Genomic DNA, 70,886 nt, shown 5'->3' on the forward strand with positions numbered 1-70,886 from the left:
AGCGACCCAGGATCTGTAAGATAATGGAGTCAAGCCTCTGTTTGTAGCTTCTTTATCCCCAGGGGTACTTTGTTGATACCAGAGGGATTCACAGACAGGCTGACTCAGCTTTGCTTCCACACCCTTATGGGTTTGGGACAACAGGAATGCATCCCAGTGAATCCCTCTGGCTTCAGTTGGGATACCAAAGGGCTGAATGAGGAGTGACAGTGAAGTGGAAGTAGGCAGACTTTCCGGCGAAATGTATGTTCTGTGTTATCACCTCAGGGCCCAGAAGTGAACTGAAGCGATCCCAGATCTCTTGTGCTGAAAAGCACCGACAGTAATGTAAAATTGTCCCTGAAAAAGATAACATCCAAGCCTCACCTGATTTCTTCAAACGTTAAAAACACATCTGACACACAAGAACCAGTGTGCACAGGAGTCAAGACAACATGAACAGAAATAAAGGAAATAACAGAAAATAGACATAATGACAGGTGCCCTGACACTGGCATGATCAGACATATACTTCTAAGTAACTGGGTTCATCAGGATCAAGGAGACAAAAGACAGAACTGAAAACTTCAGTATGGAAGTAGAAATGCCCTTTTTAAAACATGGAAATTCTAAAACTGAAAAGTCCAACTGTGAAAAGGAAATTGAGTGGGTGGGTTTATGAGAAAATTAGATACAGCTGAAGAGAGGTTTAGTAAAGTAGAAGAAAGATGTCAAAATAAAAAGCCCAGAAAAAACAATAGAAGTACAAAATCATGGGAAATAGAGAACAGGCACAAAATAGAAAGAACCCAAGGGAAAGGTTCACATGCACAGAGCCAGAGTCCCAAAAGAAGGTAAGAGATTTAACTAGTCAAAAGAAAATTTGAAAAGATACTGGCTCAGGATTTTCCAAAGTTGAAGAAAGACATCAAGCCACAGAAGCAAGAAGCCTTACAAATTCCAAATGAGGAAAAAAATAAAACAACATCACCATCAGAACATATCATAGCAAAATTGTTGACAACCATAAACAAAGGGTTTTTTTTTTAATGAGAGGAAAAAACGTTTTCTTCCAAAGGCACCTATTAAAATGACTATCAACTTTTCAACAAAAAAACAGTGAAAACTAAGATATAATGAATAGTAGCTTTAAAGTGTCAAAAAGAAAATAAAGGTCAACCAAGAATACTACATTCAGTGAAAATTCTCTTCAGAAATTAAAGTTAAATATTTAAGTGCACAGCCCACTATTGCGACTAAGGACCTGAGCTATGCAGGGGGACCTCCAGAACGAATTCATCCCTCACAGCTAAAACCTCGCACCCAACTGAGCAATGCCTCCCCATGTCCCTGCTCCCACCAGCCTCTGCTCCTGGGAACCTGACTAGTTTAGGGACAGCATGTAAACAGGATCATGTAGTATTTGTCCTTCTGGATCTCCCTTATTTCATTTTGTCTAATGTCCTTAAGGTTCATCCATGTCACAGTGAAAAATGCAATTGCACTAAACTGTCCATTTAAAGATAAAGATGGCAAGCTGGTTAAAAAAATTAAAAAGACCCACCCCATACCTGTATAGTGTTGCAAGAGACAGATCTATAGCATATTTACTTATTCAAGGATGGAGATACATATATTTTTTTTCTCTAAATCTTACCAAAGCTGTGAAACTGTATTACTATTAAAGTAGTAATACACTTTTTTAAGTGAAAAAACTTTAAAGATAAAGAGGAACATTTCATAATAAAATTGTCAGTGTACCAAGAAGTTTAAAAAGAAAATTCTGCATTTATGTGCAACCAGGGGTGGGACTTTGAGAAACAGCAGCAGACAGATCTACAAGGACAAACCGACAGAGTCACATCCACATGGGATGTTTTAATACATGTCTCAGTAGCCAAGAGAAGGAGCAGGAAACATCAGCAAAGACAGAGAAAATGTGAACAAACCCATAACCAAATTGAAGCGGGAAGCTTGCAGAATGTTGTGCCCAGCAAAAGGCAGAGGGAGCCATTTTCCAGCACGCCTATCGAGCAGGTACAAGCAGGGAGGGCCGCTGAAGCCTCAGCCTCGTCTCCACAAGCCTCCAGGAGGAGAGGCATCTGGTCTATTTCACCGTGGCAGCTCCTCGAGGGACACGGGCTTCCCGACCTCTGGCAGAGCAGGGGCCGGGGGAGGAGAGGCAACCTCGCAGGGGTGCAGGCAGAGGTCAGCACAAGGCTGCTATGTGGGGAGCCAGGGTAACAGCTTCAACACAAAGTGCTCTGGGGCAGCAGAGGGGGTCTGCGCTCACTTGTGAGCTCAGCTCCACGGAGCACACAGAAGGGGGGCAAAGAGAATGTCCCGCGGGAAAGGAGCTCCCCGGGGGATCGGCAGCCCCACGGAACGAGCTCAGAGCGTGAGGTAGCCGCCTCCTTCCCACCATCAAGGACAAGAGGCGTGCCCGCTGCCCCAGAAGGGGGCACAGACCAGGTGCCGCTGGAGGAGAGGCAAGCACCCCCGGACGGGACACCCTGCATCGGCACAAAGCCCAGTCTCCATCCCCCAAGGAAGGAGTCTGTCCTTCCGAAGATGCGTCCAGATGCCCAGCAGAGCTCGGCTGCCGTGTTGGGAGCGGGGGAGCGAGACGCTGGGGTGGCCCTCATTCGGGCCAGCTGGGACCACCCAGGCAGACGGCCATAGGGAGAGATGCCCACTGGACCCTCTGGGTCTTGGTTCAGAGTGCTTTCTCCTCTGCGGTCCCTTTGAAACAGCCGTCAGTCCTCCTCCCCAGACCACTAGCACCCCTGCATGTCCTGACATGATGCCGGCCATTCACCTGTTGCCCCCAGACTGGCTGTGGCCTCTAGGGAGCGTCAAATGCACAGGGCAGTAAGCGACAGCCAGCACCCGGGACAAACTCGGAGCTCGCCTGCTGGATGAAAGAACTTGGACGCACCCCTACTAATAATAACACAAGGACTGTTTTATGAAGTGCCTGCTGTGTGGGTGCATCGGGCACGGCCTGTGACCCTCATGACGGCCATGGAGAGAGAGATCCTTACCTGACTCGACAAACAAAGAGTGGCCTCTTGGTGCAGAGCTGAGACCAGTCCTCAGACCTTCTCGCTCGGGAGACCTCGCCGTCACTGCCTCCAGCAAGGAACTGGGGCATGATCATCCCCTGGGGCTTCTCGGACTTTCACGGGAACGTGACCCATGCCCTGGGCAGGGGAGGCGGCCCCGGCAGCTGTGGAGGAGGCCCTGCCCCACCAGGCCCCAGGCCTCCCCATCCCCGGTCCCAGCTTCCCTGGCCTCAGCCACACCAAGGGGCCAGCGGACCCTCGAAGCCCACGTCTGGGACAGCCCGGTGGCCGGCCTCGGTGACCGGAGCATGACCCCCCGCGGCTCGCCCCTTCCATTAGTGCTCACAAACAACCTGCTCACTGTGGCGTCTCGGGCACAATTAGCGGCCCCGCATTTACAACCCAAATAAACTCCTCTTTAATGAGAACACTTTTCCTTCCATTATTTTATGGGCAACTGGCTAGAGACACTTTGTAAAAACCTTTTTAAATAGCAATAAGGCCACAGTAACTGGTCGGGGACACAGAGGGGACACAGACGTGCGAACCCAGGCGAACCCAGTGGAAAATCAGGGCCTCGAGGGGCAGCGTCTGAGGAACTCACACCAGCCCCCCGCACCCACCCTGGCCACCAGCAGCCCTCGTGGCCCACAGCTGCCCTTTGAGAGTCAAGGTGCAAAGACCTCTGTCACACAGAGGGGGATGTAAGACCTGACCCAAGAGAAGCACGAAGATGAAGCTTTAATCCTCCCCAAAGGCATGTTCAAGGGTAAAGACGATCATGAACCTCTAAGTCCTGAGAACCAAGACACCGGTGAGCCCTGCTTCATAAAAATCACAGACACACCACATCCAAACAGGAGAGGAAGGGAAAAAACACAAAAACCTAGGAACGGAGAAGCCAGAGCAGGTGAGCAAACGAGGCAGGCACACATCCCCGCACACGTACGTGCACGCGTGAAACCACTGGCACACATCCCTGCACACGTACGTGCACACGTGAAACCACCGGCACACATCCCCGCACACGTACGTGCACGCGTGAAACCACCGGCACACATCCCCGCACACGTACGTGCATGCGTGAAACCACCGGACTCTGAAGCCACGTTAATAAGAAACTAAGGCTTTTGGAGGAGTCTTGGTTTCTGACGAGTGTCCGCGCCACTGGCCCCCCAGGTGCACGCGGACCAGCAGCCGAGCTCGGCGGTGAGCAGAGCGTGCACGGAAGCCGCGCTCCGCATCTCCCTCACGCAAAGTTCGTCCTCACAGCCTCAAACTGAAAAATGGGTGCGTGTATTTTAAAAAACAAGGACTGCGTGCTTCCAAAGGTCTGTCATCCGTAGCCTCATTCCTAGGTCATTTAGGAACGAATCTCCCTTGCACTTAAAAATAATGTAGTGAAAACTCTTTCCCTTTTACGTCCGTTTCTTCTTCTTCTGTTCGGGGTTAGATTTCTTAGTTCGGGGTTGTCAATCCCGTTCTTACAAAGGCGTTTCCATCTGGGAATCTGTGGGTTCTGCATCGGCCAGGGACGCCGCTGGCCATCCCTCACTCACGCGTGTACCAGCCTGAAGGGTTGTCCGGAAAGACGGTTGCTTGGGGCACAGCGCACCTTTGATGACCACAAGGACGTCCCCATCCCAAATGCCCTTCAGCGCTGTGACCTGGCTCTTCCCCAGCAAGAGGCAGGATCTGATTCTCCTCGCCTTGAACTGAGGCCGGCACCCGTGACGGGCGTGTAATGGACATGATGCCAGGTGACCAGCCTCTGTGACATTCTGTTGGACCGTTTGCTCTCCAGACCCTCCCCTTGGGGTGCTCCCTCCCCGAACTCAGCGGCCATGCTTACAGAGCCTCCGCCACGTGGAAGGTGCTCAGCTAGAAGTCTCTGCAGAGTCCTTGCCGCCCAGATGCCACACAGCCGGACGACGTCACCCACGTAGGTTCCAGCACCCAGACCGTCAAGCCAACCGCTGTCCCCGCTGTCCCCTGGGTCTTCCCAACCGAGGCCCCAGGCTTCATGGAGTGGAGACACATACCCCCTGCCCCGCTCCACCCCCCTGACCCCCAGAACCCAGAAGCACAACCTGATGGTGGTTGACTTACGCCGCTGTGTGTGGGGAGGTCGCCAACAGTGTGATGATTTCTGGGTGGTAGGATTTTAGGTCATTTGTAGCTTGTTTCTTCATGCGTGACTTGAATTTTTTTTTAATGCACAGCTATCAATCTTACAAAAACAACGACATCATTGCTTATTGAAAATGCCCTTTCTGCTACATTCTGCCATCCATGAGACCGCAGATTCTGCCCGAAAGTGCATCTCTGCAAATCTGGGTTTCCGTAGCCCGAGTTTATTTAAAACCACGTTCAGCAGCCTGAGACTGCCGTCTCTCTGGGGGACGTCTGTGTGGGGCTGAGGAGAGTAACCCGGGGACTCAGACCCCTCGTAGATTCTGCTGCCTCTGCTGAGGACAGATCACCCGCTTTGGCAATGCGCGTGACCCGATTCTCCAGATAATTGTTTGTGTTCCAAACCACTTTGTACTGTGCTCACTTGCACAAATGCTTCATGCCTCTGCCAGTCCGGGTGAAGGGCTTAATTCCCTGAAAAATCAGCTTGGCGTGCTCGTGTACGTCGGTGCCCTTCCAAGGGAAAACGATCCTGGCTTCTGTTACTCGAGAATGGCTCTGTCGCTCAGCTCTGGAATATCACCCTAATTAAAAAGCTCTCTGCTCCAAATAGCTCCCTCTACTTAGGGCTGTTTCTTTCCCTAATCACAGAAAAGCTGTTAGAAAGTCACTTTTTTACATAAGACCCATATGTCTGCACTCTAGCCTGTTAATGGGATGAACCCAAAAACAAAGCAGAGAGAAAACATAAATAGCAAAGATCCGCAGAAAAACACCATCCGAGTGTGTTTACGAATACGTTTGCTAATGGGCTAGCGGCACAACAATCATCAGGAAATCTGACAAATGAATTCAAAATAAAGAACCACATGGAAAAGGATTCGCTTCATGTCTCAAGGCTCTTGTCTGGAGGCTGGGAAAGCTCTCGGGAACAGAGAGCACGAAGGTTGAAACCTGGGGAAGCAGATGGCCGGCGAGCCTGGGCCGGGGCGTCCGACCTGCCGAGCTCCTCCAGCCTGCGTCTCGCCCTCCCCCCGCCACACGACCTCAGGCAGGTCCCACGGCCGTCCGCGCCCAGGAGCTGAAGCCTCAGAGCGATGGGCGATGGCGTGAGACGGTGCCGGTAAAGCAGCGGGCACAGAGCCTGGCTCCTGAGAAGCACGCGGTGACGAGGGGCGCGTGTCCTGGGATCCGAGATCCGATGACACAATCAGCCAGCCGTGAGCCCGGGCCCCTCCACGGGAGACACCCCTCCAGCGCCGGGCTGGGCCTCTCCTCCCTCCGCCGCGGCCCGTGGCGTCATGGGGGTGGCTGGACGTGAGCCACGGGGGGAGTGTTCACACCACGGAAGTTGGCAAACCCCATAGATCAAATCTTTCCTTCTTTTTGTTTTGCTTTTTCTTAATAGAGTGGCTCGTAAAACACTGATCAGACACCTCTGGACCCCCCAGAAGCGAGGTGAGCGGGAAAGATTTAGAGAACGCGCAAGAACTGGCAGGTGGGCATTTTGCGGTTCAGACCCCATGACCTTCAAAAGTCATTCACTCTTTCTTCAGACATGGCGGGTGCCGCATAGTGGAGGGGACAGGGCTGCGGGCTGTGGGGTCTCCTGTGCTAGAGACTGGAGAATGGAGGCTCCCGTTGGTCTGGGACCTGCCCGGGATGAGGCCATCACTACCAGCAGGGCAAGGACTGGAGCTCCGCCCTCCAACGTCCACGTCAGCCTCTTGTCGGCTAGGCCTGGACCCAGCATTCAACCCAGAGTCCCCAACAATGTCTGCACGGTGACCCGGCGGGTGGTGTGCCTGGGGCACAGAACGACTCAGCTGAGAGTCTGGCCTTGAGAGCTGTGATTTTGCACAAGACCTACAAGAACCAAACCAAGTAAATAAACCCTTGAAACCCCACACGAACCCACATTTCTAAACCCTACTGGAAAACAGTTAAAAAGGGGGAAGGGGTGGGGGGAAGGTCTCCACTGATTTCCCCGTTCATCGGCACAAGCTACAGAACTTGATGCTGTTTTTACTGGGGAACTGGCTGAAACAGCCCTCCAAATTAAGGAAATAACTTTACAAAGTTTTATGTTTTCCTATTTTAGAAATATTCATTGCCTCTATATGTCTCTTGTATGGGCTTATATAAAAGCATTTTTCTCCCATTTGCCAATTTTTAATGATTTTTCTCTCCTTCTACTTACAACAAAGCAATCATTTCAAATTAATTAAGTTTTCATTAAAATGTATTATTGTAATGTCCCAGGTACTGAAGAGTGATTTTGTTCCGGGAGAACAAGCCTGAAGGAAAACACCATAAATTTTGCAAGGGGACAGTTCCAACCCCATTCTCTCCTCCAGCTTCTAGAACAGGAAGTTTGCACACAGTAGGTTCCAAATAAATGGTTGCCAGAACAATGAACAGCAACAATAATTATTAGGGTCATTAATAACGAGAGGACATTTATGGAAGATTTCCAAAAGTGCCCGCTATCTCGCCCAGCTTTCACTCCATCCCAGGCAGACTCTGATGTGGACCTGAGTATACTCCTTTTTTATTGTGTAATGAGAAAACCAAGACCCCAGAATGTGAAGTTGTTCCAAAAAAAAACAAAGCCACAAAGAACGAGGCAGAGCTGCCTCCGGAACCTGGTCTTTCCGACTTGGAGCACACTGGAGGGTGAGGCGCAGAAGGGAGGTGGGATTGTGGCACCAGGAGAAGCTGTGGTGTGTCCTTGAGCAAGATGTCCCCACGCCCCATCCCAGGCCACGTCAGTCCTCAGGGCAGTACACGGGTCTTTTCAAGACCAACGAGCTGGATTCAAAATCAGAGTCATTGTAATACTTCAAGAATTTGGAGGAGCTTAGAAAATGTGAACCCTGGAGGCAAAAAAAAAAAAAAATCCAGGTTATTTTAAAAAGAGAAAATTGACCTTGAATGTTGAGGGCCATTAAACCTTGTGCGATTTGCTCCTTTTTCGTAACGCCGCTTTGCCGAGCTGAAGGGAGGCCAGGCACCGCGAGGAAGCGGGGGCTGAGCAGAACCTCCCCGGGTCTCCCCGACGCTTGGTGCCGGGGCAGGAAAAGGGAAACACTGACCCTGCTGATTGCAGGAATCCCAGCGCTCCTGGCTCGGCTTCCTGCAGAATTGGTCTCGAATTACTCAGGGTGAGAAGTCGGAGTCCTGGGACCACTGACACGGCAAGCGACCCAGCAGCTCCGTCGGCCGGACGGACAGAGGAAACCAGCCGGGGCTCTTTAGTAAGAACATTAAATAACTGCACATTTGTTTGTTGTTTAATTTGATGACCTTCGTTTCCCACCTCGTTCTCTCTTCTCTGGGCAGAAAGGGCAGTCGCATTCCCCTACCCCATCTCTTTCCCTGTACTGACCTTCTCTGCTAAAAGCTGTCTTGTGGACTCTCATGGTCCCTCCAGTGGAACACGGGCCCATCCCTACCTAACTGACCCGGAGGTAAAGCCCTGCAGAGAGACACCTTAGAGATGTCAGCCTGGCCACTGTGCCAGCCACCTGCCCCGGCCCTTTGCACATGCCATGTCCTCCCGTTAGAACCTAGAGCAGCCTGGTGGGAGTTGGAGAGCCGTGGCAGACAGTTCCTGGTCCTTGGAACCAGGAACTGTGGGTTCAAATCCTGCTGGGGCATTGCTTGTCTCACCTTGGGAATGGCAATTAGTTCTCCAGCCCTCACTGCTAACACCTTGAAAACATGTGTCAGCTCACAAGGACCCCCTCGGATGACAGCTGGCCACAGCAGTGGGACACAGGCGGTCATTCTGTAAATGTAACATTGTCCTGCGTGAATGGGGGTGGACTCCTGAGCCATTCCCGGGAATATGGGATTGAGCTGAAGAATAATTCATGTCTTCCACTGGGGACTTGTGCCGTCAGGATCGGGAGCCACGGGAGGCCACAGGAGACGGATGCACAACTCTAGACGGGAGGGCGAAACGCTTTGCATAAGAAGATCAGGGAGAAAACGGCACGAGACTCGAGACTTTTACTCGGATCCGAGCCGGCCAGGTCCCAAGGCTCTGTCCGCATTCCAGCCCCGGGTCACAGGAGAGGCTCAAAGTTCCCATCCCCGGCGCCTGCTTTCTGGTTCCACCAACACGAATTTCTGACAGCCACAGGCGAAGGAAGGGTTTGCATCAACGCCATAAAAGAGGCAGCCTTGGAGGAGCCCATTCTTCCTCCCGCACTGCTGGAGGCCCCTGTCCTCCACGCCTGGGCCTCCACAGACACCCACCTCCTCGCCCCATCGCCCGATAGAATCAGACCCACTCAGCAAGTGAGCTCCCAGCCCACCGGGGACTCCGGAACCCACGGGGTGCCCTGCTGAGCTTTTGGAGGAACTGGGTTCTTATTAGAGCAGGTTCCTCTCTCCTTGAAACCCGTGCAGACTCCACCGGGAGAACCCACGGCCTGCGCAGGACTGAGCAGGGAGAAGCCAGAGAGGAGTCCAGGCATCAGGCAGGAGGCTCTGGGGGCTTCTGAGCCGTCCTGAGCCACAGGTCACCTAGAGGAGCTCCCTCCTCCCTCACCTGCCGTCTCCCAGGGTGAGGCACCGCCCACAGCACCAGCCTGCGTCCTCTGTGCCCTTGATGCACTCTGTGCTCAGGCTCAGGCCGGGGCTCGTCCACTGCTCCTAGAGCAGCCAGGCCAAGATGACCGCGGGCCGAGAGCCAAGCCCAGGGAGGACGGCGCGGGTGTCAAGACGCTGAGTATCCCTTGAAGCAACGGCTCCTCGGCCCGGATGAAACCCGAAGAATTTATGCTCCTCCGTCCTGGACGACATTATTTAAATGGCCTCTGATTTATCATGAACTCGATATGCATTGTCATTTTTAAGTAATTACAGAAAATATTGTGATCTAAGTGTTATTACATCAGGAGCACAACTCCAGATAAATACTGCTTCTGCCTTCAGTCAGCTCGGTAATGGGGATCAATGCCTACTGATTTTTTGAATGTGAACGTGCGAGAGGTCCTCACAGCCCCATTACTCTGGCTGGGGCATCAGTCTTCCTTCACTGGCGTGTGAGGACTTGGCAGTGGCCCGTTCTTCCTCCCATGCTTCCGTAGGCACCTGTCCTCTTACAGATCCTGTGGGTCTTTCTTTGGACCAATGCCCCTTGGGGTCAGCAGGGGTGCAGTGTCCCTCAGGATGGGTCCAGCCACAGCCTGTGCCCAAGACGCCCAAAGTCAGCTTTCTCTTAGGTCTCTCCATCAGACATGCCACTTAGGTAAATACATCACATGCCAAGTGGGTGCATCTGTCCAACGAGGGACATCAGGAAAGAAGAGGTGACCCGTGTCCAGGCAACATTCTAAGTCCCATCTGAAGAGCCTGATGCAGGGGTTTGAATCATGAGAGAGTTGAGGCATGGTCTGCTTCGCTTCCTACTGGCTGGTGGCCCTGGGACACCATGACCTTGCAGTCTCAGGTTATCCTCCATAAAACAGACCAATGATATCTGCCACATCTGCTTCACATAGTGGCCGGTTGGGGTGGTACCCGAGGGGATTCATAAGAAAGCATTTTTAGGTTGTGAAATGCTGTCCAAGAATGGGGCAGAGTTGTTGGGGAAGGACAGCAACTTACAGAAAATATGGTGCTCCATCAAAGGCCAGAGGAGCAAGAAGCGTTCTCCATAGGAACATACACTACTCCGCTCATGTTCTTGTAAGTAAGGACAGAACCCATGCAACTGTTTAACTTAAACAACAGATAACAAGATATGATCCATTTCCTTAAAACACATTATTAAAATTATTAAAAACAGATTGCTCAAAATTATTTATTGCATAAATAAATGATAAAAACAAGCCACAGACAGGGGAGACTCTGTGTGCCCAATGGGGACCCACAGCTGGGGAATGGGAGGAAGCTGAGAAAGGTGCCCCGTGGGGGGGCAGAGATCCACAGGGGACCCAGCATGACATGGGCAACCTTGGGCATCACTGAGGACAACTCTCAGCTGCCCTAAAGGGAGAGAAAACGCAGAAGAAGAAAAACAGGGTGGAGAAGAGAAGCCAAAACCTTCGCCCATAGCACAGGGATGTTCTAATACTCAGAAGATAGAAAACAAAACCAATAACCAACAACTGGTTCTGGCTGAGATTCATTGTGTGGGACAATTTGTCTAAGACTGAAATCACTATGTTCAGGATGTTTAAAGAAACCACAGAAGTGAATAAGGGATAATGAACTTCTTTTGAAGATTTTATGTATTTATTTATTTATTTGAGAGAGAGAGAGAGTGAGAGGGAGAGAGAGAGAGAACAAACGGGGGGAGGAGCAGAGGGAGAGGGAGAAGCAGACTCCCCACATGGGGCTCAATCCTGGAACTCTGGGATCATGACCCGAGCCAAAGGCAGATACTGAACTGACTGAGCCACCCATGTGCTCCAAGAATGTACATGTAAAAGCACAAGAAACTATAGAAAAAGAAACCATATAAGCAATAATTATACATGTTTGGGTTTTTTTTTAATTAGAAAGTAGGATAATTTTTTCTAAAGTTCTTGAAATAAAATATGTGTTAAAAGGAACACACTTGAAGCAGAGCAGAGTTAAAGGGAGAATTAGTGAATTGGAGAGCATCCTGAGGAACTCAGCTGGAGCACAAGCCAGAAAAAGACTTCATGGAGACGCACGGACGTGGCTGCTGGTGCACACACGGTGTTCTATAGATGTACCCTTTCACACATAAACATGCCTGAAATCACAATACGTGTCATAGCCAGAGGCCACTTCCTACCTCACTCTGTCTAGACTGGGGATACTTCCCAGATAGAACTTGACTTGTCTCCACCAGTCTCCTGAAATATTACCAATGTACGGGGCGCCTGGGTGGCTCAGTGAGTTAAAGCCTCTGCCTTCGGCTCAGGTCGTGATCCCAGTGTCCTGGGATGGAGCCCCACATCGGGCTCCCTGCTCGGCAGGGACCCTGCTTCCCCCCACTCTCTCTGCCTGCCTCTCTGCCTACTTGTGATCTCTGTCTGTGAAATAAATACATAAAATCTTTAAAAAAGAAAATACTACTGATGTACGATCCCCTGGAGTTAAGATTTGTGGTAAAGACTTGGATTCAACCTTAGACCCAAGTGTGTGTGGACTTGGGGTTTAAAACCTCAGGGGAATGTTTTCTACCCAATGGGTTCATTTGTCTTACAGCCCTTTGGGGTCCCAGGTATAGGTGGGGGTCCCCAATCAGATCTTCTCACATGTCTTCTGCCCATGACAAAGAACGGGTCTTCCTTCCATCGGCAGCATCTTGGGTCGGTGGAGGTGTTTACATGCACACCTACGCACACTCACACACAGACAGGTGATGTCTTATCTACCTAATAACCATCTCAGAAGAAGAAAAGAGATATGCTTTCTGAAAAAAGAGTAGTTTAATTTTTCCAGATTTGGAGAAAAACAGGAGTCCTCCATTCAAAATTACAGTGTAAATACAAAGCAGGATAAACCAAGAGAAGTCCACATGAGGACACCCCGCGGTGAGACTGCAGCATGGTGGAAAGAGTCTTCAATGCCAGCCGTGACCCAGGACGGGTGCCAACCAGGATCACAAGGTAGACCAACAGTAGGTTCACCAACCACAACAGAGGCCAGAAGAAAATGGACGAGTGTCTTCAAAAGGCAAAAATGATAGCCAACCTATGCCTTGGACCAAGAGAAAACATTATTGAGGGAAACACGGAAATAAAACTTGCAAGGACTAAAAGGATGGACCACCAAAGACTCCCAGGACCAGACCCTCGAGAGAGCCCTGCAAGGGCCCCGAGACGGCGCTCACAGCACAGCAGCGGGAAAGCAAGCTTTCGGCGTTAATGATGCACAGATAACTCCACCTAAATTTTGACTAGTGACACAGACGCAGCAGGTTTGGGGGTTTAAAGGCAAAATGACACCGCAGGGAACAGTTCAGAAGGGGTGACAACAGAGTGTCCCACGGGCAGGGGGGGTGTGCAGAGGTCCACGTGAGCCCACGCTGCCCACCCCGCAGCCAGCCTTCCCCACAATGCTTTCCCGGGAACACACCACTGGGGCTTAAGACACTAAATTCATGGAATTTAGAGAGGCCTCGGGGCAATATTTTCAGCTATTATTGATATGAAAAATTTATATTTAGGTCCATGAAGCTCAAGTCAACATTTTAAACACAACCGCCTGCAGGAGGTTTCCAGTTATGATCCAGACACAAACGGCAGAAGAGTAGGAAGGTTTTGAAAGTGCCCCAAGCACCAAGGGCAGGGGGATGATCCACGCGGGATGCGGCTGCCCAAGAAAGGCTTCACTCCCGGAGAGCCGTGCTGAAGGATATTAATATTAACTTCAAGTTTCACTGCAGTGTGATGCGAAACTCCAAAAGGAGGGGGAAAGCAGCCTGAAGTCCCCTGAAGCCTCATATAAACAAATTTATGAAAGTCAACATCAACGGCAGGAGCAAGATGGTATTTTGCAATCGCTTCATCCGACAGCGCTAACCAGCTCCTCTGAAGGTTTGTCAAGCTCCCTGCGCGGGGGGGTTTCTGAGCAGCCCTCGGGGTGACAGTCCTCACGGGTGTCCCGAGTCGGACCGCCCGCCCTGGAGGGGCCTCCTCCCCCAGCCCCTCCGCCCGCCCCTTCCACATCCAGCTTCCAGGAACGGCCCCCGCACGCCTTAGTCTCAGCTGACTTGGAGCTTCAGAGAATCTGCCTTGACTTTTATTAAAAACTGGAGTCTGCATTTTTCCAACAAGCGTATTTATTTCTGTGTGCTATTTGCCATGCTCTGTGGCAAACATAGTGTTTGCCGAACAGCATATAAACTAGACACTCCACAGCCTGATGCCGCAGTGGGGAAGGAATGTCTGAGCATTTCCCGCCCCAGGATGCGGCGTTCTCCATTTTACGTGGACACTTCTCTGGGTTTTAGATACACCGTAGGAAACTGGTTGAGAATTCGGGGTCGGTGTGTAGGCCTGATAAGTCTTTCCCTCTCAAAGGACTAATGAGAACTGATCTCCAGCTCAGCAGAGTTGCATAGAACCGGGTTTGGGGAGTTCGTGGTGGACCAACGGGAAGAGAGACCCTGGACTCAGGATGTGCATTTTGCTGGAAAAATGTAAACTTAAGTATTTATGTTTAAAATTGCACAGAAAAATCACTAATGTCATGCAATTGCTATGTACAACCTCCAAACCAACGAAGAAAAAAAGAAGAAGAAATTTAGGAAGTACTATTCATCAATAGAAAGCCAAAAATGATGGAGTCATCGGACGTAAGTCTAAACATGTAAGTGATCAAATAAACGTGGAAGGAGTAAAATTATGGAGTAAAAGTCCCAAAATCCTACATTTTTAAATGCAGCTAATTCCTGATTACAGGAAATGTACCTCAAAGCAAGTCACACAGAGCAGGTGAAAATCAAGGAATGGGAAAATATTTACAAATGAAATACTGACGAGGACGGAGGTAGCAGGACAGAGGGTGAACGATTTAAGGCAGAGAGCTTTGGTAGGAATTAAAAAGGAACATCACATAGAGAAAAAGAAGAAACCAAGAACAGTGAATACCATGAACTTACAGAATTTTCCAAATCCACAATTATCATGAATTTTTTTAATTTATAGGAAATTAATGTATCAAACAAATAGAAGCTAAAAAGAACTTGAAGTTCATTTGAAGGGCATAGGAACTAGAACAACCAAATCAACGGGGGTGGAGGGAGCTCGGGGAGTCTCGCTGATTCTAAGGTTCCCTTCGATACCGAAGCAATGGCGGGAGCACAGCGCCGGCAAGAGAACACACGGCCGCAGATCGGTAGGACAGAATGGAGCCCAGGAGCGTACCGCATCAATATGGCGGCTTGGCCTTCAGCAGGGGTGCGCTGGCGACTCCATGGACAAAGGCTAACCTTTCCAACTATTGTACATGCCTCCCCCAGGGGACACCGACAGGCCACAGGAGAGACCGGCCAGAGACGAGACAGACAGACATGCCAAAGGGGAGACAGACAGACAGACAGTCCAGAGAGGAAACAGGCCAGAGGGGATACAGACAGACAGATCAGAGGAGAGACAGACTGAGGGACAGGCCAGAGGGGAGACAGACAGACATGCCAGAAAAGAGATGGACAGACAGCCCAGAGGGAGACAGAGAGCCCAGAGGGGAGACAGACATGCCAAAGGGGAGACAGACAGACAGACAGCCCAGAGAAGAAACAGGTCAGAGTGAATACAGACAGACAGATCAGCGGAGAGACAGACAGAGGGACAGGCCAGAGGGGAGACAGACAGACAGATGGAGAGAGGAAATGCTGCACTTCACTTTGCACCTTTTGCAAAATTTAACTAAAAATGGATGATGGAGTTAAATGTCAAACACGAACCGTGAAACTTTCCGAGGAAAGCAAAGGAGAAAATCTTTGCGACCTTGGGCCGGGCAAAGAATTTTTAGATCCAACCCTGAAAGCATGATCCATAACAGAGAAAATACACAAATCAGACTTTACCAAGATGAAAACCTTGTGCTCTGGGCAAGACACGGTTAGAGAAAGAAAAGGCAAGCCACGGCCTCGGGGCAAACATCTGCAAACCCCAGGTCCCACCAAAGACTTGCATCTGCCGTGTGTGAGGAAGAGTCAGGAAAGCTCGGCGGTGAGAGACCCACCCCCAGTGAGCCCCAAAAAACCCGAGATGACGTTTCACCAAGAAGACAGCTGCGTGGCCACGAGCACAGGGGAGGCACTCGGCATCACTGTCCTCAGGGACGCCAACGAGAGCCACACACACTAGAACCTCGAACGCTCACAGAGCAGCACGACCACAGTCCCCGTGGCCGCTGGGACGCACAGCCAGCAACTCGAGTTCTCCCTCATCACTGGCGGGAATGCCAAGGGGCGGTTTGGGAATGCCAAGGGGTGAAACCGCTACGGAAAAGAGGTGGTTTCTTATACAAAGTTACTTTCTTAGGAAGTTCAGTTCAATACAGTTACCAAAGGACTCAGCCCTCTCCTTCCTTAATGAGAAATTACAACACGTACTCACCCAGAAATCTGGATGGAACTCTCTGTCCCCAGAACGGAGATAGCCCAACGTCCTTCCACAGGTGAGCGGATTAAGACACAGACAAGGCGGCTTCTCGAACTCTCGCCGACTCTCGGAAACCTACGGTAAATTTGGGGAGCTGCTTCCCTGAGAGTCAGTGACCATCCACACAATGGAATATGACTCAGAAATAAAAATATGGAGTTCCCGATTGGCAGCAACAGACGGGTGACTCTCAGATGCACTCTGTTCCGTAAGCATACATCAGCCCCTTCTAGGGCATTCTCGGGAAGCAGACATCTGGGGGCACAGAGCAGCCAGCTGTGGTCAGGGCATGCAGGGACCGAGAGGGCTGTTCCCAACAGAGCAGCGCAAAGGAGCCTGGGGATGTCACAAGTCTTCTACATCTTCACGGCAAAGTCGAAACGACTGTGCCTTTGTCAGAACTCACCCTTACGTGCAGTAGGAGGTTCATTATATCCTGGGTAACTTTCTGTATTTGAAAGAGAGAAAGAAATACATCCAACTCAGACACCCAAGCTTGGACAAGATAGTACAAAAGGAGAAAATTATAAAGCATTCTGACACAAAAATGTGGACAGAAACACTCACAAAAACGTGCCAACATTTCCTATGTCGTGCTGTATCATAAACACATCATTACGGCATTGGGTTCTTCACGGGAATTCTAAAACATTTCGACAGAAGGAGACTCATTACCGTGGTGCGCAAAAGTAACAGAATGAGAAACAATGCATGTAATCGCCTCAGTAAATACAACAATGGCATTTGATAAAACTCAGTACCGACGCAGGACGGAAGTGCTCAGCCAAGAATGGAAGGTTGCAACCTCTTCACGGTAATCCAGACTTGCAGGACCTGAGAGCCGACCTCAGAAGCCGTTTCCTTACAGTCGGCGGCCAGACGCGGATGTGGCCGGGCTCTCGCCCTGCTTCCTTCGGATCTTGTTCTAGACGTCTGAGAAAGCAAGAAAAACAAAAACAAGCCGAAAAATAAAAATAAAAACATGGAAAGCTGCAATGTAAACATTAGATCGGGAGGGAAGGGACAAAAATCCTCATAATTTGGAAACCATATGATTTCTTTTTTATCAAACGTCTCTGCGGAGATCTAAGCACGCGGCACACACTCACTTGGCCAAGCAAACAACTCCATGACTGCGGCATATTTTTGCGGTTGGACAAGCGTCACCACGGTCACTTTGAGGATATTTTCCGTCACGACGAAAAGAAAGCCAGTACCCGCTGGCAGTCACCCCAACCCATCCCCCACCCCACCCCTGTCCCCGGCAAACATGCACCGACCTGCTGTGTCCCTCAACACAGCCTGTTCCGGACGCCTCGCCGAGTCCGAATCCTGTCCCACGGGCTTTCTGTGCCTGGCGTCTTCCACTCCTCGTCACGCCGAAGCGCGTGCCAGTACTTGACTCCTTTTTTTCTTTTTTAATTGAAGACTCCTCGACACACAAGGCTTCATTTGTTTCAGGTGTACAACACAGCGAGTCAATATTTACATACGTTGTGAACAGTCGGCACAATTAGTGTGCTTCTACCATCTGTCACCACGAACGCTGCTACCGCATGGCTCCCCGCTGAATTCCCCGTGTCGTGTATCACACGCCAGGTCCGCACTTGTTTTATAACTGGAAGGCGGCAGCTCTCGGTCCCCTTCCCCTGCTCTGCCCACCCCCACCCCTCCCTCTGGCAACCTTTGTTCTCTGTGTCTATGAGTCTGTTTCGGTTTTCTTTGTTCACCTTGTTTTGTTTTTTAGACTCTACGTGTAAGTGAAGTCATATGTTGTTTGTCTTTCTCTGACTGGCTTACTCACTCGGCATAATGCCCTCGAGCTCCCACGTATGTCCTAGTGAATGACAAGACGTCGCTGTTTTTTATGGCTGAGTAATATTCCGCTGGGGATGTGTACCACATCTTCTCTATCCGTTCACGTATTGATGGACGTTTAGGTGCGTCCGTGTCCTGGTGATAGTCAATAATGCTGCAAGGACTATATAGAGGTGACTTGTCTTTTTGAATTAGTGTTTTCATTTTCTGCAGATAAATACTGAGAAGCAAAATTCCGCTTGATTTGCATTTCCCTGATGATGAGTGATATGGAGCATCTTTTCATGTGCCTCTTGGCCATCTGGATGTCTTCTTTGGGGAAAAAAAAACCACGCAAGCAAAAAGAGAGCAGGGCGAAGTATTTAAAGCGTAGAAAGAAAAAACATTAGCCTAGAATCCTGTGCGGGGAGATTGCCCTTCAGCCATGAGGGAGAATAAAGACTTCCGGACAAAGAGACAATCGAGAGAACTTGCTGGAAGTAGAACGACCTTGCATGAAACACTGGGGAAGAAGTTCTTTGCAGAGGAGGAAAGTGATTCAGACCATATGCCTAGATTGAAATCACGAAAGAGAGCTTTGGAGAAGGAACAAATGAAGGTAAAATAACATTTTTTTTTTACTTTCCTTAATCCTACCTGATTTAAAAAATAACTATTTGTTCAAAGAAAGGATAGCTCCAATGCGCTGTGCCATCACTCCGTCTGGGTGTTGAGGCGACAATGATTTGGTGAGGAATGGGAGGGGAGAGGCGGGAATATTCCATTAGAAGTTACCTGAACTGACCGTGAAGTGCTTTAGTGTTACTGAGAATAGACCGGGACTCCTCGTAAATGTCTATTGCAAACTTGAGGGCAACCACTCAAAGCTTAAAAAAGCAGCGTAACTACCACACCGAGAAAGGAGAGGAAAGAGAATCATATAAAATGCTTGATTGAAAGTGTAGAGAGCGGGGGGAGGGGAGGGCAGCAAGCAACAGTGTCAAGTGCAGCTGACGAAAGCAGTTACCAGCATGGTAGACACTGACCCAGCCACGTCACGAATCACGTCAGCTGAAATGGTGCATATACACCAGTGAAAAGAGAGACTTTCAGAATCAAAAAGACCCCATCAACCATCGGCTTGTCTGTAAGAAACTGACTCTAAATATAAAGACACAGGTTTATATTTTTAAATATAAAAACGACAAGTAAACGATGGAAAAAGATCTCGCATGCATACACTACTCAGAATAAACCTGAAGAATCCATTAATTTAAAAACAAAGCAGGCTTCCGAACAAGGAGAATATCAGGGATTCAAAAGGGGCGTTACCTAATGATGAAGGATCGGCCCCAAAAGACATAACCATGTGTGCATCTAACCACAAAGTTTCAAACTATGTGAAGCAAAAACTGATGGAGTTGATACAAGAAACACACACTTCCACTGTTACATTGGGAGACGTCAACAGCCCTCCGCCAAGGAACGGACAGATCTGTCAGTCAGACCCTCGGTAGGGTAGGTAAGGATAGGGTTGAACGGAGCAGTTCGGTCCACCAAGTGGTCTCACCGACATTTACAGGACAGGTCACCCGACAACAACAGAAAACACGTTCTGTTAAATCTCACACAAAGCATTCACCAAGCTCGAGTCCCACACTGGGCCATGAAACACACTCTAAGAAATTTAAAAGAATGAAATCATATAAAATATGCTCACAGACCATCATGGAATCAAATTAGAAGCCAATAACAGAAAGGAAGCTGAAAAAGACCTCAAAATATTTGGAGGTTAAATAACGTTTTTTGGAACACTTGAGTTATCTTCTTCATTGAAGAAGTCTCCAGAGAAACTTTAAAATATCTTGAACTAAATGAAAATAACAACTTATCAAACTGTGTGGGATATAATGAAAGCAGTGCATAGAAGGGAATGTATAGCATTGACTGCATGCATTAAAAAAGAAAAAATCTAAAATCAATAAGCTTCCACCAAAAGAAGCTGAAGAGTGGAGAACAATATAGACCTAAAGCTGGGAAAAGAAAATAAGTAATAATATTTGGAGCAGATATTGATGACATTGTAAATTGAAAATCAATAGAAAAAGTCAATGAAATTTTTAAAAAACTGCTTCTTTGAAAAGATCATTAAAACTCATAAAATATTAGGCTAAAAAGGTGAAAAAGAGAAGACACAACTTACTAATACCAATAATGAAAGATGAGACATCCCTCCTGATTCCACAGACATAAAAGGACAGTAAAGACATATGATGAATAACTCTACGCCCACAAATTTGATAACATGGAAGAAATGGACCAGTTCCTTAAAAGAAAACAGCCACCAAAACTCACACAAGGGAAAACACACAATCCGAGTCTAAATCTAGGAAAGAAGTTGAGTCAATAATTTAAAACATTCCCAAAAAAAAGCACCGGGCCCACAGGGTTTCACTGGTGAATCCAACCAAACATATTACCAAGAAATAATACCATTCGTCTCCAACTTCCTCCAGGAAATAGAAGCAGAAGGACTATTTCCTATCTCATTCTACGCAACTACCTTTGCATAAATGCTAAAACCAGATAAAGGCATCACAAGAGAGGAAAACCACAGACCAATAATCATCATGAAGAAAGATGCAAAAATCCTCACCAAGATATTAGTAAATTGTATCCAATAAGGTATAAAAAGAAATCTAGGCTTCCATGAGGCGCCTGGGTGGCTCAGTGGGTTAAGCATCTGCCTTCGGCTCAGGTCATGATCCCGGGTCCTGGAATGGAGTCCCGCATCGGGCTCTCTGCTCAGCGGGAAGCCTGCTTCCCCCCACCCACCCCCCGCCTTCCTCTCTGCCCACTTGTGATCTCTCTCTGTGTCGAATAAATAAATGAAATCTTTTAAAAATAAAAGGAATATATGCTTCCATCAAGTAGGACTGTTTCCAGCTATACGGTGAGTTAATGGACGCCTTCACATCAGTGGGTTAGAGAGGAAAGATCACACGGACATACCATAGACACAGAAAATGCTTTTGACAAAATTCATATTCCAAAATACCATGGATGCGGACAAACCTCTCAGCAGACTAAGAATCGGAGGGAATTTTCTCAACTTGATAAAGAACATCTATAAAACACTTATATCTGGTACCATACTTAATGTTGAAAAACTAGATGTTCAACCCCTAAGGTCAGGAACTAGACAAATATGTTCCCTCGCAGCACTCCTATTAACATTGTACTAGAAGTAGTAACTAATGCAGTAAGACAAGAAAGAAACCCATCGGAGAAGGCCACATGCTGCATCATTCCGACTATAGGATATTCTGTAAACGGCAAAACTACATAGACAGTTCAAAAAAAATCAGTGGTTGCCAGGAGCTGGGAATAGGGGAAGCATGGGATTTTTAGGGCCGGGGAAGGCATCCATAGTAGTCTGTACCAGCAGACATGCAACGCCATACATTGGTCCAAACCCATGGAATGTACAATATAGAGCGAGCCTTTGCACAAACCGTGGGCTTTGGCTGCCGTGCAGTGTTGATAATAGTTCACCAGTTGTGACAATCTAGCACCCTAATGCTGGATGATGAACCAGGAACTCTCTGTGCTATTGGCTCCATTTTTCTGTAAGGCTAAAGCTGTTCTAAAAACTAAAGTCTAATGATTTTTTTAAAAGAGAAACATGTAGGACACGTAAGACAATGCAGTTATTTTGGGAGTGCACTGTGCAAGGGAAGGACTGACATCAAGATGGCCCCGTTGCTACAAAGTCAATGCACACTTTGATCACAATTCCAATCAAACCTCAACGGCATGGTTTGTGGAAGCTGAGATGCTCACCCTGGAATTCATCTGGACAAGCAAAGGCTCAGAACTCACTAAGGAAACACGGGAGTACAAAACAGAGGACAGGAGGTGTCCCACCAAAGGGCAGAGCACTTAAAGGGGGCGGATATCAGCACAGGGACAGAAAAATGAGGCTGTGAAACAGGACCGCGGAAACATTCCCACGTACCAGGGGAAAGCTGATTTTAACAGAGTGACATTAAAATCCGCAGGCAGAGGCCCATCTCCTACCCTCCCGGGGACGAGTGCCCCACTCGGAACCTCAGTCTCCGAGAGCAGAGCGAGAGGACCTGTCTCCGAATGTCCTGCTTCTAGCCCGAGACTCGGAAAATGTCCAGAGGAAGACAGCGACACCCGAGGCTTGAAACTATTTCTGTCCTTTTCCATATACAACGCCCAAAAACCATCCCGTCAATATCGGCCAAGCACACAGCAAGGCAAAGCACAAATCGGTAGGGAACAAATGAATTATTCTGTAAATGTCGCTGGAGGGAGTGTTCATGTACAGAAAATAAAATTTGAACCCTGATGGAGCCTGCAGAGTTCGAGGTTGGGGGCTTGGCTAAGACATCTTACAGCCCTAGTTCGCTGTTTCTGTAAGTTCAGATCACACGTTCTCAGCTGATCCAGCTGGCAGCTACAGCTGGAACGTGTGTGCTCGGCGTGAGTCTCGGGACGCCTGGCCATGGGCTGCGGACCCACTGGGCCAGCGGTGACGGTGGCTCTGCAGTGTTCCAAACTGAGAGCTGCCGTGGCATCAACGTCCCCGTAAAGGCCACAAGATCTCCAGCCACGGTGCATGGAAACTGCGGCACATGTACTTGACGTGTGGGAGACAGTCTACTCTAAGAGGCCACATTCCAGAATCTCGTGTCCTCCTCTGGGTAGGGTTGGCTTGTATCAGCAGCCCTCCAGGCTGCGTTCTGCAGAGACCGTGGAGTACAGACCAGAAATCCACGGCCTGCTGTCTCCACCCCGTGAGGCTCTGGCACGGGCAGTAAGCGGTCGATGGCACTAAGGGAAGGGCCCCGCCTCCCCCCACCTCACCCGACACGCACAAACGCACCTCGGTCAGACACCCAGCCTCCTTCTCTGTGGCAGAAAGAAAGCTCCAAAGCTTCTAAAAGAAAATAGGGGAGCTTATAAGATTTCTTTTTTTTTTTTTATGAGATTTCTTGACACTCACGCGTATGTATGTGCACGTTCTCTCTCTCTCTCTCTCTCTCACACACACACACACACACACACACACACACACACACACTAACCCACAAACTAGAAAGGAAGAGAATTGTGCTCATCAGAAAAACAGCACAAAGGTAAGCCACAGCGCAGACGGGAGGCAATTTCAGCTCACATAACGGAGCAGGTACCAGGATTTGGACTACATGAGGATACACACAGGCACGGCACAGAACAGAAAACATGAATTCGAGGACCCCGGGGAAATGGAACCAAGGGGAGGTACAAATAGCATTTGTCTTAAGGAATCAGCTCACACAGTGACGGCAGGTCTGAAGCCCACGGGGTACATCTGGCATCCAGCAGGCTGGGAACCGAGGCCGGGGTTGACGGCCTTTCTTCTCTGGGAAACCTCAGCGTTTCTTCGCATGTCCTTCACTGATTGGTTGTGGCTCACCCAAGCTGTCCAGGGTAATCGCCTTTACTTAAAGTCTGCTGATTGTAGGTGTCAACCGCGTGTACCAAGTACCACCGCAGCAACCACCGCCAGGCAGGGGAGCTAACTAAGTAAGCACCTGGTTACCATGGCCTAGCCGGTCGACACACGAACACCAGCCATCACAGCCCTCAAATGTGTTAGGATGCCCACAGCGGCTGACTATCAGGGAAGGGCACGTCATACCCCGCACCACACCCCATCAGCGTGGCCCTCTAGCCACGTCACGTGCTGTTGAGGGTGTGCAGGGGTCAGACCCGGCGTTCACCACAGCTGCACAGAAGTGGGGCCTCGGGCAGCTCCCGAGTGACCAGACGCTGTGGTTTATCCCTTCGGCCCTCGAGCAGGATGGCTATGTTGGCATCTGGCCACTGGCATCTCTCGGCTACATGAGCTCAGGGGAGACATGTAGCCTCCGTGGGCCCCGACCGCCCCATCTGAACCACGGGGACAATACAGCCCCATATTGGCATCCTAGGTTGCCGTGGAGACGGACAAGCCGGTGTGTGGAGTACGTGTAAAGGGACCCTGGCACCCGGGAGTGAGGGCGCGGGACAGGTCGGCAGACGGGCGCACACCTCACAACGCAGCCGCTTTGTTTCTAGATGCTTCCACCCCTGCACTCGGCCCGCAAACTCACAGCAAAGAGGTCAGCGCTGCCAGGGCAACGGCGTGGACAACAGCCCAGAACCCAGCAGAGCAGGACCGGAGGAAGAAGGCCCGGTCCGTGCTACGGCCCGAAGGTCAGTGGGCTCCCCGGTAGATTCTGAAAAAAATCATAGAATATGGAGATTCCATTCCCGTGGAATTTGAAGCACACAATTTGATACGATTTATGTACAAATACGTGCATAGTAAAAGAACGAATGGGCTGCCTGGGAACTCGGCGGGGGCCGCTTGGGGCGGGGGGGGCCGCTGGCTTCCTGAGGGAACGACTAAGGGGCTTCCCATGTAACTGTGATTTTCTCTTCCAAAAACAAAGTACCTGAAGCCAATATTGAAAAATGTTAACTGCTGAATACAGAGGCATTGAGTGAATTTCTCCCTACTTCTCTGGGGTAGGGGTTGGCCAGCCTTTCCTATAAATGCCTAAGCTCATGGCTGTGGCTGTGTTCTCATAAAATAAATAAATAAAAATAAAATTCTTTATTTACAAAATCACCAACCAGCCAGATCTGCAGACCCCTAGTGCAGATGATTCAAATTTTGCAAGGTTCTGCTTTGTTTTTTTAACTCCCTTCAGCCTGTTCTTTGCTCCGTGGCAAACTGCAATGACAAAGGGGCCTGGGAGAAGGAGGCCGCCGCCCAGCCCTGGACACCAGGCAGAGGGACACGCAGCAGAGAGCAGCCACCGACCCACCCCCTCGCCCTCCCGAGCCATTCTCCCCACCAGGGGCCAGACCCACCGCCTCCAGGACTCTCCACGTGCCCTTGGGCGCTCTCTGCCTTGACCTGCAATGTTTCCACATTCTTCGCTTGGAGCCTGATAGAGCTTTCCTTTTTTTCCCTACAAAGTCCTCAAAGCAGAAGCTGCAAATTCGAGCTCCAGATCTTGGAAACAGAGGACCACGTGTATCTGGGCGGTCCGGGGGCCCCTGTTTCATCCCCAGGCTGCAGACCCAGCACTGTGTTGCTCCTCACCGGAGGGACTCCCCGTGGTGCTACTCACCTCCAGACCCTGCTCAGCCAACATTTGGAAGGTCCCAAGTGGTCCCCAAGAGCCCCCCAGCAAAGCCATCGGCTCCCGGAGAACAGAAGTGGGGTCTGGCTGCGGCACGCACCCCTCCCGTTCCCACGGCAGGAGACGGTGATCATTTGCCGCAGGGATGGGTCAGCTGCGCTCCTGGAAGCCCACGCGTCACGGGCCTAGAACCCCATCGGCTCCCGGGAAACTCTCCCAGAGCAAACACGAGCCTGCGGCCGGAGAACGAGAGACCCGGAGAAGGAAGAAGGTGCAAAGAGTTGCGTGCGACCCCTGTGTCCTCAATCCCAGACCGTGAGCTGCAGCCCTGACCACCTGTTCCTTCCACGTGACCCCCCGTGCGGCTGGCCACCGAGGGCTGGGAACCCTAAGAGACAGGAAGGCGGGAGCAGAGCCTTTCCCAGAGGACGGGGAAGCAAACTTCGGTTTGGCTCCAGGTCAGGCGGGCAGTGGGCTCAGAACCGCTCCCGCCACGTCCTATTCAGAGCAGCCTCACTGCTGAGTTGGAAGGGCAGGAGGGAATGCGGTCCTTCCCGAGGCAGGAGCGGACAGGCGGGGCGGGGGACATCGGCGGCTCCTAGGCCTGAGGATTCCTGTCGGGTCGGAGCTGAGATGGGGAAGGAGGCAGCGTGTCGATGACAGAGACACCCAAACGCAGTGACAAGCAGTGCAGGGTGAGGCCTCAGAGCACAGAGAATCTTAACCCAGGGAAGGCCGTGGGCCCGTCACGCAACAGACGTACGGACAGTGAAACCCGACATCACGCGTCTCTGGAACAAATATTTACTTGTTTGGGCTCTGGCTTTGGGTCCAGTCCATCGCTAAGTGATGCCACATGAGTGGACCAACAGCAGCCCAGAGGCTGGCGCGTGGGGAGCAGGAGGGCCCGTCCCCTCGGGTCCAGGGTCTTGAGCACCTCTGACCCAGCCCTGGCTCGTGGGGCGGCCGCACCTCCAATGCGCAGAAGGACGCGGACAGGTAAGGAACGTCCCCGAGCTTTGGGGCTCCCTGCGGACTGGCAGGGACCCTCCCTGCATGCGTGGAGGGGTGTCAGAGGGTCCCAAGGAGAAAGTGAGTGTGTGCCAAGAGGCTTCCAACCAGGCCGGACACGGTGCACGGTGCAGGAAACCCCCAGGCCAACCCGTGCTCGTGTCTGCCCTGACGACGGGCAGGACCCGGCGGAGACTCACCCTCACCGTTCATGGGAAGGAGATGGAGAGGCGGCGGCAGGAAGGGCCCTTCTGAGCACTGCAGCGTCTGAGGGGCCCTGAAGCTTGGGGCTTCAACACATCACTCCTTGTAGTCCTGGCCACGGCTCTCAGAGCTGTACACAGCATTCCCTGGACGACAGGATCACGATGACCCAGAGTCCCCCGGGCCTATTGGGAGCACAGCCTAGTTATTTCCAGTAGGAAATTGGCCCAGGTCAAACATGACTGAATGTTTTGTTTTTTCAAAGTAAAAACAAACAAAAATACCAAGTTTGGAGGAATCTTCTCGGGGTTTAGAAATTGGTTTGAGAGTCTGTTAAAATACTTATCAAGGACTGTTTGCAGGTGGAGAACAGCCCACGCAGCCCACGCAGCCCCCACTGTGAGCAAGGCAGGCGGCCAGCAGCGTGAAGAGCGGCGTGTAGAATGGAGCGGCGGCCATTCCTGAGCAAGCCGCACCTGCAGCTGTATGGCTCCCAAGGAGGCTTCACCATGGACAGGCACTCCAGAGAGCCAGGCAGTGTCCTCACAGGCTCCCAGCGTGGGCTCTCAAGGGTAGGGGTGGCTTCGGATCCACTGGCTTCTCCACTATGAGCACGTGAGCCTCATGCGACAGACAGCCAACAGGGGGACATGCACACCTGCCCTTTTCTTCCCCTGGCTATTTTCTAACAAGTCTTTTCCCAGACCTCCTGCCTCCTTTCCAGCATCACATTCAACGTGAAGGACAAAGCTCTTGTCTGGAGAAGACCACGTGAGGAGCTCTCCTGGCGTGGACAGGGAGAGAATGGCTCCTCGAGATAAAGCTGTTAATTACCGCAGTGCTTCTGGGCGTCCACCGGGCTGGCCGCGGAGCTTGGAGGAGCCCCTCAGCTCCGCAGGCTTGGCAGGAGGCCCCGGGCACCAGCAGAGACAGGCAGCTTCTCAAATGGAATCATTCGTCGGCATTCCCCGGACAGCGGGAACAGACCCCAGGCCCATCCTCCGAGCCCCAGGATCAGCAGTCCAGGGTGGCCCCAGAGTCTGCATTTCTAGCAAGTTCCTGGGTGCTATTTGGAAGCATGGTCTGGAAAAGGGGAAGACACCTGCGCAGTGGAGCTCCTGGTCACTGTGGGCCTTACAGGCAGGGGTGGGCAGGTCCCTGCGTGATGGTGGACTGTCCACATGCCCCTGGGCGGGTTGCCGCCCAAGCCCCTTCTCCTCAACAGCCCAAGGATCACATCCGCGCCTACCCTGCAAAACCATGAGGACGGAATCAGGAAAACAGGGTTTCTGGGGTCAGTTCTGTGTGGATCAGCGGTCACCTGATGCCCCAGTCCCACTCACCACCCCACAGCTCCCACTGACCCTCCCAGATGCCCCCTGGAAGCTTCTCTCCAGACTGTCTCCCAAAAAGCCAGGCACCTCACCTGCACTCACGTTCCCCAACGACAGGCTCCCCTGTCGGGGCTCAGCTTTTAGTGTCCAGGCTGCATACCTGCGCCCAGGAGCCCCTGGTACCCTTTTACTCAGCGGAGTGCAGACTCCAGTGTGCTGTCCTTGCTGCCCAGCAACTGGAGGTCATGGGAGGTATGGAAACCAGCAAAGGGGACCGGCCTGCTGGAGGAGACTCTGCAGGAGCAGAAGGAAATGTGCCTGATGCACCTGGGAACAGGCAGCGGGACCTGATGACGGGGAAGGGAGCGGACACATGCGCCTCGTACTTGTGTGTGTACCTGCCGTGTGTCTGTGTGTCTGTGTGTCAGTGTGTCTGTGTGCCTGTGTGCTCTCGCCGTGTGTCTGTCAGTGTGTGCACCTGCCGTGTGTCTCTGTGTGTCTGCGTGTGCACCTGCCGTGTGTCTGTGTGTGCACGTGCAGCTGCCCATCCATGCATCAGGTGCGCCCAGTGTGTACTTGTGTCCACCTACAGCGCCAGTGTGTGTGCACTGACCTTGTGCCACCGCGCACACCCGCTGCACACTGGTGGCTGGCCACTTTGGAGCTTGGATCTCATCGAACCCTCACAAGCCGCAGGCGTAGGCAACATTTCCACCCATTTGTAGGCAAGCTCGTGGAGGCTCGGGAGACGAAATGGGTGCAGAGTGGGCACAGAGAAGTTGGGGCCAGACCACAAGACCAAGTGTGTGTGCCACCCGAGCACTGCCCCCCTCCTGTGCCCTGTCCTGCAGATGTGATTCTCTGAAATCCTTGGTCCACATCCCCACCCTTGCTCCCAGACAAAGCCTCACCCCAGAATCCTGACTCCCTGCTCCTAGGTCCGAGGACTCAGAGGGGACCTGGCCCCTCCTCTGAGAGCCGTGAGTCTCAGTGTCCAGAGCCCCAAGAGCACCCTCCGCCTCACCAAACACCTACTTCCCTGAGACCCCATCTGGAATGGGTTGAACGTGGCCCCTAAAAAGATGTCCACACCCTCATTCCCAGAACCTGTGAATATGACTTTATTTGGGAAACGGGAATTTGCAAATGGACTAAGTCCGAGACCGTCCAGGTGGGGCCCTGAATCCAACGGCAAGTGTTCTCATAAGAAACAGAAAAGAAGACGCAGACTCGGGAGAGGCACGTGACCACAGAGGCAGAGCCTGGGGCCCCCGGCAGCCGGCAGAGGCAGGGACGTTCCCGCCCAGGACCTCAGAGGGAGCGCGGCCCTGCTGATACCAGGACTTCCGACTTCAGGCCCCCGAAGCTGGGAGGGAATCGGGGTCTGTCATTTTCAACACCTTCCATCTGTGGCAGCCACAGGACACGAACACACCTTCCGGCCGTGACAACTCCCCTTGCAGTCCACGACTCAGCCTGGGCCCCCCTGGGAAAACGCAGGCCCTTCACCAGCTCAACAGGTAACTTGTAAAGCAGCAGCCCAGGGGCTGCAGGGGCCCAGGGAAGGGTCATCTTGGTCTGCTAGGGTGGAAGGGATGGGCGGCGGGTCTTTAGAGACAGGGTGACGTGCGTCAGGCTGCCCAGCGGGGACCCACTGGTGCTCCGCGGGGAATCTCCCAGCACAGGCTGTTCCGGCCAATCCCCCAGACTCGGCGGGGCTCAGACAGCCCAGCCCAGGACAGTGCTCTCTGGCTCTGGAGGCCTCTTGAGGGTCTCACGTCGCTGTGCTACCCCCTCCTCAGGGCCTCTGTGAAGAATGAGACACAGATGGTCCCGGGCGCTCGGAACATTCCGCCCCGCGACAACAGAAGTGCGGCCGTGCCGCTGTGCGACCAGACCGGTTTAGCGCCTGGCGACGGGCGCCTCCTGCCGTCCAAGTACGCCACCGGCCCACCCAGTGCCCGCGTCCCTCTGTCCCCCGCCCCCCTCCACCGGATCTGCTCGTCTCCCCCGGGGCCGCACCCGCACACGGCCGCTGCTGAGTCAGGGGACGGGCAGACGGATGGTCCCTCCACCGCAAGGGCTCCGGAGGACATACTTAAATGAAACAAATCCTTCTATCCGAAGTAAAACCTCAGAAACATTTTTAATAAATGGGCATTAACGTCTCTCCTGGCAATGGAAATCGTGAATCTCTTAGCAAAGTTTCAGCAATAATTCAAGCACATTTTCCTACCTCGTGTGGCAACGCTCCTTGGTGGATTCCCCTGGAATAATCGGCCCATTCCAGTTGTTAGGACGTGGTCTTTAAACCTGAGTTATTCCTGAACATCTTGGAAAATAGGGGTTCTTCATCTCAGCAATTATGAAATACTGCAGACCTTGTTTGCTGCCGGGGAGAAAGATTTATCGTCAGAGATAATGGCAAGACTGCGGCCCGTGCTCCCCGAGACCCTTCTCTCGAGTTTTTCATCATTTCGTAAGTAACATTTGGGGAGGATTTTAACTACTGAGTGGCGGGGGAGAGCACACTGCCCAGCGCCCCTGTCAGGAAAGGGAGTGATTGAGGGGGCACGGCCGGGCTCCGCGGGAGGAGAGAGCACGGGATTTATGGTCCAAGTGGGGCCTGGGGCTCCCCCCGGGTCGCGCACTCATTCTCACCTCTGTGCCGGGGTCCACTGCAGGGGCTGCAGACGGGAGACAGGAGGACCTCCCCGGGCGTCCAGCCAGGAGGCCACCGCCCCCCCGGGGAGATAGGGTGCTCGGTGGGCGTGGCTGGAGGGCACAGGGCTGGGGGCCGGGAGCTCAGTGAACAGCCTGTGGTTGTGCCGACGGGGTGATGGGCCCTAGGCGTGCACAGACCAGGGTCAGCGGGAACATACCCTTTGTTCACACCCGGGGACTGGCCAGGGCTGCAGAGCTCTGAGGTAGGAGGGTCACGTGGTGGGCTGAATACTGTGCCCAAAGTTCCTGTCTACCCAGAAGCTCAGGATGTGATTTTATTGGGGAACAGGGTTTCTCTGATGTTAATTCAGGTAAGGATCTCAGGATGAGAACACCCTGGATGAAGATGGGCCCAAATTCCAGTGGCTGGTGTCCTTGTAAAAGTCAGAGGAGGGACACACACCAAGGGAGAAGCCGGGTGAAGACGGGGGCAGAGAGCAGAGGGATGTGGCCACGAGCCCGGGGCCGGCCGGGAGCTGGAAGCGGCAGGAAGGACACCCTCGCCTCCACCCGGAGCCTCAGATGAGCACGGCCCTGCCCACACCTTGACTTAGACCTCTGGCTCCAGACTGGGACAGGGCAGATTCTGCTATTTTAAGCCCTCTGGTTTGTGGCGCTCTGTTAGGGCCACGACAGAAAACTAACACTCCCACCTCCCAGCGGGCAGCCCTCGGTGGGGAGGGTGTCTCGGCCGTTCCGGGGTCCGGTATCGCACAGATGCCCGGGGTGGGAGCCACCCCTGGGCGTCTCCCGGGGCTCCGGCTCAGCCCCGACACCCACCTGCTGCACGTCCCCATCGCTGCCCTGCAGCCCCTGACATGACCCAGGGGTCCCCCATCAGCTCTGAGCTCCCCAGGCCCCTGCTGGCACGGGTGGCCAAGGTCCTGACCCCCACATTCACTCGGGGCTCAGTGCCCAGTACAAATACTTTTGGGAAGCTCTGATGTTGGGCTGGGGGCAGGCGAGCATCTTTTCTTCCCTCCAGCAAAGCCCCTCCGAGTCTCCACGTGGGCCCCAGAGGCTGGGGGGACCACCAGCCCGTGCCACACCAGCATCCACCGGCAAGCTGGGACAGTGGGAGCCGCAGGGAGCCGCAGGGAGCCGGGTGCCGGAAACGGGCTGTTCACACCTGCTCTGCCACATCTCCCTGGAGGGCACCGGGCACACCCCTTTCCTCCTTGTGACTCTGTCTCCCGCGTGAGCTGGTGATCACAGATAGTCTGGCCTCCTACCGTCTTCAGTGAGAAGTGAGTCTCTAGCTATCCGTCGATTCCATGAATCTCCCACCGAAGGAGCACTCAGGCTCCTAGGGCAGGCGGTGGTGGGCAGGTATTTCACGTTCACAACGTCACTGTGCCCCGTGTGGACACTCCACTGTCAGGCACCTCGCTATATGACATGCAGCCCTGGAGGCCAGTCCCGCCCCTGCAGAGAGCCCCTGGGGCCTGGCCTGCCTCCCCTCCTCCCCTCCCGAGCAGCCCCCACGGGACCTTCACGGAGCCCCTCCGGGCAGTTCTCCTGCAGCAAACCCCTTCCCCGGGCCTGCCTCCGAGACTCATCCGAAGCCACGGGGGCTCTTGGGGTCAACACAGAAACGTGTCCCTGGCAGCACAGACATCCGGGCGAATACACAAGGGGGGGGGACTTGTGGCCCAGGGGAGGTGTCCTACCGACGAGGACCCCAGGCCCCGAGGAGGCGAGGAGGGGTGCTTCGCCTCTAATCGTAATAAACGAGCCTGAGAGCTCTGCGGTGAGGGAGAAAGGGCGACCTCTCCCAGCAGGAGCGCGGCCGCCGTGGTCCTGAGCCCCCCGTGCTGTAACAGCGGTTCTGGGTGACGTCTCTCAAATGTCTCCTGCGCCCCGCTCTGGGGTGGGCTCTGGATGAGGGTCGGCACAGAGACACAGAGACACATGTCCTTCACCCCCGTCCCGGCTTGCTGCAAGCCTGCGGCCCGCTCGAGACCCGGCCGGAGAAGCTTCAGGCGTTCCCGCCGACGGCGGCTCCAGGCGCCCCGGGCCCGGCCGGGTGATGTGAGCGGGCTTCCTCCGTGCACCCCCTGGTCACGGCTCGCCTGAGAGCCTCCGGAGGATGCCGAGTGCCCCACGCTCCCTCCTTGTCTCGCCGCCCGAAGCCGGACGTGGGAGGAAAGGGAAGGACAGTGCTGCCCATCCCCCTCCCGCGGCCGACGCCCGCCTCCCTGCCCTCCGCCTCCCTCCGCGCCACCCGAAACAGCTGTCCCTCATGCACCCCTGCCGCCCACCCGTTCTCCAGCGGGCCTGCGCTACCCCGTGCGAGCCTCCGGCTGAAACACGCAGAGCCCTGGCAAGACCACACGTGACCAGTGTGTGTCGCGGAGCCAGGAGACCCGTCCGTCTGCGGGATGTCGGTCTCCCCCAGGAGGGACCCCCAGCAGACGGGGCTGTGCCGCTCGGCCCTGCCTCCCAGCATCTGACATGACCACCTCCCAGAGTCCGCTCCAGGCACAGGAGGGCTCCCGAGTCCCGAACCAACCTACAAAACAATGTCTACACCCCGCTCTGGGGCTTCTAAGGAAGGGGGTTCCAAGCCTCCTGCGAGGCCCCCACGTGCTCCAAACAGGTGCCCACAAGAACAGGCCGCCTTGCAGACATCCACGGGGCAGGCAGGGGAAAGGTGTGAGCCCTTGGCACTGGGTTGGTAAAGCGTGGGAGGCGGCTGAAGAGTCTGGGTCCAGGTGTGAACTTGCGACCCTGCAGAGGAGCCGCGAACTCTCCCCGTTATCATCAAGACTCCGGGCAACCACTGGAAGGCAGGATGCCGCGGTCCACAGTGGTGTCCTGGAGAGCCGGCTGCCCGGCGAAGACCAGCACACAATTCAGAGTCAAGACAGGGACAGGGATGCGGGACCGAGACGTGGACATGTTCTTGGAGCCTCATGTCCTCCTTGGTGAGGACGGATCGCGACAGCGCTTTGAACACCGCTGAGGTCATCAGGCTTTGAATAATGTCAAGCTGCCGCTAGAAAAACCTATTTAACTTGCTCAAGTGTGCCTTGGTCACCGTGACAAACCCTTTCCTGGTTGTCTTAATACAGGCTGGAGCAAACGAGCCCTGTTTGTGGTCGTTTGTGACGGCAGGGGGAAGACGGTGGGTCCCCCTCCTCGTCCTCCTCGTAGACATTAACCAGAAGCACAAAGGAAAAGAAGGACCACATCTGCCGCCCGAGGCTGCGTCGGAGGACGGCCGCGGTTGCACGTAAGGTCAAGGACATACGGAAAGGGGCCAGGAAGGTCTGTCCAAGAGGGCAGGTGTCGGGGAAAGCCAAAAACCACGGGGTAGACTCAGCGGCCGTGAGACAGCAGCCTCTGTGGGCGGACAGACAGACAGCGAGGCAGATGCAACGACCGAGGGAACCCGGGGCCAAGACGAGCCACAGGGGACTGGATGCCCACGGGGGCCCGGAGCCGGAGGGGGAAATCGCAGCCATGACAAAGAGGCCAAGGACACCCAGCCTGCACTGTCGGCGTCTCCGCAGAGGACAACAGGACTCACAGAACAGAAAAAACCTGTAAAATCACCCGCGAGCCGTTTTCCCAAGTTGAAGGGACTCATGTCTGCAAATTGAAAGGTGCATGTCTTGGGGGGAAAAAGCTGGCAAAGGTGGTCGTTAAATTGCTGGGTTTTAAAAGAAACAGAGAATCTTTTGGCATCCGAAGGGGGGGACGGACTCAAGTCCTGGGAGAAGGGAAACCGCCGGACCGGCCTCCATGTCTGAATGAATCTCCAGGGATTCATGTCTCCAAGGGCCTCCCCGAGGAGACGGCACCCCCAGAGTTTCACAGCCAATCTGCCTTTTACAAAGATGAAAGACAAATACGCTTTGAACATTCAAAATCTAGAGGAATATCTCTAAAACGAGCCCATCCGGGAGAAACCATCCGAACGCAGCCTGGGCAGCGCGAGAGCCGGCGCACAAGTGTCGCCGGAGAACAGGCCGGCGCGCGGATACGGTTCACCACACAAGGAGGCTGATACCAAGGACGCGTCTCAGTTAGGAATATCGCCATTAACGGCCAGAGCCCCGAGAAGGGCTTTACCCATCGGAGGCCAGGAGGAGAAGGACAAGGACGTGTGGGAAGTGGCGTCGGGACAGATGTCCTCTTCTGTCTTAACCTGAGACGACATGTATCTACGTCTGGTTAGTCGGTGACTATAGGCGCATGTTAAAGGAGGAAGAGAAACACTGGGACTGAAAGAAAGAAAGAAAGGGAGGGAGGGAGGAAAAGAAAGAAAACACGAAACAAAATCAGGAGCCGCGGAGTCGAGACGTGCCGCAGTGGTTCGTCGTGCGGGGTCGATGAAGGGCTGAGAAGAACTCACAAAGTCAGAGCAACGGGGTAACCGCAAAACAAACTTCCGGTCCCTCCAAACGGTAAAAACATACAGAGAAAACAGCAGAAAGAACAGAGAGAACCCAGAGACAGAGAAGTCCTGAGGCACAGTCAAAAGTGGAAACCACGACGCTAACGAGCGTCTGACACACACGCACGACCCCGAGGGGCGGCACCGGAGCGTCCCAGCTACGGGCTGACCCCCAGGACTATTCAACAGCAAAGCGACACAGACGGCCTCAAAATAGGAACGTATGAGACAAATGCATTTAGAAAGAAACTGCAGGGGCAGCGATCAATACCAGACGTCGCTTATTTGGGGACACAAGCTGTCACAGCCAACAAAACACTGCTCTGTGGTGAGGAAGAGCACCAGGGTGTGTGTCAGCTGCGGAGGTCAGCACGTCCCCCTGTGTGCCAGGAGCTCGGAGGAGACCACAAGAAGCCCGGGACACGACGGTAGGAAACCGTCACGCATCTCCCCCAGCCCACGACGGCTCAAGGCGGAAACGTGAGTCAGAACTCGGACGCAGAAGGACAGAAGGAACACGGCCCGCAGGGCTCCAGGGAGCCGTGAAAACATAGGGCAGTCCGCAGGTGGAGGTCCCACGGCCTCGTCACCGTAACTAATTTAAAACCCAGGATCCATCCGAGAAAACAGGTTTGATTACGTAAAACACTCTCAGAGTCGTCAAGAAAAATTCAGATAAACGAAATCAAAAGACCAACTGCACACGGAGGAAGGGTTTGCGACCCGCGGCATAGACACGGTGCTCCTTCTTTGCCGAGGGAGAATTCCTGGGGCACCTGGGGGCCTCCGGCGACTGGGTGTCTGCCTTCAGCTCGGGCCATGACCTCGGGGTCCTGGGATCGAGTCCTGCTTGCATCGGGCTCCCTGTTCAGAGGTGGGTCTGCTTCTCACACCACAGCGGACTCCTGCTGGACCCTGCAGTCCACGAGCAGCACGAGCAGTCCACGAGAAGCAGCAGATAATCCCAAGAAGGGTGCTAATCGGGGCAAAGCCTCCCCGAGGGAGAGCGCCTGTGGGATTGACCCTCTGACCGGCGATTTCACTCTCAGGGATTTACACTGCAGGAATCTGGGGCCATGCATTAAACGACACCCCTACTCCTAGCATCGCTGTGATGTCAGGATTGGAAATCCCAGTAGAGCCATTGACAACGGGCTGGCGTCTGTTCCTCCCGTTCACCGGATGGAGGATCTGGCATCTGCTAGGAACAATGAAGCGGTTCCCCTTCCAAGACCCCTGGCAAGTCCACAAAGCAAAGCGGGGTGCGCCGTATGCTACCGTCAGTGTGAGAAGCACACGGGTGTGTAGAAATTTAGAAGAACCATGTACGGTTAAGCTTGCTGGTGCACCATTAACTTTCTAAGACACATAAGCAGCAGCAAGTGTGGTTCTCTCTGGGGAGCTCTGGGGACAGGACTGGTCCGGAGGGTTGCCCCACTCTGTATGCACCGTCCGCGTCTCCGTGAATAGCCTCATCACCAACAGTACGTTGTAGCAGTCCAGGGTCACTCAGAGAAGGAGAACTGATAGATATGGAGGGGCAGGGACGGGGGCAGGGACGTGTCCATGGCAGTGAGGGTGGACTCGTCCCTGGGATCTGAGCTCGCACAGCCGTGGGAGCTCACGCCTCGGGGCGGGCAGTGGAGGGCGGGCGGCTGGGGAGGGGAGAGTCATCTCGAGTTCTGGAGGAGGGACGGAAGCCACGTGCATCTGGTTGCCTCTGACCTTGGCCGCACGGCTGTCCTCAGAAGCCGGGCCCTTCGTCACGGACATGGACACACACCGGCCCAGGAGGGGGGGGGGTAGGAGGAGGCCCCGGGAACCGGCGCCATCGGAGGCCTGAGTCAGGCCAGCCGCTCGGTACAGCCGCGTGGGAGCCGGTCTCCTCGTGCGGCTCACGTGACACCCGTCCTGGGGCCGCTCTGGCCGGAAGCCGCAGGGAGGGCCTTCAGGGAAGTGTAGTTCACCTCGCCAAGGTGACACATCCTGAACCGCCGCACTCTGAGAAAGAAGACTCAGAGTGCGGCGGTTCAGGATGTGTCACCGTGGTGGTGTTTTACATCCACTTCAGAACTCCTGAGAAATGAGTCTTACTCCTGGCCAGAGTTCAAGAACATCGATGCCGTCATAGGTTACTGGCGACAGCGCGAACTGGCTCAGGCGTAGAACAGAATAGGGACGCGAAGTCGAGAGTCACGGGACCCTCGTCCCACTTCTGGGGATTGGACGAGAAGCCGTCATAATCTGAAACTGGCCAGGGGCCGGCGGAGGCTTCTAACAACTTTCTAACCACAAACAATGAAAAGCAAACTCAGTAACCAAACAGTCACCTGACGTGTGTGGTCGTGTTGTTCTTAAGGACGCATGTTTAAGTCTCGCGCGCCCTAGCAAGTGGAAAACACTTGCCAGGGGAAGGGAAATGAAGCAGGATACGAGGTACACGAGACGGGGGGCCGGGGGCGCCCCTACCCTCTGGGAAAGCTGGCCGATGGCCCTGGCAGCTCCCCGAATATCCAAACATCAGACCTTTTCCAGAAAGCAGGTGCCTGCGGCTGCCTCTCCCCAGTCCCTTCTCTCCGCGATCAGCTTCCCGCACGTGGTGGAGAGAGACTACACCCAGCACCCCGGCAAGGCGACTGTGCCTGTCGTCAGCCCCGAAGAAACCAAGGTTCAGCCGGTTGCAGCCACCGGCCAGAGCGCGAGGGCCTTACGTGGCCAGCCACGCCGAGTTGCAGCCCTGCACGGAGCGCCACAGCACGCGCCGTCTCCACGGTCCTCCCGCATGTCCGAAACAGGGCAAGTGGGCGCCTGCTGACCGCTCCTCTCCAATTAATCTAGTTTTCATCCGACTCCAGGTTGGGGGTTGCGGGGTTTCTGTTCCACTCCTGTGTCCGTTTGTATTACACAGACACGATTTCCAAACTGATTTAAGAGCCTTGCACCCGGGGGCTGGGTCCCAGCAGGTTGGCTGTGCCTCCAGCTTGGCTCCTAAGTGATTCCGATTTATTTTAGAACAGAACTGAAGATGGAGAAGAAGCTTCTGGTGGAGCATGTGGAGACGGGGCGTGCCAGCACGGGAGGACTGGCCGTCTAGCAGGGAGGAGCGCGGCAGCCCGGCCTTCTGTCCCCCACGGGAACCACGGCCAGAGCCTGCCGGGAGCAAGCGGCAGACACAGTGCCACCATCATGCAGCCACAGCCCGCCCTGCCCCCCTCCTTCCTTCCGCAGCGGAGAGCGAGGGGCTCGTCTGGTTGGTGAGACTCCATGGCACAGACTGGGCGGGATGGCAGCTGACGTTCAAAACCGGCGCAGGTCCCTCCTGACACCCACGCCCCTCGGCACAGCGCACGGCTGCGCTCCTGTCTCTGCACCTCCAGATCTGGGCTGGGCTTCGGCGAGCCTGGACTGGGGCTTCGGGGAGAAGGAGAGAGACAGCATCCCTGCTGATGGGAGGTGTGTGCTCCTGGGTCCCCAGCAGCAATGCCACCCAACCCTGGAGAGTCCCCCTTGATCCCACAGAAAACGATCCGTCCCATTCACTTGTGTCCGGGATTCTACTTCAAGGAAATAATGGAGAAATGCATCAAGAGTAATATTTGGGTGTCCCCTGCAGCCTTACGACCATGGAAAACCCCAATGGGCTGGTTGGTGACTAGACCAGGCACGTCCGAGGCTACAGCAGCGGGAGGCGTAGCGGCCGGTCCTGACCCGCACGCGCCCTGGGCCCCATCTGTGGGAAGGCCTTCAGAGCCAGGGAGCCGGGCGGTCACTCATCCTGCTACAACCCGGCCCAGCCCCCATCCTGCGGCAGGCCCTGCCGGGGAGCTGAGAGCGGGAGCCGCCGGGACAAGAGAGGGCGTCTTTCTCTCTCAGAACGCTGCGGGGAGGCAGAGTCCGGGAGTCCCCCGGGAGGGAGGGGCGTGCAGGCTGGCCCCAAGGAGGTGGGGTCCCCTCTCCTGTCCCTCCACCTCCCACCCGCTCCCCGAGTCCACGGACCCCTGCAGCTGGCCCCTCCCCCACCACCGGGTCCCCGTCACACTCTCCCCTGCTTCTTCTCCGACTCCGGTCCTGGGGCAGCTGTCAGGCCCCACCACAGCCCTCTCCGTGGCCTCAGCGGGCCAGTCCCGCTTGTGTCTCCTCCACCAGAGCCCCCACTCCTCAGCTCTGTCCTCGGCTCTGTCCCCGCTACCCACAGATGTGCCCACACAGCCCTTCCTCTCCCCACTGGCCTCCTGCCCACCGTTGTGATTGTGATGTTTCACAGGCCATTGTGGCCAGACTCAGGTGCCCAGAGGTCGGTCAAAGCCCGGTCCAGGCGCATCCGCGAAGGGATTCTGCAGGTGTCATCAGCATTTGACTTTGCGGAAAGCAGGTGGAGGTCCCCCGAGGAGGAGGGGGCTCCCTCTGCCTGCCCACGGCCTGCAGGACCCCAGACCACATCAGCTCTTCCCTGGGTCTGCAGGCTGGTCTGCGGGTTCCAGACGTGCCAGCCCCCACGGTCACGCGGCCCCGTTCCGTAAGATCATCTCAGTGTTTGTGTGCGTGTGTGTGCGTGTGTGCGTGCGTGTCTGTGTGTGTGTTCCTGTAGGCATGCACAGGCATCTCCCATGGGTCCCAGCTCCCTAGGGAACCCCGACAGATGCACCTCCCACCCCCTGCCATCAGCCCCTTCCCCCGGACTCACCCTGAGGTCACCGCACCCGCGGGCCACTCTCTGGCCTCATTTTGCGGGATCTCAGCCTGCTGCCCCTGGGTCCTCCCGGGTCGGCCCTCCCTCAGACGCATCCTTCTACCCCTCAGAAAGGGTCCTCTCCGCCTGTCTGACCTTGAATGGCTTCCTTTGACCTTCCCCTCAGCGCTGTGGTTCAAGCATGAGGCTTCTACCTCCGTGTGCTTCCTCCAGGGAGACGCGTGAGGAACCAACGGACACGAGCCCTCGTGACTCTCGGGGGCTCACTCGTGGGCTCAGGACAGCTGCACAGACAAGGAACAACGCTGCCTCAGACACAAGGAGACCAACACAGGTGATTGACCCGCCCGGGCCCGCAGTTTCTCAGCAGGCCCCCGGGCCTCAGAGTCCTCTGGAGCCTCGCCTGGTCACAGATGCCTGGACACCAAGCTTCCCAGCCCCCTCCCCAGACCTGAGCTGCCCCCGAGTGCTATGCCCTTGGTTCTCCCGCCCGGCTCACACACAGGCCCCCAAAGCATCACCCCCTCCCGGGACCCAGGCCAGCACTCCACACTGTCCACCGCAGCCCCCACGGTCACCACATCGGCCCCATCCCCCCCAAGCTGCTGCATGGCCTGCCCCAGTCCCTGGTCCTGAGCTGGGCCCTGCAGGCCTGTGGGACCAAGGCCGGGATATGCAAGGAACCGTGCCAGGCACACGGCTGTCCCTGCCGGAGACTGTGGTCGTCCGACGGTTTTACTCTTCAAACACAGGATGGTACAAAGCACTTTCACCTTAGTTTGAAATTCCTACTTTCAAGTCCTACCTTGAAAAAGTTTTCATTATCAGACTGAATTCAAGATTTGCTGGGGAAAAAAGTGATTGTATCTTCCTTCTGGGATTTTGCTTTTAAACCAATCAATAAATCGTTTCTGATGGCTTTAACACGGATTAACCAGCTAAATAAGTCAGGTCAGGCTTTATTTAGCTTCTTGGAGGCGAGAGATTTTCAACACTGAAGTTTGGGAAAGTAACGGACGTCGGCCGCCATGCGGGGCTGGGGTCTCCACAAGGCCCAGGGTGGCCGGTGGCTCCGATGCTGCCATCCCCACAGACCCCGTCCCCACGCAGCCGTGAAGCCCGAGCCAGGGGTCACTACCCACCCACGTCGGGACGGCCGTGCTCCTGGGAGTCTGTCTTTACAGGCCTCGGCCCAGCCCCCCAGCGGACAGCAAGGCAGGGGAGGGAGGGGAAGCCAAGGCAGGCCTGTCAGAGCCGGACGGCGGGAGGCTGTGCCGGGCAAGCTCCCTGGGCCACGTCCGCTCCTCAGCTGGGCTGCTGACCCCGCCCTCCAGCTCCGTCCGTGCTCCCTGGTGGGCTCACACCTCACCTCGCTCTCTCTCTCCCTCACACACACACACATCAGATATTCACATAAACGCCACACACACCACGGATACACATGCACATACGTGCACACACGCACACACACGCACACGCACACACACACGGACACGTCTGGGAGCACCCCAGCGGCCCCCGCATGTCCTCCCCACTTGAGAACCGGGGGATTGACACACAGAGTCCGTCTACAAATGACACACTCGGTGCCCTTCCCGGAGCCGGGCTCTGGTGTCGGCCGGCGAGGTCTCAGGCACAGCTGACCCCCGCAGGAGGCCGGGCGCTGCGAAGCCAGGCGGCCCTCACCCAGCCGGCAGACGGAAACGTCCTCAGGAAAAACCCAGTGAGAGCCTGCGAAGGCTGAGCACGTCCCCCCAGCACCCCCGCAAGCGAACCAGGGCAGGCTGTCCCCCAAAGGCTGCAAACCTCACAAACTGGAGGCCACAGAAGCACATGGAAGGCTCCGGAATGAACATCAGCACCCAGCGGGGGATCCCCACCTGGGAGACGCCCGCCGAGTCTCAAAGTCCCACCACGCCCCCCCGGCTTTCCTCCCCTAGGTGGGGAGCCTGGGAGGCCAGCAGCCGGCCGTCCACAGGGCAGGCGTCCGGTCGTCAGCCTCGGGACGGCGGAGCCGGTGTGAACCGCTCCAGGAGGGCAGCCCACGGAAGTCCAACACTCAGCAGCCGCGTGTCCGCGAGTCACAAGACAGCTGCCCCGACCCTGCACCATGTCTGGGGAGGGAAGGGGGGGGACACAAAGGGTAAACGCGATCTACAGCTCGCGAGTCGGCCTGCCCTCGGAAATGCCTCCGGAAGGCCCCAACCGGTGCCGTCTCCTTGCCTCCATTAGAGAGAACGCGGTCCCACGGCCTGAGCCACAGAATGTGGTGGACCACGGAGGGGTCGCTGTTTTCCAGATGGACACATTCCCGCCACAACAGGCTGGGGATTCTGTGGAGAAGAAAGTGGGTGGCAGGGGTCCTTTGAAGGCAAGTGGCAGCGGTACCGGCAAGGGACGGGGGTGAGGTCCTGATCCCGAATCGTGCCCTCTGGCTGGAACCCGGCTGCTTCCTGGGGGACACAAATCATTTCTCAAAAAAAAGGCTGTAGAATATGCACAATGTTTACTGTGTGCTGGACACTGTCCCAAGAGCTCCACCTGTACAACTCATTTAACCCCCACGGCACATCTGAGGCTCCTCTCCTGTCCCATTGTACAGATGAGGAAGGGGGGGCAAGTGAGGCAGAGAAACTCGCCCAGCGTCATGTAACTGGGATGGGAAGGGGCTGGAGCTTGAGCCAAACCCCCGTCATCTCTCCACAGTGCTTAGCCCGCTCTGCTGACATCATAACTGCTCTGAAAGAAGATGTATTTAATTAGCTGGAGCACATAGGAAGAAAAGGAAATGCAAAAAATGTCCTTTTGTGTCACTGGTGAAACACGCCCATAGCTGAATGGGTCTGCTTTGCCCCTCAGCAAGCTGGGAGCCGTGCGGGTCGGGACCCCCTCCTGTGAGAAGAGCTCCCGCGGCTGGTGCTGCTGAGGACCTCGTGGTGCAGGCGGGATACACCAGCCTCTGGAAAGGACAGAAATTGATATCGATGTTATCATCAGGAATAGCTTCTAGGAGGCTCTTTGAAGCCACAAATCAGAAGCAAGCTCTTCCTGGGGCACCTGGGTGGCTCAGTCGGTTGGGCATCTGCCTTCAGCTCAGGTCATGATCCCGGGGTCCTGGGATGGAGCCCCGCATCGGCCTCCCTGTTCTGCAGGGAGTCTGCTTCTCCCTCTGCCTGTCCCCCCCAATGCACACACACTCTCTCTCTCTCAAATAAATAAATAAAACCTTAAAAAAAAAAAAAAGGAAGAAAAAGAAGCCAGAGCTTCCCCAGATTGACTAAATCCTTGTCTATTGTCCCATTCACAAGAGCTCAGCACCAAAACCATGGGAACTCGGACTGGACAATCTGCATTTCTAAGCCTCTTGCCCACCCACCAGGCATTGTCACAAATCTGTGACTCCCATTCTCGTGGAGCCTCTAGCTCTGTTCTGGTTCCCTGTGTGGATGTCACCGGCTGAGCCCTTCATCGAGGAGGCGTTTTTAATCATTATTGTTACTTTTGAATGAAATTTTCCATACCAGATTTGTCTCTGCCTCTCCTCTATGGCAATGAAGCCAAAGAAATCTGCACTTTGACTTGACATCAAAGAAAATAGCTCTGCGTTTCTACAGAGATCATCAATTTTCTGGCCCATCTCTGGCCTCCGTGATCCATTCAGTCCTACCTTATGATAAGGACTCACGGCTTCCCCCTGAGCTGCTCCTGCCTGGTTCCCCACTGGTCCGCTGCTTTGGGGACGTTTTCCTCCTTTTGCCCAGTCTCCCAGTAAATCTTTTGCTTATTTATTCAACAAATAATTACAGAACGCCTACTGTTCGGGCAGTAGGGAGAGCAGGGAAACCAAGTCCCAGGCTTCTAGGAGCAGATACTCCAAGGAGAGAGGCGGACAGCACAACTGGAACAGATGAATGAAGGATGTAATTTGGTCTACGTGAGGCTAATAAAATAGATAAGACAGAGGAAAGGCCTCCATTACTAGATGTGGCGGCCAGTCTGATACGAGCTCTTGCCCACCTGTGTCCAGCCGACCTGCTCTTAAAATTACAAAAAACCTTCCATAAACGTCTGTAGTGAAGCAATGACACCAGCTGGAGACGTGGACCCACACAAAGGAATGCAGAACAGTGGAAATGGTAAATATGTGGTCCAATTAAAAACTTTTTTCCTAATTTAAAAAAAAGTTAATAAAATGGACTATTTAAAGGAAAAACACCTATTTGGAGACTGAAAGCAAATAGAAGTAAAATATGCAGGATAAGTGTTGTAAAAAGGACAGAAGGAGGATGTGGAAGAACATCACTGTAAGGTCCTTACCCTGCATCTGACACAGAATCACAAAACATAATTGATCCAGAAGAAGGCAGGAAGAGAGTAGAAAAGAAGAAAGGGTCAGTGGGGTGAGTGAAAACAAATAAGAAGGCGGTGGGTTGAAGCCAGCTACGTACACAATATATTTTGAGTAAATGTTGCTCTTCTTGGATAAGTAAAAACCCACAATATTCTGTCTGCAACAATGTACTTAAACATAAAGACACAGAAAAAGGTTAAAACTCAAGAGATGGGAAACATGACTTACACAACACTAAGCATAAGAAAGATGGATGTGACCTGTGACAAAGGGAGAATTTTCATAATGAACCAACCGATTCCTCAAGAGGGCACAATGACCCAAAATATGAATGTACCTAATAACAGAACTTCAAAAGACATAAAGCAAAACCCAACAGGACTGAAAGGGGAAATGGACAAATCACATTATAACTGGAACTTTAGAAACCCCTCTTCTGTAACTAATAGACCATGAAGACAGAGTATCAGCAAGGATGTCCAAGACTTAAACAATTTTATCAACTAACTGGACCCAGTTAGAATTTACATAACACTCCAGCCAGTGGCAACAGAACATCCATTCTAGTCAAATACACACAACACAGTCAGCACATATACCCTAGTCTGGACTAAAAATTAAGTATCATTATGTTTAAAAGAATCAAAATTATACCAAAATAGAAATTTTACAGAAACAATTAAATTAGAAACCAATAAGAGAAAAGGATATTTTTGTATCTTAAAATCCCCAAACATTTGAAAATTAAATGACATACATCCAAAAAAATCCGTGGGTCAAAGAAGAAATCCCAAGGGAAACGAGAAAATGATTTATGATGAATAAAAATAAAAAGGACTTTATCTAAATTTTTGGAATACAGCCAATAAAGTATATAGAGGGAAATTAAGAACTTCAAACATTTACATTAGAAATTAAGAGAGGTTTAAAATTAATTATGCTAATTTTCACTTTAGGAAGCTAGAGAAAGAGTATAAGATGCAAAGTTACCAGAAGGAAGGAAAAATATACAATTAATAGTAGAACAAAGTGGAGAAAAAAGGGAAATGGAGAAAATCAATGTAGACAAAATCTGTTTCTCAGCAAAAATCAGCTAAGTTGATAAATGTCTACAATGGCAGATGAAGACTAATAGGTAGAAGATAGATTTGCCCTCGGGAATGAAAGATATGACATCACTACAGATTTTTCAGTCATTAAGAGGATAGTATGAAAATATTATGAAATTTTTATGCCAACAAATTCAACTACTTGGATATTTCTTAAAAGATTTCTTACAGATTTCTTAAAAGACTCAAGTTACCAAAACTGACTCAAAAAGAAATGGAAAACTTGAATAGCCCTGTAACTACTGAACAAATTAAATTCACAAAAATCTACCCATAAAAATAACCCAGGCCCAAGTGTCTTCCCTTGTGAATGGTATTACACATTAGGAAATGGTAAAACAAATTCTACACAACTATTTTCAGAAAATGGAGGGAGAGGGAATGCTTCTCAGTTCATTTCCTAAAGCCACCCTTACCAATTACAAGAAAAAAAGTGCTGACCAATATTTTCCATGTATACTAGATGCAAAAAAAAGAAAAAAAAAAGCCTGAACAAAATCTTATCAAATCAAATCCACCAACAAATAAAAGTTCTTTTAGCATTCAGAAAAATCCAAATGATTCACCACAGAATGTAGGAGAAAAACTATATACTGTTCTCAGTAGTCATAGGAAAAGCATGTAACAATTTAATACCCATTTGTGTTAACAATCCTCCACAAACTAGGGACAAAAAGGAACTTCCTCAAAATAATAAAAAGTCCCTACCAAAGCTTACAGTTAACATAATATTTAATAATGAAAGACCAAATGTTTCCACCTTCAGACTGAGAAGGAGGCAAAGATGACTTCTTTTATCACTTCTGCCCAGCATTGCCCTGAAGGTCCTAGCCAGTGCCCCAGTGCCATGAGGCAAGAAATAGAAATAAGAAGCACCCAGATTAGAAAAGAAGGAGCAAGACACTTTTACTAATGGGTAACAGGTTCATATCTGAGATCATTAAGTAAAATGAGTCATAGAGTTTATGTTCATTCTAAGCTATAAAGTTCAAGAAAAATATCTTTGCAACCTTGAGACAGCAAAGATTTCTTGGCGATGACATAAAACACACAAACATCAAAGGAGATGTTGATAAATTGGACTTCGTAAATTCAAAACCTGTATTCTTCAAAAACAACAAGTGGAAAATGAAAAAGCAAGCCACAGACTATAAGATGATATTTGTAACCATATATCTTAACAAAGAACTGACATCTAGAAACTGTGAGGAACTCCTACAACTCAATTGTAGAAGACAAGTAAAAATGGGAGAAAGGTTTGAAAAGACCCTTCCTAAAGGAAGGTAGAGAAAAGTTGATAAGAACATGAACAGGTGCTTAACATTACTAGTCATCAGATAAATGCAACTTAAAACCACAATGAAATATCACTATATATCCACAGCAACCCCAAAAATATAATGCCAAATGAAGGGAATGTGGAGTAACTAGGATTCTCACACAACACGGGTAGTAGCATAAAATGCCATAATCACACCAAAATATCTTTGTTTTTAAGATTTTATTTGTTTATTTGACAGAAAGATAGAGTCAGAAAGCACAAGCAAGGGGAGCAGCAGTGGGAGAGGGGGAAGCAGGCTCCCCACTGAGCAGGAAGCCCAACGTGGGGCTCGATCCCAGGACCCTGGGATCATGACCTGAACTGAAGGCAGACACTTAACCCACTGAGCCACCCAGGCGGCTCTGAAATATCTTAGTTCTATACCCACCCTAATACAAATTTTGCTCCTATTAGTTACCTAAGATGAATGAACATATTTGCTAAGACTTATAGATTACTACTCATAATCTACCGAAGAGCCAGATGCTGACGACAACCGAAATGACCATCAGCAGGTGAATGGGTAGACAAAGAGTGATACAAACACGCAGTGCGGTACTACACAAGCAAACCCACAAAGCTACGAAAAACCCACCAAAAAATGAATGAATGTACAACACACATGCACCAACATGGTGAATCTGAAATTCTCGCGCTGGATGGAAGAACCCAGAGAAGAGTGCCTACTGGACGATGTCACTTGTATGACATCCCAGTAATCTCTAGGGGTGCAAAGAAGACCAGCCGCTGTGTCGGGCTGGCGGCGGTGGGGGTGGGAGCTGACTGAAAACAGGCAGGCAGGCATCGGGGGTGATGGAAATGGTCTGTCTCTTGATTGTGGTGGTGGTTACACTCAGGTGTACGTTTGTCAAAATTCACCAAACTGTACACTGAAAGCAACTGTATTTTATTGTACACGCAACTTACTAAAGTTGCTTTCCGGATGAATAGAAGACTTGACCAGACCCGTTACTAAAGAGGATATATGCGTGGATAATATGCGCATGAAAAGACGCTCGGCATCCTTGGTCATCAAGAAAATGCACAGTAAAATGACAATGAATAGCTCTTTGTCCCTAGAAAGGCTAAAATGCACATGGCGGACAACAGATGTTACGGGGATGTGGACTGAGGGGCTTCTCCAAACACTGGCTGGCCAGGTGCGTGTGAAACGGTACAACTACTTCAAAAACTCTTTTATGTTTTCTCATAGAGTTAAACATGTCTCCATCCCATGAACCAGAGAGCCTGCTGGAGTTACTTACCCAAGAAAATGAAAGTAGACGTCCGTAGGAAGACTTTTATCGGAAAGTTTATAGCAGCTTTGTTCATAACTGCCAAGAGCTAAGAGCAACCCAAATAACCATCCGCAGATGGGCGATAAATTTGGGTATAAATCTGTTATGCCATCCGTTGGTACAGTCACTTAATGAAATCCCATTCCAAAATGAAAAGGAATGGCTACTGATACACAAAACAGCATGCCTAGAAACATCATGCTGAATGAGAAACCTGACGCCGAGGAGTAAGTAACGCCGAATTCCATTCACACAGAGTTCTCAAACAGGCTGATCTAATCTACAGAGTCAGAAGGCCAAGTGGTGGTTGCCTCCGCACTGGGGATAGATAGGACAATTGCCCGGAAAGAGGCACCAGGGAATTTTCCCGAGGGGGATCTTGTTACTTGAGTGTATGCGTGTGTCAGAACTCATGGAACTATACACTCGGTGTGATTTATTGTCCATAAATTAGATCTCAATAAGAAAAGCTCGGGAAAGCAAATTTATAAGAGCGTCTAAAAGTACAAAGGAGCAAATCTAACAAAGATGTAAAAGGTCTTTATTTAGGAAACTGTAAAACATTATTGAGACATTTTAAAGCTCTTAAAAACGGAGGAGCCAGAAATTGCATTGAGTAGAAGGCACAAGGTTAAATGGATGTTACTGCTGCCCACAAGCAGAGCCTGTGTCCTACAAGACAAATCCCAAAAAAAGAATTTCGGGAGAACTTGGAGTGTTGGTTCTAAAACTTCTATGGAAATTCAAAGAGCAAGAAAAGCCAAGACATTGTTGATGAGCAAGTAAAACGTGGGCACATTTGCCCCACCCGACACAAAGATTTAATTATAAAACTCCCGTAATCAAGCCAGAAACAGGCCACAGGTGTATGGGCACTTGATTAGAGCAAAGATGTTCCTGGAGAGTAGTGATGGGGAGAGAGCTGTCCCCCCCCCCGCCGCTGCCCGTGATACGCAAGCATTCATTCCAGGCAGATGGAGTCCCCCGTGTGAACCCCAGAACACGTAACAAAGCTTTTAAAAGACAGAATAGGAGAACATCTTCAGGCTCTTCAGATGGGGGGAGGTTTCTGAACAGGATTCAAAATGCAACAACCATCAAGGAAGTAGCCATCAAAGAAAAGCTGGACGATTTGGCCACATAAAAATTAAGTATTTCTGTTCGCCCAAAAATGCCAGTAAAATAAGGAAAGGCAAGAGAAATAGTGGCAGAAAGCATTTGCAACACACATACCGGACTAATTCTCGTAGCTGAAATATGCAAGGAACGTAAAATTCAAAGACTATAAATCTAGAAAACAGAACGGGCCGGACACCTGAATGAGCCCATCCCAGAAGAACATCTCCAGCTGGCCAGTTAACGTCAAAAATGGCGCCCTCGAGGCACGAGGGAAGTGCACATATAAAGCCCAACGAGCAGGGGCACCTGGGTGGCTCAGATGGTTAAGCGTCTGCCTTTGGCTCAGGTCATGATCTCCAGGTCCTGGGATCGAGCCCCATGTCGGGCTCTGCTCAGCGGGGAGTCTGTTTCTCCCTCTGCCTCTGCCCCTTCCCCTGTTTATGCTCTCTCTAATGAATAAATAAAATCTTAAAAATTAAAATTAATTAATAAAACCCAACAAGCAAGCAGTGCAAACCCACCAGTGGAGCTAGAAATGTGGGGTCCGGTGAGAACGCACAGCCACGGGGACTCCCACGATGCCCTTTGCCCTGAAGCAATGGGCAAGTGACAGAGTTTTCTAGGAAATGTCAACGTGCACATAGTCAGCGATCAAGGAGTTCATTCCTAGGTATATACACCACAGAAAAGTGCGCACCAATGCCCCCAGACCCAGATGTGCTTCCACAGCAAAACAGATGAAAGAATCTTGGTATCCAGCAAAGAAAACAATGTATCACAGCTGCATGCAACACTTGATCTTGAAAATGCAATGTTGGGTCAAACACAAAACTGCGGACTGTTAGCATTTTGTTTGCATAAATGTTGAGGAAATGCAAAACTCGACTCTATTATTTGAGGACAACCTCCCCCTCCTAGTTGAGGATGGCAAATGATAGAATAAGGCAAGAATAAGCCTGAAGGTCAGGATCACGGTTATCTTCAGGGAGAACAGCAGCTGGGAGTGAGGGGTGGGGGTAGGAGCGCTAAAGGGGACCCTGCAAGGGACGAGCAAGGTGGAAGTCTGTGCACAGACAGGGGTGGGCTCAGATGCCCGGGCGGCTCGTCCAATGGAATAAGGGTCCGGGACAGGAGGCTGAGAGATGGGATGTCCTGTCTGGTTCCTTCCCTGGAATGCACGCCAGCCAGCGCCCCCCACCCTTGTCCACTGAGGTGCTGAGAGCTCAGTGTCTCACTGGGAACTGTAGGGGTCCGCACAGGGAAATTGTGGGACACTGAGATCCCAAACCCCCACGCTGCTCATGGAGTCCAAGCAAGAGGCTGGAGCTCTCACCCGAAACGGCAGAGATCAACCCCTGAATGGGAACACGTACAAGAACAGCAACCGTGCTGGAGGGGAAAGGGGACCCGACCCGGCAATGAGTCTCTCTGAGCAGCCACAGGGAAATGGCACAGAAATGTTGAGCAGAGCTCATCCGGAAGACATGACGGCAAGGAGTGTGCTCTGGGAACCCCAGCAGTCAGGGTCTTCTGTGCAAAATTTGCCAGTAGATCTGAAAGGATGAAATTGAGGAATCTGGCAAACACCAACTGTTCTCAGCTTTCCGGGAAGCAGTGGGGTCAGAGCCTCCCACTTCTCCTTCGCAATAGTGGGGGGCGCCGACCGGAGTTCAAGCCCCGGCGGTCAGAATCTTCACTCTGCAGACTGGTTGAAGCAAAGTCATGGGCAGCAGGAACAGCTTACATCACTGACATTCTGAGCACCGAAATGAACTTCTTTGAACGTTGCCAAGAACTGCATGAAAATATGGCAACGTTTAATGATAAAGTTTATGGGTTTGGAGCCCAAGCATCGACTTTGGAGAAGTGAAGTCAGAAGCGGCTCACCGGTGATGTCGGCGGGGGGCGATCATCTGCGTCCTAGAGAGGAGTAATGGGGCTGGCAGAGAAGCATCTGTGGATGACGAGGAAAATGCTGTCGTTATTTTGAAATATTTGATATAAAAAGTTCAATTAGATTCAAAATCCATTTGCATGATCACAAAAAGATTCCAACATTGTATTTGTCAACGAAAGATGACAACGTGTGGTTCAGTCGGAGGCATCGGAGGGGCCGGCATTCAGTTGGGGAGGCGGGCGCGCCCTGGCTGGTGGCAGGAGGGGACCCTGCCACTGAGCTGCCGCTGGTGACCTCGGGCCATGTGCGTGGCCACTGGCTGGGGTCCTATCAATGGGGACATCAGCTCTCACTAGCCCTGAGCTACCTGAGCCCATTTCAGGTACGAGTCTGACAGTACGAAGGTCGTGGGGCTCAGCATCTGATTTTCAATTTTTGGAAGAGTTTCATTTTGAAGTTTTACATAAATTCAGTAGTCAGTATCTTTCCTGCTACTTTGCATTTTTTTCTTAAAATTGTATAATATGAAAACATATGGACATGTTCACCAAGCCCCATGTTTGAGGCCCCGAATCGCCCGTGGCCTGCCCCAAGCACAGCACAGGGAAGCCTGTCCTGTGTCCCGGGACAAGAGTGGGACTCGGAAAACTTTCCACACGGGCCGGGGTCAGCAAGGCAGAGCCGGCTTGAACCCCCTCCAGCTGCAGGCCGTCCGCAAGCCCCCGGCCTCCCCGAGCTTCAGTACCCCCACCTGTAAAATGGGACAGATCGTATAAGAACGTTTTGGTCAAGGTTAAACAGGCAAATCCTGACCCAGGACGCGGGGTCAGGCCGACGGCGCCAGGCGAGCTCACGCTCTGTGCATTGCCGTGCTGTGGGGACACCGGCGGCCCCTGGCCTCCCTGGTCTCGGCCGGCCCTGAGCGAAGGGGCCCGCTCCTCTGGGAGCCCACACCGCAGGCAGAGTCTCTGTGAAACACCCAGCGACCAGCACCGGGGCTCCCGGGGGCATTCGAGATACGGTGGGGCCCGGCTGCTCGGGCAGCGGGCCACGGGCAGCAGCGGCCACGGGCAGCAGCGGCCACGGGCAGCAGTGGCCACGCGCAGCAGCGGCCACGGGCAGCAGCGGCCACGGGCAGCAGCAGGCTCTCCGTCCACCAGCTCTCCCTGCTCCAACCACAGCCGGCCCCACAGAGCCCAGGCCCCACCGCGGGGCGCTCCAGAGGATCTACTAGGCCCGCAGGCACCTCCGCGGTCCCTGCCAGCCTGACCCAGTGCTCTGGCTGGGACCACTGCCCTCCAGGACTGTGCCGGCCCCTCCAGTATGCCCTCCCCACTGGGGCCGGGTACACCCCAGGCACTGTAGGGAGAGGGGCCGTCAGGAGGACAGGCGAGGATGTGTCCCAGTAAGGAACACCCAAGAGCCAGAGGACAGCCATCGGTCACTCGGCACATGGCCAGTGAGGGGCGGGGGCAGGGCCCCAGGAGTCAGAGGGGACCCAGGCTGAGAAAGCCACTCCCACCCAGGTGCCAGAAGACACACACACACACACACACATACACACAACACACTATACATAACCCCCCCACACCCCCCCCACACCATACACAACAGAAACACACATTCAGCATCCATACCCCACACACGCGGCACATACATGATACACACAACACACATATAATACACCTGTGCCATCCGTAACCTCCTACATCTGTGTCCCACACACATATATGCACAACATACAGTGTACACACAATGCACATGCACACAATCCATAACCCCCCAGCATACATACAACACAGACAAGTCCACTCACAATTCGCTGACCTGTCCCGGTCATGTGGTCTGGCTTCAAAGGGGTGAGCCGTGCACCATGTGCCCCCCATGGAATGTACCAGAAACACCGGCTGGGCAGCATAGATAATCCTGCAGGTGGACAAGGAGTGCTCACCCTGGAGAGAGGCAGCCGGTCCTGCCTCCTCCTCCTTCCAGAGCCTCAGTTTACCTGGTGCCTGGGAACCAGACGGGCATCACCTCAGTGGCCACTGGTCCCTTGCATGCAGATTCCCTTCTGGGAGCCTGGGGGGACAGGGGCTGCCCATGACCTCAGGTGCTAGGCAGGGGCTGACTACATGGGAATGTTCCTGGCCCCCACAGCCAGGTGACTACACCTCGGTGTCCCTCCCTGGGTGCGCAAAGCCGGGCCTGGGCCCTGATGCTCTCACCACTGGCTGAGAGTCTTAATTACGGAGTCTTGGCACCGTCTGTCTGCCGTACCTGCTCCAGACATCTGCCCAGCCCTGGAAGGGCCGCCTGCTCACTAAGGCTTCCCACAGACTTGTCCCTGTCTGTCCTGACTCCTCCTACCCCAGGCCCACCGCACACCCGAGCCACAGGTAGACACTGCAGGGTGGGGGCAGGGCAGGCAGCGGCAGCTAGCAGGTGGCTGATGACCTCACCAACTTATAGAAGTTAGTACAGGGGATGCAAGTCCCACGTTACACAGAAAGTCCAGAGGGTTCCCCTCCAGGCTTTCAGTACCTGGCTTAGAGTAGACCCTGCTGTGAAGAGGGTGGATGGGGGGTGGAGTGGATGGATGATGGATGGACGGACGGACGGATGGTTGGACGGATGGACGGACGGATGGATGGGTGGACGGATGGACAGATAGATTGGTGGGTGATGGATGCACGGATGGCGGACGGATGCGTGAGTGGATGGGTGGCTGGACAGATGAATGAGGGGACAGAAGGCTTTGCATGCACCCTCTGCCATGATCACCCCCTCCACAAGGCAGACACAGCAGACAGCCCTGAGGCTGGGAGACTTCATTAGACACATTTAGGAAGGTGCCAGAGCTGGGATTGAACTGGGGCCTACAGGCTCCATAGGATGGTGACAAAGTTCCCAGAAGACGATGGGCAAGAGGGTGGCCTCCTCCTGGTTGTAACGCATGACCACTGGCAGAAACCCGATGCATTGGGCCCTGAGCCAGAGCAGCGGCAGCATCTCACAGAAACGGGTTCCTCTGCAGACAGCATGATAACACACCCAGTTTAACTAATAGCAGAGGAGTCAAGGCACCCGGGAAGTGGGGCTGGGCCAGCAGCCCTGTAGGAGCGCAGCAGCCCCGCCTCCGGGCCTTGGGATTCTCCTCTGTTTGTTTTCATTATTTGTGGCTCATCACGGCTCACAACAGCCTGGGGGACCCCACCCACTGCGACCATGACAGTCCCCACTGGTGCACAGGCCCAGGTGCCTTGAGAGGTGCAGTGGCCCTCAGAGAGCTGCAGGGCCCCCAGAACATCCAGCCCTCCCTTCACAGACGGGACCCCAGCCCAGGGACTGGCAGTCACCAGCAGGCTCCCAGGCTGTCCGACTCCCTCCCACCGCCCATCGAGCCCCTGTGCCTCACAGGCCGCACAAAGGACAGAACTTTGGCTCCGGTCCCAGCTCAGCCCCTCCCAGCTCTGGCCTCTGGCTGTGACTCGGCTCTTGGAAGCAAACATCACTGCATCTGTGAGCTCAGGCTGTGTAACAAATTTCATGGCCTGGGCTTAAACATCAAATGTTTGTTCTCGCGGTGCTGGGGCTGGAGGTGGTGACCCAGGCAGGGGCAAGGCTGGATTCTCCTGAGGCTTCTCCTCAACATGTAGAGAGCCACCCTCTCCCCATGTCTCCACACAGCCGTCCCTCTGCCTGCCTCCATCCTAATCCCCTCTGCTTGTAAGGACACCAGCCACCTTGGTTTAGGGCCACAGCCCACCAGCCCCACGTAACCTAATTACTATCATTAAGGCCCTCTCTCCCGGTGTGGTCACATTGCAAGGCATTGGGGGTTGGAACTCCAACATATGGATTTGGGGGGGCACAACGCGACCCCTAACACTCATAGTCATAACATCCTACATCCTACATGTCTTGATGGCCTCAATTGCTCACCTGCAGAACAGACACATCAACAAGCTCCTTCTCAGGGTTACGGTAATGATCAGGGAGGCGTTAGGTGCGAAGCCCCTCGCACCATGCTGGGCGGCATGCGGGGCTCCATACGGGCTCACCTTCCTCCTTACACAGAGCTGTGGGAGGGCCTCCAGCTGCAAGAGAATCATCCAAGACAGACTCCCGTATGCCCCGCGCCAGCCCATCTCAGGGCTCCAGGCGAGGGGCCCCTGCTGGATGCCCCTCCTCCCCGGGTCTTTTGCCTCCATCGGGGCCAAGGGGAGCCTGCTGACAGACACCTGCTTCCCTGACCCGGACAGGTCCCCAGACATCCTACCCAACAGTGATAATAGCAACGTCCACTCTTCGCGGGGCTTTTACTCCGGCTGAAGGTCTTTCTAGGCTCTTCTTTCATCCCACAGCAACTGGTGGATTATCGGGCATTATTATGAGCCCCACTCTATGAAGAAATGGAAGCACAGAGAGGCCAACCGCTTGCCCAACGTCACGCAGCAAAGGTGGGGGCCAAACTAGGCTTGATGCCCATTTGGCCATGCTGCCCATCAGCTTGGTATGGCAGGGTTAATTTTTATGACAAACATTAAAAATAACAATTCTATGATCTGCTAAAGCAGAGGTGTATCTTGTTTAATTAAACGCCAACCGAGCCCAGGGCTCCAGAGGGCTGGCTGACCTTGGTGCTGACTCCCAAGCTCGGCATTCCCACCCCTGGGAGGCGAGAGGCCAAGGCTGGGTCTTGCCAGAGGAAATGTGACCCCAAGCCGGCTGTGTGCTGATGTGTGACCACCGCCTCCCTGTGCGAGGGACAGGGCTGGGGGCTGGGTGCTCGGGGACCAGAGGCGTCATGCACAGGGACCCAGCCTTGCCGCCGCCATGTGCAGGAGGACAGAGGGCGGCATCCGTCAATGTCACAGGCCGTGGGACCAGGCCCAGCTTGGAGGGGCTGCAAGGCATGCGCAGGAGAGCGGCACGACGCCCCTGCGGGCTGCGGGTCGGCGGTCCTGCCTGCTGCCGGCAGGTGTCGGGACGGAGGGCCCCCAGCCCCGCCACTGCCTTTTGGAGGCCAACGGAGCGATCCGTTATTCCAGACGCGCATGCTCCATCCGTGCGTATCCGCTTCCAAGAACTGACCCCGGAGACGCTCGCAGGGATTTGCATAAAAACATCCCAGAAGTAGCAGCGCCAGCAAGCTCTGCAAGACTGAAGCGGGCGTGATCGCTGAAATGACACGGGGTGCAGGGCTGCTGCCACCAACACGGGCCGCAGAAGACGGCTGGGGCAGGAGAAAAGGTTAGAAAATGCTACAAAGTGAAACACGTGGCCTCGCAGCTTCTGCGGCCAAGTTCCCGACACAGGTGCCTACTTCCCGTGGCACACCGCGCGCCACGTCAGCCTCGCTCCCGCGGGCTGGGAACGAAGGGACTTTTCTCGTCGGCTGCTCTCTGTGCTGCCCAAGTACCCTTTAATGAGCACGTCTTACTTACGCAGCCTAAATCGGGTGTTTTAAGGAATCAGTAGAGCCGGGGCGCCTGGGTGGCTCAGTGGGTTAAGCCTCTGCCTTCAGCTCAGGTCATGATCCCAGGGTCCTGGGATCGAGCCCCACATAGGGATCTCTGCTCCGCAGGGAGCCTGCTTCCTCCTCTCTCTCTGCCTGCCTCTCTGCCTACTTGTGATCTCTGTCTGTCAAATAAATAAATAAAATCTTTGAAAAAAAGAAAGAAATCAGTAGACCCAGGGATGTAAGAGGTTGGGCTCCTTCAGGTTCAGGCCCTGCGTGCGGAAAGGTATGAGCAGCTCGAGGAACAAGGAGGCGGCCCACACACAAGCCCGGGGAGGGGAGGCTGTCCATGCCCTGGCTGAGCCCACAGGGGAGCTGGGCATGGACTCGGAGGAAAATGATGACAATGCAGCAGGCCAGGAGGCGCCAGGAGACACCCAGCCCAGGCCCTGAGGGGTGAAGGAAGGCTTCCTGGGGGAAGCGGATGTCATGATGGATAGAAAGAGTAAATGATTGTAGCCAAGGGTATCAGTCAGCTTTTGCTGCGTAACAAATGGCTCTGAAACCCTGCCCCTTCCCACCAGAGGCACGTACTCTCCAGCGCCGGGGTCCACAGGTCACCTGCAGATGGGCTGACCAGGCTGGGCCGGGGAGGACGGTCCCGATGCAGCCAGTGGGCTGGGCTCCTCCATGCGGGCTGGCTGCAGGACTGTTTCTCCAGGCAACAAGCAACGGGGCCATGAGCCTGAGCAAGTCCACACACACAGATGCGCGTCCAGTCTGCTGGCCTGTCTTCCCCCGGGGGGAGAAGAGGGAGGGGCTAGGAAGAATGTTCCAGAGTGTTTCGGGCAGCAGGACCCGCATGGGTCAAGGCCCAAGACCAGAGAAAACAGAGGTAGGTGAGGTCCAGAGTGTGAGTGAGTGAGAAAGTGGCCTCTAGAGGGCAGGGGGCGCCCGGATGCCGTGTCCTGCAGCCCTCGGCATCTCTTCCGAGACCAGGCGAGCCAGCCGAGAACAAGGGTTTACAAGGGAAGAGTCAAGTGGAGAGAACGCTCTGTGGGAACCCAGGCCCCCAGCGCCGTCTCTAATCAACCGAAAGCACCTTCAGCACCCCTGCTCTGCCTCAGGGCGGCCTGGGGGGGTCACTCTTCGAGCCCCGGTTTCCACGGCGATGCTACAGGGTCTGGAGGAAAGTACAACTTCTGAGCACATGAAGAACCAGACGCAGAGCTGCTCCTCTCGTCCCTCGGGTGTCCGGTGCTCGGAGCCCCGTCGACAAAATCAGAATTGACGCACGCGTCCTCACAGCCTCACACAACCAGTTCCCGGCCCTCCCCACCTCCACCGCCGCCGAGTGCGAGCCGGCAATCACCTCCCCAAGCCTCCGGTGGAAACCAGTCTTCCTTGATTCTTGTCAAATTCTTTTAATTATGAATCTGCAACGGGCCGGCTCCTAAACTCATCTGATAGGAGGCAGCTTGCCTTCTGCCATAATAGGTTTAAAAAATTTTTTTTAATGAGCCTTGAATTTCAGCAAAGAAATGAACTTTATAAAACACACTGTTGCTTGGAGACAAGAGAGTCCCACCTCCTCCAGGAAGCCTTCCCTGACAAGCTCATTCCCGTGTCCCTTCCCTGGGCTCTGAGAGAACCTGCCGCCTCATCACTGGCGCAGTGCTCCAACCCTGGACCTGACAGCTTCTCCCGGAAGACGTGGAGTCTGTCTTTCCCCTTGAACTGGGCAGGTACGGCGACTTGCTTCGGCCAATAAAATCCAGCGAAAGCGATGTCATCACACTCTCAGCCTGGCCTCGGGGGACCTTGCACGTCTGCACTCCGGCCCAGCTGGTTGGTCCAGCCTGCTCGGGGGTGAGGGACCAGACGGAGCAGAAGCCCGCTGTCTCGGGGAGCCTGACCTCAGCCGGCCCGCTCTCTGACCCCCAAGTGTGACCTCTGAGACCTTAATGATACAGATGCCCAAAGCCTGCTTTCTCCCCTGTGAAATGTGGGTACCGATGCCCACCCCAAGCTCTTATAACTCAGTCCCTGAGCTCCACACGCCCCCAACCAAGACACCCTTTCTCTCGGCCCTGCATGCATCCCTCCCAACGCTCCAGCCCCGGACACACCCTGCTCCCCATTGGGAGCCAGCTGGCCTGATGGCCCTCGGCCACAGTCCGCCCCCATCATCAGCAGGGGACGGTAGTGCTGGTCAGTGATCTGGACACAGGGACACCTGCTCGGGCACAGCACTGCTTCTGCCGGTGGCCAGCCTGGTGACCTAGAGCCACCACCTAGCCTCTCCATACCGCAGTGTCCTGGTCTCCAACAGGGACATGGTTGGGGGCCTTCCCCATCACCAGAGATGGGCTGCGCATGGGCAGGACAGACCCTGAGACTGAGCCTTTCCGCCAGAGGACGGGATCTGGGCAGACGCCAGGACCCATGGCACCACCCGCTCTGCCCCATCGACTAGCCCCAGCGGGCTGTCAGCTTCTCTCTGCAGAGCCTCAGCCTCTCCCTGTCCTCGCAAGGTAATTAGTCCGAGACCCTACCGTCCCTGCCTTTGAAATTCATGCCGAACTCCGGGAACCTGCTGGGCTTCACTGCAAATGCCCTGCTCCCCCATCCCCCGGCTGCCTTCCCGAGCTCCCGCACCCACTCGCGCGAGCTGGGCTGCCCGCCTCCAGCCCAGGGCTGCCGCAGCCCCAGCCTGCGGACGGACGGGGCCTTCTGCTCCCTGGCATTTGCGCGGCAGGAGACAGACTGCTGATCGCGCCTTCCCCTCCAATCTGCAGGCAGTGCTGGCTCCCCGGTGAAGACAGGCGCGGGGAGATTAATTGGCAAAGCCAGACGAGGTCCGAGGTCCGTTCTGCCCCCAAAGCGGGTGAGAGGCCGAGGAGAAGCCACCATTTAATTGGCTGCATGTGACCCCCTCCTTTTGTTTCCTATTTAATTCTAACTTTTCACATTTGAAACCACATCAGTATTAATGATCACCGCCTCTCTCTGGGTCTCCTCTCTCCCAGGAAGGGGCAGGTCCCTCCCTCAGAGACCGGGAGAGAGCGCTGCGGGGGGCGGTGGCTGAGACCAGCCTCGGAGAGTCTGAGTCTGCAAGCGCAGCCCAGGCTCCTGGTCCCGGGGCAACTGAGGCCCGGAGAGACGGTGCCTGACGTGGGGCTCACAGCCTCCAAGCAGGCCGAGAGGGGACCCTGGTTCCAGCCGAGGACTCAGGTTTGAAGAGGACAAAAGCCCCGTGGAGGGGTCTCAGGAGTCAAGCCAGGACCTCCCAGGACTCACCAGTGGGAGCAGCCCCAGGACCCGACCCCCGACCCCCGCCACAGACCCTCTGGCCGTGACCAGAACACAGGCTTGCGGTCACAAAGCACCTACGTTAGAGCCCCTAGGGCTCGACCAGCACTGCTGCCCGGCCCGGTGACTGAGCCTTGGTGCCCGACGTGGAGGGGCACAGACCCCTTGCTCGCCCCTCACACTCCCCCAGTCTGTCAAGCGCGCCGGAGTGCCCCGTGTCCAGGTGTCGGGCACATCTGGCCTCACTGAGGGCCGGCTCCAGTGGCCAGGGGACAGTCTCCGGAGGATGTGGGCATCCCAGCACAGAACAAGGCTGAAGAGGGGCGTCTGAGGCTGAGTAGCCCCCTGGGGATGAGGCATGGGCAGTCAGAGCCGCGCCGCTCCCTCCCCAGGCACCCCCAGCCCGACGTGAACCTCCACCTGGCACCGGCCATCAGGGATTCGGCAGGAAACGCACTCAAGGACGAAGCCCTTCGTTTCTTGCACACTTACTCCCACACACTCCAGATCAAGGTGCCGGCAGGGAGGACCCGACAGGCCACGCTTCAGGCTCCCGCTACACCCCGCTCAGGCCAGAGGCCATGGCGTCAGGGGTCTCCCGGATCAGACACTCCGCTGGGCCTGGGGCCTCAGCCACGCCGCCTGCCTCTGGGACCGTCCTTCCCGACAGGCCGCACGGACACCTGCGGAAAGCCACAGGCCTTCGAGCCTTTTTCCAGAAGCTTCCATCTCTGGCTACAAAACATGGTCCTTTGAGGTGCCTGCTCTAATTACAGACAGCGATCTCTCCTTCGGTTTCAGGGCCAACAGCTGGGCTAAGTGGCGGTCCCCAAAACCCATTTCCTGCCTGGCTGGGTACAGAATGTTCTTTCCCTCTAAGTAAAATAAACAGGTCTGAACTCATCGGACTTTTCTATTTGCCGTCCACTAAAGCCTTCTAGCTCCTCGGTTTTTATACAACGGAGATTTATAGTATCTATTCTCACCAGGGCAGAGCCCGGATAATGTTAATAGATGGCTAGTTTTGCCAATAAATCCCTCCAGCAGTGGAGAGAAATATCTATTCCAGATGAGTTCTCCGGAGCCAAATCCACACTCCAAGCAGTTGAGGGCACTTGAGCGAAAGAGCCCCACTCCACAGGCAAGGGTGCAGCGCAGGTATAGCCCGCCGCGCCCCGCACCCCGTGCAGGGAGAGATCAGGCTCCAGCCCCTCCCTCCAGCCCCCAGCCCCCCACCCCCCGGGGCTGCGGACACCAGACCCCTCGCTCCCTCCAGCTCCTCCCTTCAAAGAGAGGGAGCGGCCACTGGCCAAAGTATTTGAAGGGATCCCCGCTGCACGGCGCTCCAGGCCCTCCGTGGGGGACATAGCTAGCCTTCCCTGGGCCCCTTCGGTCACCTTCACGCATCAGACCCAGGCCAAACGGGGCTCTGGACCTTGGATGCGTCCAGAATCCACACGGCAGCCGCCCTCCGCTGTGCAGGGATCTTCTCTCTGGCACGCTGGGTCCCTGCCGAAGTCGTCCCGGGGTCATGAGACCCAGCACAGATGCCACTGTCGCCAGGCCGTCTCCCGGGTCGGCTGGTTCGCCGAGTGCCCACCGCACACAGCGCACGGTCTCCGTGCCAGAAGGAGGGGCCCATGCTGTGCGCTGTCTCTTCCCGAGGGGCTCGGCTCATCTGGGCCCCGGAGTCAGGACCCGGGTCACGCTCCCAGCGGGGGACTGTCCGTGTTCGGCGCCTCTGCTCATCCCACACCAGGACCACCGGGGAGCCCAGCAGAGAGGGAGGGACAGGAGCAGGCAACCCCCACCTTGCGTCTGAGGAAGAAATCACGTGCTTCGAAACTGTTTACTATGCCTGACCTCAGATGCAGAGGAATAGAAACGCACCGAGAAGCCCTAAAAGCTAAGACGCGCGTGCGTGGGGCACAGCTCTGGGCCGGGCTTGGCACCCGAGCATTCACGCCTGGGTCCAGGAGCCCTCGGAGGCTGTCCCACACGTGACCAACGGACCGTGGCAGGCCAAGGTCGTCGGGGCAGAGAGGACAGCGGGCCTGGTGCCCAGACCCGGGGCGAGTGCAGGAATCCGCGGCCCCGCGCGGGCCCTCCAGAGAGGCGTGTGGCTGGAGATGGGCTTCTCTCTGGGAACGCACAGCCGTGGGGACCTTTCCTGGCGATGCCTGAATTTCAGAGCTGGCTCCTAGGGCAAGTGGCTCAGCTCCTCCGAGCCTTACCTTTCTGGCCTGAAATTTGGGGCAATAACAGTGATACGTTCCTCGCGGCTTTTCTGAGAAGTCACACAAGGCCCGCATGGTCTCGGGGTCCTTCCGTGTGACACAGGCGCCCCGTGGCCCATGAATCAACACTGCCGTCCTTTGGCCCTGCCCAGACCTGTCTGTGAGGAGCTCATCTTAGCCTCGGTGACCAGAAAATAACCTCTTAAAGAAACAAGCTTTCTGGTCAAGTCTGGAGAGAAATCAGGGCCCCGACCCGCTGCTGTTGATTAGTAATAATAAGTAAGGTGATGCCTGCGGCCTGGGGCGGTCGGGCTGCTCCGTCACACCCTCGTTCACACGGGAAGCACCAGGAACGCCGGCATGGGGCCCCCACGGTCCCCCCCAGGCCTCTCTCCAGCGCCCACACCACCCACCCAGGCACCAGGGGAGGGCGCCCCAGCAGGCTGCCCGCGGCAGGACCGGCCTGGACACCTTCGGGTGGAGGGAGGCCTGGCAGTGCGGCTCCGGGCGGATCACACAAACCCACGCCCCCATGGCCAGCCCCCCGAGGGCTGTCGACTCTTCGTCTCTGGAGTGTGAGACCGGGGACTTCTGCTGCCCCCGCCGCTCGGCCTTGCGGGGGTCACAGCAGGGGTCGTGCACGCAGGGTGGCCCGACTTACCACGTACGGCGACCGTGCCAGTTCCGGCGGTAGTGCAGGTGGGCAAACCCCCACGCCGGGTGTCAGGGGATGACCCTTCCAGGACCAGAGGGCGCATTCCAGCACCTCTGGGGACCAGCTGTGTGACCTCGCCCAGGATAGCTAACCCTTGCCTCGCGAACTCTCGGGGTCCTGGGAAGGGGATGGGGTCCCAGCCGGGAACTCCGGGGGCACCCAAGACCCGCAGACCTCCGCCCCATGGAGACCCTTCCTGTTCTGCCCCAGCCCGCCGCCGCCGCCGCGCTCCCCACCCCGTCCATCCTCGGCCCCCAACCGGCCACGGGAAACCGCGTGGGGCGTGCCTACAGGCCAGGACGTGGCTGATGCCGTTTCTCCTGCCGGGAACACCGATCCCCACGTCTCTGCCTGATGAAAACTGGCCTCCCTTTCAGGCCTGGGTCCCGGGCTGTCCCGTGACAGCCTCCCAGGGTCCCCACGGTCCCCAGCCTGTGGGACTCAGGAAGCCGTGGAGCTGCTGTCCCGGCCTGTCCTGGGACACCGGCAGGTGTCAGTGGGAACAGGGAGGCTGGGGGCTCAGACGGTCTCAACGTCCCGTCTCCACCCAGGTAAACTTCCCCTTCACGAGCATCCCCGGGTCAGCACCCGTTGGCTGGTACTGGTCACTGTCCTCAGACCGTCCAATCCCTCGCAGGCCACCAATCTCTCCCTCCGGCCAGCTGTGGAGGCCCTGGTCTGGAAAGACCACAGATTCCAGAAAACCTGGCACCTTCTCCAGCAGACCTTGACCTCCAGTGGCGGAGCTGCCCAGTGCCCGTGAAGACAGGTGCTCCCACGATGACTCACCAGTGGGCCTTCCGACGCCCAAGACTAGCCCTTCAGCTGTCGCGCACCTACAGCAAGTGTGGCTGGGGGCCACCGTCCCTCTCCCTCCTCCTCTGCCCGCCCGTCAGCCCCAAAACGCTGCCAGACCTGCTGTGAGCCAGGAGGCGGCTGCGGAGGCAGAAGCAGACCAGGCCACGGAGCCCCGCTGAGGCTGTGCCCTCCGCCAGCCCGCCCCGCTCTCTGGCGCGTCTGAACACCCAGGCGCTGACGATGAATGGACTCGGGCCAGAGTCTGCAGCCACACGGGGGCCACACCTGCAGGACACCGCCTTCTCGGGACAAACGTCCTGAAATAAGGCAGAGTGGGTTCAGCTCCGTTACATGGTTCTGCTTACCCCCAAGCGTTGTGAAGACCTGGGCAGGCCTCCTGACGACAAACACAGCCCCTGGCCGGTCCCATGGCTGGGCTCAGGGACTCACTCCACAGAGCAGGATACCCCCCTCAGGGTCCCAGGCTTCACTTGGGTCACCGGGGACCCCGGCCCAGCCTCCCCACGGATCGGAGCAGAGGGCCTTCTGAGCCCAGCAGGTGCTCGATCTGTACCAAATCATTAACAGACAAGTTCCTCATCTGCCCGTGACCCCTTCACTCCATTCCGTTGCCGACCGTTCCCTCGGAGCCAGGGCCCCGGCCAGCAGCAGGGACTCACAGACCTCAGACAAGCCTCGGCCCTGCTCACGGGTCTGGTTTAGGGTACAGGGTGAACCCTGCAGGGACTGTGACAGGTGTGGTCAGAGGCCGGCGCTGGTCCCAGGAAGGAACGTGCTGTCCCACCTGCCAGGTGGCCCGAGGGGGGAGAGACTTCCAGGATAGGGTGTGGGCGGGGAAGGGTCCCGCTCCCGACTCCTCCCTGAGCAGGAGACCATCTTTCCTTCCAGAAGCCCCCCAAAGCAGAGGGACCCCAATTCCTTCCCCACAGTGTTCAGGCCGAGGGAGGGGAGGAGTCACTGGACTGAACGTCAAGTCCACCTTGAGCCGGGGACTGCCTGGGGTCACATGGGAGGTCTGCGTCCCGGGAACAGGGACCACCTTTGTCCGTGCGCCCATCCTGGCTTCCTCACTGCGGCCCTGGGGGACGCCCAGACCAGGACAGAACCTTCCACGCCATGGAGGGAGCGGGCAGGGCTGCGGCGGGGCTGGTCTGGGACGAAGGGAGGGCGTGGCTCCTGGCCCCACTCTGTCCACCTGGGAACTTAGGGATGTGGCCTTCCTTGCTGTCCCTCATCCCGACCACAGCTGACCCAGCCAGGGAGACAAAGGGAGCTTCTGGCCGAAGGGGCCAAGGGGAGGACCCTGGCTCCACCAGAGGGGGGACAGGACCCCGCGTGAGGCTGGCCCTTCCAGGGTTGACGAGGCGTCTGCTCGGTCTTCACTCATTCGTTCGTTATCCCAAAGCACCTGCTGGCTCCTGGCCTCCTGCCGGGCGCGGCTCTGGTCCCGGGGACGCCACTGTGAGCCACACCAGGGAGATGTCTCTCCTGGTCAACCTACATGTGTCCCCAAACTGCCCCAAGTTCCAGCCCTGGACAGAGCCGCTGGACCAGAGTCCCCACCCCCCAGCCCCGCACTTGCAGACAACCTGGGTCTACGCACAGCAAGGCTGGCAGGACGCGTGGTGGGCAGCAGCACAAGCTGGCCCAGGGAGCTCTTAGCCCTGAGACCTTGGCTTTGAGAAGCAGAACCAGGACCATGAGCAAGGGGCTGTGCTCTGCAATGGGGAGCCGAGACGGCAGGTGGCAGGTGGGCCGGAGACGGGAGGAGGCCATCTGCGGAGGGGGCTCGGGGAGGGGAGAGTGAGCTGCCACAGACCTCCACCTGCCCCCGTACCCGACTCCGGGGGCCCCGAGCCTTCTACCTGGGGTGGCTGATGCAGGTGCAGAGAAAGGCAGCCTGATGCAGGGACCCATCCCCGCGGGACTCGGGAGCCCAGGGCTCCAGTGGCCCCTCCTGCCTCACTGGCTCGGGGTGTCAGCCCCGACCTGGGCGGAGGGAAGGTCAGCACCCTAGGGTGTCCCGGTCCTTTGGAGCTTCGGCATTCTGTGGTGGGGCCCCTCAGGCCTCACCTCGGTACCCACCCGGCGTGGCTACTCGCCCTCCCCTCTCTGACGCTTTCTTCCATCCGTCCCCTGGTCTTCAGCCCGACTGCCCGGGAGGCAGAGCCGAAGCATCTCCCCCAGAGTCCTGGGGGCCCACCACACCACTCCATCCCACCCAGCCCTCCCCGGGCTCTGCCCTCCACCCAGACACCCTTGCTCTCCACCAGGGAGTTCAGAACCCCGGGACCACGGCTCCAACCACAGAAGACCCTGGGCCCAGCGACCAGTGACCAGGCTGCAGGTTTTATGTCTTGTCCCTCGTCAGGAGCACAAATGCCACAACACTCTTCCAAGGAGGGCCTTGGAACTCATCTACTGGCTAACCTTTTCGCATTCGTTTCTTGCAGTTCTGGGTCAGAAGTCTGAGATGGGTCGCACAGGGCTAATGCGGACGAGTGGGCGGGGCCACTCTCCACGGGCTCCGGGGACGGCCCAATTTCTTGTCTTTCTCAGCCATGAGAGGTGCCCGTGCTCCTCGGCTCTTGGCCCCTTTCTCGGGCTTCAAAGTCAGCAACGAGCGGTTGGTTGTCTCGCACACGTCGCGTCTCCTGGACCCTGGCCCCCTGCCTCCCTCTCTCACTTATAATGACTCTTGTGATGACACCGGACCCACCAAATACCCCTGAATCATCTCAACTCAAGACCCTTAACTTAACCACATATGGGAAGTCCCGTTGGCCACGTGAGATGACACATTCCCAGATTCCAGGAATTAGGGCACCAACATCCCTGGAGACCATTACTGTGCTCGCCCCGTACGGCCCGGAGCTAAGTGCCGGACACAGCTGCAGTGACAGACCTCGTTCTGCCTCAGGACGCAGCAGCGTAGCAGGAACGGGTCCCGCTGGCCCCACCTCACCTCTGCCTCGGGCGCCCGCCCTCCTCTGGGGCCTTCATCCCTTCTTCCTCCAAGTGGGCACAATGGCCCCTGCGTGGCTGACCTGGACAGGGACCCCCAGATTCCCTGGATCCCACAGGTGAGCCCAGAAAGGAGGCAACGGGATAATTGTCGGATAACGTCTCCTTCGCCAACCCTACAGCTCTCTGATGGGGCCCGAGCCCCAGAAAACCACGCAGAGAGGACAAACCCCCACCCGTCCCCGACGCTCGTTCCTCAAGGAGAGGAGGGAACCTCGCACACCGCAGCTTCCCCAGGCCTCAGGTTATGCTCCCTGGGCCCGGCTTGCAGTGAGGAGCTCACCCCCGAGCCTGCCTTGCTGGACTCCCCAGCTCTGTGGCCCCCTCCGTCTGCCAGCGTGGGCTGGTTCCGGGACTGGGCAGGCTCCCCCGGCCTCTCCAGCTGCTGCGAGTCTGACCTTGGGGTCCCTGCACGCAGGGCTTGTCCCCAAACAGGATGGCAGGGCTGGTCCAGGCCTACCACCAGCCACTGTCATTCCAGACCTGAGTTCCGGCTGTAAGAGCTTGGCACCACCCCCCGGACCCGTTCCTCACAGAGGGCAGCGTCTGGCCCCCGGAGACCCCCCACCTCCACTGTGGGAACATTGGACGGGGAAGCAGGGGCAAGCTGCCCTCTGCCTGCCCCACCAGCACCCCTGCCAAACCCAGGCCTGTCTGTCTGCCATACTTGGGTTTGTCAGAAGCCCTGCCCGTCAGGTTCGGGACCCCAGGAGCACGTGCAGGACTAGTGACACAGTCCTAGTGACACAGGCTCATAAAGCCCTTTCAGAACCAAGGCTCCAAGAAGCGGAGAGACCTTGACCCAGAGAGCTTGGCCAGCAGGACTGAGGACCAGATGGGTTCGCGGCATCAGAACTCCCCATCTGGAACGTAGTGAGGATCCTGGAGGCCGGCGGCGTGGTGGTCGGGGGTACAGGCTCTGGGGTCGGGCTGCTGGGGATCCAAGATGCCTTCAGTGATAAAAAGATGGAGGAAACCCTTTTGAATGCCGGTAAGGGCCAGCACGCAATCCCTGAATAAAGGAGTCGCAGCTCTGCACGGGTCTTCAGCGGCCGCAGAGTATTCCATTGTTTCTAACTGCTCACTGCGCTTCCCTGAGAGAATTACCAGCTCCTGCTTGTTGTCCACACCATGAAGAACTGCCCAGGAGAGCACGTGCCCCCCCTGGTGACCTCGGCTATGCAGCCAAGGAAGAGCGAGCAGAGGCACCCCATGTCCCAGCTGTGCGGCCACGAGGAGACGTGTCCCCACAGGGCCATGCCTGGCCAGGAGCTGATCTCAGAGAGCAGGAACTCAGCCTTTGAGCTGGAAAAGCCACCGTGATTGGGTTAAGCCCAGGGATGGGCTGGCACACGGTGGCCCCGCACAGGCCCCCTCTGGAAGGGGCCCCAGGACCAGGACCAGTGAGCACAGCCTCTGGGGCAAGGGCAGGGCCCGGGGCAGCACGAGGGAGCGAAGGAAATTTCCCCACACTCCCCGAAGCACCACGTGAGCTCCTCACCAGGCCACCATTCCCAACACCAGAGGACGGGATGGCGATGGGGGGCCGGTCCCCACTCACCCAGCCGCAGTGAGACCCCGATGACCAGCCAGAGGACACCGAGGGCCCGCCCATGCCAGGTGCCCTCCTGCCTAGCGCTCACAGCCGCACAACCAGACCAAGGAGAAGCCGGGCTCGGAAGGTCAAGCATCGCCCTGAGCCAGGCCCCGACCTGTCCTTCCAGTGCCGGCTTCCTGAGCACGGCTCCTTGCTGAGAAGGCTCTTGGCAACGAGCCTGTCTCCCTGCCCGCTTCCCAGCATAGCAACTGCTCCGTATTCTCCCAAGATACTCAGGAGTCATCCATCCATGAAATAGCAGAGCTGCGTGCCTGCCGGATAAACTGACCACTTCTCAGCGCTGCCCCAAAGTCTCCGGCTCCGGCCTGGGGGGACCGTGGTGGGGGTGGGGGCGGCCGCTGGGAAGGCGCATTTCTCTCTTCCCTTCCCTGTGGCTGAAGTCCTCCCACACCCTTCCCGCCCGCCACCGAGCGGCCTTTAATGCTGTTTTATCAACTTTCCCTCTGCAGGGGATTGCCTTGATCTGGGAGCTAATTGTATTGACATTAACCTGTTCTAACAGGTCTCAAGTATCAATAAATCATTTTTTAGTAGCTTGCCTTATTACAGCACTCTGTTAATGTATTACACTTGAGGTGACAAATAGCCCGAGAAATCATTGCTTTCCTGTAATACACTTTGTCTTTTTAAGTCTTTTCTTTCCTCCTGGTAGCTCAGATACCTCCAAAGTTGATTTAGAGGCAGATAAAACGGAGGCGAGCCTGGGGCAGTGAGCAGGGCCATAACCCTCCCTTGCCAGTGGGCTCCAGTCAGGCTGGACAAGGGGCCGCCCGCATATCCCGCCCCGCCAGCGAACCACCAAAATGTGAACGGTTGCATGTAATTTACCCATTTCCTGCAGATGTGCATGGTCAAGGACTCCTTGAGGGCTTGAGGCTAAGTATCACAGGGAGTGATCTTCATGTAAGCCGTTGGAAAACACCAAAATCCTTCGATGAGTAAAGAAAGAAAAACTGTTAAAAAAAAAAAAAAATCGGCTCACTTAGAGGTCACCAAAATCTAGGTCTGAGCTCCCTGGTAGCAAGGGCAAAAAGAGAAATACTTTGTTGTATTTAACTGGTCTTGGCAGCACAAGGAAACTGGCTGAATTCTCAGATCAGGGAGCTCCCTCGTGGTTCTGAATTCTGAGAGGGATTTATCTCGCGGGGCTCTGTGCAGGACGAAACACCTTCCTGGTGGCATTTCATTCTTGCCGAGCACTTGCCAGCCCCAGGAGCGAAGTGGTCAGGAGGTCACACCTCCTGTGAGACAGCGGCCGCGCTGGCCCAGTGGGCAGAGGAGGAATTGAGGCAGGGAGAGGTAAAGGAGCCAGAGGACATCCTACAGTCTGGAAGCAGCAGACCTGGACCATGGCTGCCCAGCAGGGCCTGGACCTCCGCTCGGGGAGGGCTGGGACACGTCCTGAATGTTCCGGAATACGTGAATAACTTTAAGTGAATGCATGAAGGGCAGTGGCTTCCATAAATGCGAATGTGCTTTGGGGTTTCATTCGTTCTGAGGACTCCTCCTTCAAATACCCTCAGGTGGTTTATGAGCCTGAGCTCTGCGGTCAGACGGAAATGGGATTGAGACCCGGATGTGACCTGGATGTGACCTGGATGTGACCTGGATGTGACCGCTTACCTGTGCTGTGCTAGGACGAGGCCTGGCACCGCTCTGAGCCTCCGTCCCCAGCTCCGTGAGAGAAGGGTGAGGAAGCCTCGGTGTTTTGTGCAAAGTGCTTGGCTCGGGGCCCAGCTTCAGTGAGCTCTCCGTCCTCAGCCACTGGAGCCAGAGGCTCAGAGAGGCCACCCCAACCCTCCCAAGAGCAGAAGAAGCCACCCCCCTCTGACTGCGAGGAATGGCACCCAAGTCAGTTTTGCGTTCCGACCCCGGGTGCGCACATCCTGCTAGCTCCTTCGAGTCCTACCTCTTATCTCGTGGGGCCTGGTCTGTTCGCGGAACAAACATCTTCCTCGTGGTGCTCCAGTGGGCGTCCGTGTCTCGGTTCTCACGTGGACATCTGCCCCTTTTGAGAAAGCCTTCCCAAGTGAGGCCAGTCACAGAGCCCAGCCCATCGCAGGAAGACCAAGACTGTCACTCAGAACCTTCCTGTCCCCCAGTATTTCCTCCAAAGAGTCAAACAAACCAGCTACTCCCTGAGCGAGAATCCCCTGTGCCCCCATGAAAGTGGCAAAGAAAGTCCTCAGAAACGAAGTCCCCAGAAGCCCCGCTCAGAGGGGAATGTGGGTCCCCCCATGCTGCCCACACCCCCTGCAGACCACAGACTGGGCCCTCGGTGACGCCCGCTCCGAAGCCTGGCAGCCTGGCAGGCGTCAGACCTTCTCCGAGGCTGCGCGTTCCTCCCGCGGGGTACGTTTCTGCCCTTGGTCAGGAGCGCGGGGTCTCCATGACCATCAGCACGTGCGGGTGGCCTCCCCGGGGCACACAGCAAAGAGACCCAGGCTGGGAGGCAGGGGGGATCCTAACCCAAGGCAGAAGGAGCTGCCAGAGGAAGGAGGGACTGAGGGGAAGCGGCAGGGAGGGAGGAAGCGCTCAGCCTCTCCCCAGTCACGTGCCAATCCCATGGCCTCCGCAAGCCGTGGCATCTTCTCCACGAGCCCGCCCACAGCTCCCTGAACGCCCTCTGAGCAGACATACGGATCCCCCCCACTGCTCTGCAAGGCCACTTTCCTGTTTTACTTACAAAAAGCGCCTCCGAGGTCTTAACCCTCCCACCTGTGCCCGGCCACCTGTGCGGCCTGCGGCGTCCCCCCCAGCCACCCAGGGGCGCAGGGCTGTGGCCGGATGCCCTCCTCTGTGAGAGGGGACAGGACCGTCCTGTGAGGCCCACCACACCCGCGCTCGCCCTCAGCAGGCCTGAGCATGCCCAGCTGTCCAAGCCGGGACCGGGCACACCGGTGTGGTCCCAGCGTCCAGACGCCAGGACCGTCCTCACCCGTCGGGGAGATGGAAG

General features: G+C 54.9%; 4 long non-coding RNA genes across 4 annotated transcripts; 1 reads left to right on the forward strand and 3 right to left on the reverse strand.

The window, feature by feature from the left end:
- Window positions 1-16,405: 16,405 nt before the first annotated feature.
- On the reverse strand, window positions 16,406-17,156 carry LOC116592615. The gene is made up of 3 exons (XR_004286538.1): window positions 17,041-17,156; window positions 16,847-16,922; window positions 16,406-16,727 (listed from the first exon to the last, which is right to left on the reverse strand). It is a non-coding gene; the product is annotated as an uncharacterized LOC116592615 (long non-coding RNA).
- A 7,157-nt stretch (window positions 17,157-24,313) lies between these two features.
- Window positions 24,314-27,310, reverse strand: LOC116592617. The gene is made up of 4 exons (XR_004286540.1): window positions 26,976-27,310; window positions 26,496-26,645; window positions 25,273-25,517; window positions 24,314-24,369 (listed from the first exon to the last, which is right to left on the reverse strand). It is a non-coding gene; the product is annotated as an uncharacterized LOC116592617 (long non-coding RNA).
- A 139-nt stretch (window positions 27,311-27,449) lies between these two features.
- LOC116592616 lies at window positions 27,450-30,702 on the reverse strand. Its single transcript, XR_004286539.1, has 4 exons — window positions 30,495-30,702; window positions 30,070-30,222; window positions 27,926-28,160; window positions 27,450-27,749 (listed from the first exon to the last, which is right to left on the reverse strand). It is a non-coding gene; the product is annotated as an uncharacterized LOC116592616 (long non-coding RNA).
- Window positions 29,738-40,559, forward strand: LOC116592614. The gene is made up of 4 exons (XR_004286537.1): window positions 29,738-30,312; window positions 37,972-38,412; window positions 39,224-39,475; window positions 39,816-40,559. It is a non-coding gene; the product is annotated as an uncharacterized LOC116592614 (long non-coding RNA).
- The last annotated feature ends 30,327 nt before the right edge of the window (window positions 40,560-70,886 follow it).

This window comes from Mustela erminea, chromosome 6, assembly GCF_009829155.1.
Source record: "Mustela erminea isolate mMusErm1 chromosome 6, mMusErm1.Pri, whole genome shotgun sequence".
NCBI lineage: Eukaryota > Metazoa > Chordata > Mammalia > Carnivora > Mustelidae > Mustela > Mustela erminea.